This window comes from Xenopus laevis, chromosome 4S (assembly GCF_017654675.1).
Source record: "Xenopus laevis strain J_2021 chromosome 4S, Xenopus_laevis_v10.1, whole genome shotgun sequence".
In the NCBI taxonomy this organism is placed as follows: Eukaryota; Metazoa; Chordata; class Amphibia; order Anura; family Pipidae; genus Xenopus; species Xenopus laevis.
Genome location: NC_054378.1, coordinates 41,553,899 through 41,625,987, shown reverse-complemented (window position 1 = coordinate 41,625,987; position 72,089 = coordinate 41,553,899). Strand labels below are relative to the sequence as shown.

Genomic DNA, 72,089 nt, shown 5'->3' with positions numbered 1-72,089 from the left:
TCTAAATTTACTACACCACTTGAAGTGAGACGCCAGAGAGGACCACACACATATGAACTGTCTGATGGACGCATATGGAATGCAAGTCGTCTTGCTCCTGTTAGATATGACTTTGGAGAAGCTCCATTTGATGAAGGACATTTTCCTACTCCTGATGTCAACTGCAATAGGCCTGAAGAAAGTGAACCTGTGAGGCATACTGAGAGAATCAGAAAACTACCTGCATGGACCAAGGACTTTGTTATGTGAAGAATGTATAATATTGTTTTAAAATGCATACTGTTTAATTGTTACTGTTTATTATAGTTGTCCAAATGCTTTCCTACTGTAAGGGGAATATGTGGTGTTTATGCAAATGGCCTGTAGATGTAACTGTGCTCATACTTATACTGTGCATACTTCCTGGTAGCTTAAAAGTGAAAGTGAAAGCTTACTGTTGTGTAATGCCTGCCTGACTCTGCTAATAAAGCACTGTTATACTCTAGTCATCCACGGCTACCCAAAACATAACAATGTGTAAATCATTTTTAGCAGACAAAGCATGGAGATCCAAATTACAGAAAGACCCCTTATCCAGCAAGCTCCAGGTCCCGAGCATTCTGGATAACAGTTGCCATACCTGTAATAGTCTAAAAATGTCCAGTTGAGGTATACAATTTGAACACATACATCAATTATATATGACCCGTACTAAAATAATTAGGTTGGATACAGATAGGTTATAGTTAATTTGGGTTAAAAAGACAAAAGTTTAACCCCTCCAAATGGACCCCAGTGCATATATGTATATACTGTATATATGGGCCTATCTATACACTCACATATAAAAGCTATATTTCTTAAGTTTCCAGTTCTTTTGACATACCATTGCACTTCATTGTAAGGCCCAGGTGGGGAGGGGGTTTATTACATTTGGAATTTCATTAACAATAGCAGTGTATTCCCTGAAATTACTAAGTGATAGTAATTATATATGTGAAATATATGTGACTATATTCTAGGTGACACTGCTGTCACAATGTTTCGGAGGCATATATTTCAAAAGGTTCTTTTGTATTGTTAGAGTGGCCAAAGGCTTTATGAGTGTGTCTGATTTGTCCATCTACATTAAATCAGTACTGGCACTGAAAATCAAGTTTCTTAATAACACAGTGGTGTCATCCCTAGGAGCACAATGTCCAGGGGTTGGAACCTTGACCTTGTATTTTCTGGGCTACAACAGCCCAAATACACAAAGTCACAGTTAGATCTGAGCACTCACATAAGCAGCAACCTGACTCTTAGGGGGTTATTTATCAAAGTCCGAATTTATCTCAATAATTTCTGCTTTAATACTCAGATCAAATCTGGTTGGGTTTTTTACGCTTATTTATTATTATATTTTCCAGAAAATTTGCTTTGCAGGAAAAAAAAATCAGATGTTCACGATTTTTTCAGATTTTTTTATTTTATTTTCACGATTTATTCAGAATTTTCCCCCGAAAACTCCAAAACCTTTGGGGTATTGCACGAAATCCAGTGTACATCAAAAAATCATTGGGACTTCTCCCATTGACTTATATGCAACCTCGACAGGTCTGAGATCCCGGATTTTCAGATTCTGACTTTTCCATCCTCTGGGTTTAATAAATTCTGAAAAAGTTGTGACTTTTAAAAAAATCTGATTTTTTAATAAAGAAAAATCACGAATTTTTCGTGATTTTTGCATTCAGAGTTTAGTAAATAATCCCCTTAGTGCCAGTTCTATATTTTTAGGCTGCTGTAATAGCAATGAGTAGGTCAAATAAGTTTTCAACCCAAACCAGCTCAAAATCCAATTTTTATGACCCACATGATATTCATGATACTGTATATGGGATGGTATTATTCACCACAGGGCATGGGGTCAGTACTTTTACAAGAGGGGTGTAGGTTGAGGTTTGTATGGAAAATTATTCCTTTGTTAGGTTCATTTTAAGGAGAGCCAAAGCTTAACTAAAGAAGTAGGGCAATTCTGTGCCTCTGAAGATGACCCTAGAGCCCCCTCGATCATTACTACTATACTGATGCTGAACGTTTTGGCTGGTTCAATAACTTAAAGGGGTTGTTCACCTTTGAGTTAACTTTTAGTATGATGTGGAGAGGTATATTCTGAGACAATTTGCAATTGGTTTTCATTTTTTATTATCTGTGGTTTTCGAGTTATTTCGTTTTTCATTCAGCAACTCTACAGTTTGCAATTTCAGCAATCCAGTTGCTAGGGTCCAAATTACCCTAGCAACCATGAATTGATTTGAACCAAAGACTAGAATATGAATAGGAGAGGGCTGAATATAGAAAGACAAGTAATTAAAAGTAGCAATAACAATGCATTTGTAGCCTTACAGAGCATTTGGTTTGAGGTGGGGTCAGCGACCCCCATCTGAAAGCTGGAAAGAGTCAGAAGAAGAAAGCAAATATTTAAAAAATTATAGGAAATAAATAATACAGACCAAGGGAAAAGTTGCTTAGAATTGGCCATTCTATAATATACTAAAAGTTAACTTAAAAGTAAGCCACCCCTTTAAGTATATAAAGTTTGGCATTTCTAGCCATATTAATATTTAGGATTTCATTCTGCTTTAGTTAGCATTGATTTATCTAGGATAATTTGTGCATATTGGTTATTACCCTTTAAAGAAGTAAAAATGCATATTTGTATATCTATTTCGTTCCACATTCCAGGTGGATTGAAACACGTGGATGTCCTTGGTAATAAATCATTTTTTTCTTACATGCGGTGAGTGCTTTGTAGATAATTGGCTTGATAAGCTTTGGTAGGCATAGCACACAGTATTTGAAAAGAGCACAAGGGGTTGATGAAGGGCACAAGTAGTGACTTGAGATGACAAGAGAAGCTGAGGGACTTCAGAGTTAGTAACAGGACTGTGTTTTTGCAGCGAACGTATAGTGATTCGGCTAATGAAGGATGTGAAAGGGTTTTAAATATGGAAGGCATTGCAAACTAGATTTATTATTGTTTATGAGTGTGCCAGTGTGGGCAGCATTAAACAGTTGTTTAACTTTAAGTTAACTCATATAGTATGATGTACTGAGTGATAATCTGAGGCAATTCAATTTTTTTTTATTTGTGTTTTTGTTTAGTTATTTAGAGTTTTATTCAGCAGCTCTCCCGTCTTTAATTTCAGCAACCTGGTAGCTAGGGCCCTAATTACCCTAGCAACCATGTACTGATTTGAACAAGAGACTGGCTTATGAATAGGAGAGGACCTGAACAGAAAGATGAGTACTAAAAAAAAGCAATAACAATACATTTGTAACCTTACAGAGCATTTGTTTTTTGTTTTTTAGATGGGGGTCTCTGAACCCTTTTGAAAGCTGGAAAGAGTCAGAAGAATGCAAGTAATTACAAAATTAAAAGAAGAAAAGAAATATAAAGGCCAACTGAAAAGTTGCTTAGAATTAGCAATTCTATAACCTCTATGGGTCATGTATGGAAATGCAAGAATCTTGATGTGGATTAAGTCAGGGGTGGGGATTTTGACTGCATGTACTTTTAAGGGCACATGTAGGGTTGCTACCTGGCCAGAATTATGGTTGATCCCAATGTTATTAATAGGGAAAAAAGATTAATATATAGGAAGGCTGGTATTTATTTCCAGAAATGTTGTGGAAAGTTACTGTTACTAGCATTTTATCAGGATCAGATGCATACCTTATGGAAAAGAGACTGGTCTTGAAGGAATCAGAAAGAAGTAACAGGTATTGCCATCATTTCAAATCAAGATATAAAATATAAAAAAGCAAGCACAAGACCAAAGATGTAATAAGGTGATAATCTAAAAGAGGGAAGAAATCACAGTTACAAGCATAAAGATGACATGAGATTTTTAGCAAAGAATAAGGTGCATATTTATCAGAGAGTGAAACTAGAACTCAAAACGGGCTGAGTGAAGTTAAGTCCATTCACTTGCATCTATTCCCTATATTCCCCAAATTGGCCATCCTTATGAGCTGATGTGTCTGAGTTTAAAGGAGAGAACAAGAAGGATACAAGGGTTCATCAGTGGGGCGTTTGAAATGACTTTGTATGATTGCAGGGTTGTCAGTACATAGGAAGACAAAAAAAAGTCAGGTTTCAAAGTCACACATTCAGAGAAAGAGACAGAGGGACTGCATTGCTATAGTGCTTTCTGCACTAGCAGAGCTGAATTTTTGGTTTAAAAAATGGAAATTCGGCTCTTAAACTTACAGTAGGTGTTTTTTTGACGTCCCTTTTAACTAGCCACTGTCATCTGAAGTGAGGTTACCACCTTGCCTCATGGCAGGAGCAACCCTGCAGGCAATTAATTTCACTTCCATTCTTCCTTGATGCCACTGAGCCATATTCCCCATCCCTCCAGACCATCTAATTGTGTAGTCGGTGCATGAGCACGGACATCATGTGCCCCATTCTGGTGCATAAACAAGATTTTGGCATGATGCAAAGCTAGCCTTAATAACAGTGCCATAGTAATGGTACCTTGATGTGATTGTGAATTCCAAGACTAAAAGAAACATGATATAAATCATTTATATAGTCACAGCACTGCGCTCTAAAAATACATGTTAATAATAATAATAATAATAATAATAGTGTAAGTTAAAAGATTTTGACCGGTACAATCTTGTAGAAACCAGTGTAGTTTTAAAATCCAGTAAAAACATACAAATCTGACACTAATTGCTAAGTAAACCAGTTGCTGCTTTGTTCTTCAATACACTTCATTTTTACACTGTAATGGGCCATGCAAAAAGCAGCATAGAAAAATGAATTTTTTGCCGTAAAATGTGCAAACTCAGTGCGGTGGATTCCAGACCTTTTGTTCACGTCCCTTCTAAAACCTAACATTTGGCCAGACCCTCTTACCTCATAACAACATTACAGTCACATGCCGTCACTATTTCAGCCATGTAGTCATAGTTCCAAGAATATCTAGGACAGCTAACAACTGTTCATTCCCAAATGCCACGCTAATTAAACTGGGCTTTCAGGTCTATGTAAGAGAGAAAATAGACATTCTTGGCCAAATTATCCCAATGGGCCTTTATTCTGACCCCCAGCCCCAGTAAGGGCAGTTTTAAAAAAGTAATATTGATTTGACAATTTTTATTTTAATGTATTATTTATTTATGTATAATTTTTAAGTGCAAGATGTGCTTTATGAGAAGCTGGAAAGGCATAAGTATATTGTGTAGTGTTATTTTAATTGATTCCATAATCAATAAATATCTCTTCTGGTGTATTTACAAATCTTTATTGAATTTTTCTGACATTTGAAGGGAGCGGCATCTTGTTTTTATTTTTTTATTTTTACTGAAGGGTGGAGGGTGCACATTGCATCCTTTCTGATGTTTCATAACATTCTGCAGCCTCTGGCTGCCCCAGTCATGTGTGTCTATCTGTTTTCTAGGAGGGGCTGAGGAGATGCCTTTAAGGACTATGCCGAGAAAAGATGCATTCTTTGTTTTGTCCCAGGCAGAACCATCACAGTGCATCTAGCTGAACAGAGAAGATACAGACTGGAATGACAGAGTGGACAGAGGCAGCAAGGCTAAGGGTTTTTCACCTAAGAGTACCACACAGCATCCCACCCATAAGCTTCTTCAGTTGTTGTATTCTGAACTGCAGCCAGGGACAAATATTTAGAGCCAAAGAAGAGAAACACAGTATACTGGTATGTCCAAATCATTCTTGGAAACCGCCCAAATCTCCAGAAGTCACTCAGGGAACAGAACTATAAAAACTTTTTCCAGCCTGGAGAACAAAGTCGCTGGAAGGAGATTTAAAAAAAATTATAGCCACAATACAACATCAGATTTGCAGATTTGAGATACCTGTACTCTTTGCTTCCAAATGTGTGAACGTCTAGGGCAGAGGAAGGACAGACGGTGTGCGTACTTCAAAGCATAGACAAGGTGATCCAAACTACAAGGTAACAAATCATCATAGGTTTAGCTGCTGCTCCAGCTATATTTATGCTCACTTTTCTGTATCACTATGGAATAAGCCCATTGTCCCCAAACTCATTCTGAATCTCATAGTAGTAGATAAAAATAAAAGATCAGCTCATCTCTTTTGCCAATCTCCTTTGTTTTACTTCTTTAATTTATACTCCTGATAGATGTTTTGCACTGTTTTTAATGTGTGCTGATAATCTAAGGATTACTGTATTTGCACTGCAAGTAAGAGGGAATGGGTAGCACGTTATTTATCTATGTGCTTGACAAAATACAGATAGAAGGCACTCCGGATAAAAAAAGGAGGTTTATTGCAACAGGTCAAGGACCAACATCACCTGACGCATTTCAGGCACGGTGATCAACAGTGGGAACACTGGTGGCAGAGCACCCGTGATAACAAATGGAGCTTTATTAAGGAGTCCACACGTAGGGTAAGTTTGGAGCAGTCTAAATCTTTTTAACTTTGTACATTATTTATTTTACTGTCTCCATTTGTCATGATACCCTAAATATCCAATTAGTATTATTAAAGAGTTCTGACAAACGGCAGGAGGGTGCAGTACCCTCCTTCTACAAGGAAGGGGATCACTCTGGGCAATAGGGCATGATAGCTATTTCACTAAATAACTAAATTAGTTATGAAAGTGCTGCAACTTCTCTTCTGTAGCATATAGTGAAATCCACTGTTACCCACTGTCTCATAATCTATAGAAGGACCCTTAAGAACTTGAGACGAGCATATAACGCGTCCATATGTAGAAACTGCTTCTATGCTACTACTTGTAATTAGGTATTACTTGGTATATCCCATGAGACATTAGTGTCCATGCATAGCCTATGGAAAAGTTGTTTTTGTAGTCTAATGCTTCAAAATAATAATAGAAATGTTTTGGGAAAACAGATGACAGTTCTACAAGGGAGTGACTGGGAGAAAGGCTGCTGTGACAAATAGTGGAGGGGGAGTGGGAGTTGTATTAGACTGAATCAAAAAATGATTTATTTAGTGCACACCTAATTTATGATATATGTGCAATACTTTTCACTCATGACACCAAGAAGTGTAGACAGATTGCCTCTTATTATAACACATGTTAACACACTTCAATATGATTCTACCTACAAACCTGCCAATTAACATGTTAATCACACTGAAACATAGGAGCTCCTTTACTAACCTGCCTCCAAAAGCCAATCAGTAGGCAGGTTTGTCAATCTAGTGGCACATTTGCACCAAAATGTCCAAAGGCCAGTACAAAGGCAAACATCTGATGCAGCCATCACAACGTTGAACTCAGATCTGCCCATGTGACACACTACCACACAACAACATATAGCCCCAGGTTTACTCAAACACATTAAAATGCTATACACCCGCTTTTGACATTATACAATTTTGTCAAGAAATGCATTGGTATAAATGGTTTTTTTTAAATTTGGTAATACTGGTGAGAAATACATTTCAATACATTTTAAGGTGGAAAAATATATTTACGCGTAGTTAACCAAGTTTTACAGATTTTTTTTAACTGTTTTTGTAAATCTGTCGCACTGCATGAACAACTTCCTAATGGTGTCCTTCTCTAATATGAAAGAACAGTAGTAGTAAGTAAGTAGTAAGTAATAAAATTGAAGATATATTGGACACGCATGATGGAAATTATTAAGCCAGATTTCTAATCTAAAATCAAAATGTGGGCTATGACTTCATATTTCTATAAAAGGTTATTGCTGATTCTCCCGTCTACTCAAAATAACAGGCAGCTACTGTTATTTTTTGTCTCTCTTCTTCTTTTTCTTCTCTTGCTTCATATATCTGATTCCATTTTCGAATTTCTATTCAGCAGAGGCCCCCTGTGCAGAAACAGTGTAAGATCCCCTCACAGGCACTATCATCTGCTGTATATACAGTATCTGCCCTTGTGTATTTCCTACCCTGTGAACCTCTCTCCACATTGTGACCCTCATCCTGCACATTTATTTTTGGAACCTGCACAGAGATGGCATTCACTTTGGGAAAGGGAGAACTAATGAAAGGAATCTTAAAAGAAGATCTTATAGCTTGGAGCAGCTAAGGACCTCTGATACCTGGGCTCATTGGCAGTTCATATAGAACTAAGACTGGTATCCCCATTAAAATAACCAAGCCCTTGGACCAGTGTTGGACTGGCCCACCGGGATACCAGAAAAACTCCTCGTGGGCCCAGGTGTCAATGGGCCCTCCTGCTGCTAAACTTTTGGCCTATTTCATGGCCATTCCCTATTTCTATGAGAACAAAGTGGCTAAATAGGTGGAATAATAGATTATAGTACTATGTAAAGAAAAGAGACTAGGAGAATAGAGGTTGAGTGAGGAGAGGGAAAAAATAGTACTGAGGGTGGGCCCCTGGTCTAAAAACTTTCTGTGGGCCCCTGGTCTAAGGTTTTTTGGTGGGCCCCTGGTGTCCCAGTCCAACACTGCCTTGGACTAATAGTCACTGGCTACTTTTAGTGAAATCAAGCCTGAACAAGGTAGTTAGGAGTACAATAACTCCTCAGCTTGGCTCAGAGTAGGGGCTCAATAGCTTCACATGAGGAAGAAGTTGTCATGTTTAATATGTCCCATCTCAGCCCCCAATCTAATGACCATTTAGACAGGTTCCTAACAGATGAACCTATCTAAGAACCTTTGGCACAAGAAAAATGTACAATACAGTTTCCCATTAGCCATCAAGAATAGAATGCAAACTAATACTCCCCAGGCCTGCTGAGGGCATATGAGGCATAGGAAGATGAATGCATTTAGCATACCTTCAAGGCAGATTGAATAGCACATCCAGCAAGGGCAGTTATAAGATTTTATGAACCTGAAGAACAGCTTATTCCATACCCTGGGAATAAAACCCAACCCCTTATAACTCTTCCCCATTAGACTTTATATGCAGAGATCCACTCCTTTGCTCATTACACACATTTGATATTACAAATCATAGATGCACATGCACTGTATCACGATAGTGGTTGAACATCAACCAGGCATGAAGCACCATGTCAAATAATATTTCATGTGCAAATTGGTAAAGCATTTTTCAAGAATTCATGCTTATTTGGCTAGTAGATCATTGATTTTAAAGCTATCTCACATATGTGATTTATATGAAATTGAATGTGCTACAGTATCTCTCTCCCACCAATGTGTAGATGTGCACATTGTTAAAAATGTTCAGGAAAATAATTGACACGTTTTATAACATTTCCTTCGTAAATTCTGGTTGTTTGGCCCTAGGGCCATACATTCAGATTAAACCGATATAACCCTGCCATTGGTAGGCATATTGGGGAAATATTTAATTGTGTGTGGCAACCTTTAGATTGTTATGTGTGTAGTGTAAAGGTGGCCATAGATTGGCAGAATTAAAGGAGAATTCAACCCATTTGTAAAAAAAGCGAGTACCCCTTACCCCAGGTAGACCTCCCTCCCTCCTCCCGCCAGGCTTACTTGCCCCCGCCCCCTAGGGAAATGCCCCATACTTTATACTTACCCCTCGGCACAGATTCTGCCAGCGGAGTTCCACGCATCCATCTTCCGAGTCCTCGGTAACTTGACTGGGAGATCGGTATTTCTGCGTATACACAGTTGGAGCAGTTTGCTGGTTTGCCACAACTACTCATGTGCGGAATTACACAGAAATTGGCAATCTCCCAGTCAGTTTAACGAGGACCCGGAAGATGGGTGTGTGGAACTCCGCTGGCAGAATATGTGCCGAGAGGTAAGTATTAAGTATGGGGCATTTCCCCGGGGGGGGGGCAGTTAGCCTGGGGGGAGGAGGGAGGGAGTTCTAATTGGCAATAATAGTTGGCAATTCGGGTCCTTTAGACTGATTCGGCAGCTTATCTGCCCTTGTATGGGGCCTTCCGAAGGGTATCCCTAACCAGTATCTGGGCAAAAATAAGCCAGATATTGATCAGGCAGGTTTGATTTTCCCCTCTATCGAGGACCGCAGCGGCTGGTTGATTACCTGTCGGCACCCATTCCCATCATTGTAATCCGATGGGCCAAACAATCGGATTAGTCCAATATTGCCCTGCCTTTGGGGGAGAAAGTGAGGTCTACAGTGAGGTTTGAAAAACCATGGCTCATGCATTTTCTTTTCCTTTTTTCTAATGACTACAAGGAACAAGCATATTTCCACATGTCCCCTTGGCACCTAGCCCATGCACCAGACAGGGATTTCTGAACTCCTTGTAGTATTTTCCCTTCTGTCAACAGCTGAAGCAGAAACAGCATTTGCAGTTATCATGATAATTAACAAAGCTCAGCCGACATGAATCCTCAGACTCAGCGTTGAGTCTGGGGGTAGGCTCAATGGTTACATTGAACTTTACACAAATCATTTGCCTGGCACAGAATCATCATCATATCATTCCAGGGGTCAGACAGCACAATCTAACTTAGCCCCAGGAAGAAAAAAAAAGCAGTATCAACAACAAAGAAAAATGTATGTTATTTAAGTTTTTATTTGTTATCATTCAAATGTTATTTAATGCACATTATTCCGTGGAAAGATTTGCAAGCTTCAGAGAAACAAGTACCACCGACTACATCTCTAACTTGGATAATACAGGAACACTAGGCTAACTTTGTATTGATAAACTGCCAAAAAGAGTCAATATTAGGGCTGCTCCATAGCTAATTAACTGACACTGTTAAAAAGCTATTGATTACATAGCACTTATAGATTCCAGCTGCCGCTGGCTGTAAATTAAATTAGAATTTGTTTACCAGCATTACCATTCATATATGTTGTAGGAATATTTAGGCCTCCAACTTATATGGAATATGTTTATTGGAAACTCATGTGCATGATGTACTCTATTTGCTAAATATACAATTGTACTAATATTTCTTATTTTACACTTTAAGGCCAAATTCCTTATAAAATGAAAAGAAAAGAAATGAAATGTTCTGAGGTTTTGCTATGGTTCATGGTTTCTAAGTTTTGTATTTTTATTCCAGAGACACGGCTCATCATGCCTACACTGAGAATGCTTCATTCAACAGTCAATTCCACCAATGCCACCATCAATATTGGGACTGAGCTTAAGCCAACCAACACATCCAATATTGCTATGGACATTCCAGAAGAGCTCTTTCTGATTCTGTGTGTGTTTAGTTTGCTAGAGAACATACTTGTGGTCATTGCCATTTTCAAGAACCACAACCTGCACTCTCCCATGTATTATTTCATCTGTTCCCTTTCAGCATCTGATATGCTTGTTAGTTCTAGCAATTTAGGTGAGACCCTCATCATTGTTATGCTAAAGAAAGGGATTATAACATTAGAGCCAATGCTTATCATAAAGATGGATTACATTTTTGACACGATGATCTGCTGCTCTTTAGTAACCTCTCTCTCCTTTCTTGGGGCGATTGCAATTGATCGTTACATCACCATCTTCTACGCCCTGCGCTATCACAGCATTATGACTCTGCGCAGAGTAGTTATTGCCATAGCTGTGATCTGGTCGGTCAGTTTAGTTTGTGCTCCCATCTTCATTGTCTATCATGAGAGTGGTGCTGTCATCTTATGTCTAATTGTCTTTTTCCTCTTCATGTTGGCCTTGATGGTGGCCTTATATATCCACATGTTTGCTCTGGCACGCCAGCATGCACGTAGCATTTCTGCCCTGCAGAAAGGGAAGAGAAGAAGGATCACTCCACATCAAGCTAGGGCAAACATGAAAGGAGCCATAACACTAACATTGTTGCTTGGCATCTTCTTTCTCTGCTGGGGGCCCCTATTCCTCCACCTTACTTTGTTTGTGTCCTGCCCCAATAATCATATTTGCAACAGCTATTTTTACTATTTCAACATCTACCTCCTTCTCGTCATCTGCAATTCTGTTATTGACCCTTTAATCTATGCCTTCAGGAGTCAGGAGCTACGGAAGACCCTTAAGGAAATAATTTGGTGCTCTTGGTGACAACTCAGATTGGGGGGTGCTGCCAGAGAACTAAAGGCAGCTGAGGTTTAATGAGAACACTTTTCTTCATCTCCACTCCCCATAACTATTTCATTTCATGACACACTTTCGTGACACATACGCTATTTGTGCTTAATAAAGCATATCCGAGGAAATGTTACGTTTAGACAAAAAAAAAACCTCCATAATGCTTATGGAGTTATTGCTTCTACAGAATGTTTACACAGATGTGTAACAGAGCAAAATGTACCTTATCTGATAACAGGAGAATACTTGTAATACCATCAACATAGTCTGAGCAGCAAGATGTTGTACCATATTATGCAGGTACGACATTGCAGGGAAGACTCATACTTGAGTGATAAAAGGGACATTATATTCACTTAATAACAAACAGGAGCATAGAGATGGATTCCTGCATATGACGGCTTTGATAGTAACTCTTGTAATAATGATGAGCAATGAAGCACTATAGTCATTCAGAACGGAAATCAATTAACAGATGTATTTGTGTGTTTGGTGGATAAAAGATGGCGTTTCCCTCTCTTCGCGGAGATGTCACACTTCCTTAAAGCATTTACTGGAATCTCCATTTTCTGCATTCCACTGAATGTTGTATAAGTGTTCGGCTATCATGTGCTTTGTTATATAAATGAATAGCTCTGCATCACCAACCGCTTATGCAACAAGAAAGAGATCTTGTCCCCAGGACGCATGGATACAGCAACTGTCCTCAAGACATTCCAAAAAGTACATTTTCCAAGAACTACATTTTCCTGCTTCTCCTAAAGGGAAATTACTACTTTTAATAATTCTGCTATGATGCTTTATATGGACATCACAGGGAGAAGTATTTTTGAGTATAGAAAAATGGACAGCACATTGCACTAAACACAGCATTCTATGTTGCCATGACCCTTTTGGTTTAGGGGCTTAAATTTATTTGCTGGTTTAGCCATCTTCAAAATGCCAAGGCATATTTTATTGCCCCTAAATCTTTCCCATTTCTTTAGGGATTTTAGTCCATTAAAGTCTAAATTATTTTATGTCTCCTTTTAAAGAATGGCTAAACTAATTTTTACCCAGCAGAGAAATCTGTGTTTAATATTTCTACGCTTGCATTGAATATAAACTGTTTATTAACCCTCATTGTGCCTAGTCCACAATGAAAGGGTTCATGGATAATTACTAATATGCATCACATCATGTGACAGGGCCTGTGAAAGTTCAAAGTTTGTATCTTCTTGTGCACACAAGTGATCAAATTCTGTACATCTAGAACACGTTATAACAAACACCACATTGTGTGTGTGTGTGTGTGTGTTAAATTAAATGTTCTGAAAATATATATAAAATTCTAGCAGATAAACTTTGCCAATATAAATTCTGACCCATAATGTATATATGTATGAATACTGTTTATATATATATATATATATATATAAATAAATAAATATATATTGTGATAAGTTCACATGAATTTAAATGTTCTTCTAATTTTGTTTCTGATATGTGTGAGTGGTGTGAGGGTTGCACAGTGTGACTGTGAGCGTTTGATTGTGAGAGAGTAATAAGACTGAGCTGGATTATCTGGATTTCTGAAGAGTACCCTATCTAAGGTAAGTGGGATGTAGGGTAAAGTGTACTGTTGCACCTTACCAGGGGTAGATACAAGGTGCCCTAAAGGACACAAAATTGTTTTTGTTAATAATATTGGCTTGAGTATTTGGCTCCAGCTATTTGGGTGAGTAAAGAAATTCCAGGTGTTTGGAGAGGACATTGCACCACTACTACTATAGGTACCCAGCCATTGCTGTGTTAGAAAAACATAAGTCATTTTAGGGGCATTGTATGCCCATTTTATGCCATTTGGTGGGGTGACTTATACTGTCTCCTTTTATTACCCCTGAACAGCACACACAATTCAGACATGGTGCTGTACCATACTTAGGTTTCCCAAGGAATGTTTGTAACCCCTCTCTCTTACATCTTTCTGCAGGGCATAACTCATCTCTTAGGGGCAGATTTATCAAGGGTCGTATTTGGAAGTTGAAAATACTTCGTAATTCGGCCATCGAATTGAATTACTTTGACTTAGAATATCGAAGTCTACGTTTTTTTTCATCGAATTTTGCCATTTGCGGTCAAATAAAATCGGTCAAGCGAACAATTAAATCCTTCTAATCAAACGATTCGAAGGATTTCAGCGATCAATCGAGCGATTTTTCTTCGACTTCAAAAAACTTAGAATACTGCTCTAGAAGGTCCCCATAGGCTAACATAGCACTTCGGCAGGTTTAATTTGGTGAAGTATTGAAGTTGAAGTTTTTTTAAAGAGACAGTAGTTCGATTATCAAATGGTCGAATATTCAAACTATTTTAATTTGATTTGAAGTCGAAGTCGTAGTATCCTATTCGTTGGTCGAAGTATCCAAAAAATTACTTTGAATTTAGATTTTTTTTTTACTTCGAAAATTCCCTCGAATTCACTTTGATCCTTGATAAATCTCTTTTATAGCTAAACATAGGGGGGACTGAAAAACGCTTGCCACAGTCTTTGTCACTCTGAATAATGGGCCAGTACTATTTAACTACATTTTCTATTTTTCTACTTAGTGACCCATACTGGCTCACAAACACTGGACGCCTTACTCGATTTAGAGTTTTTCCATGTTTACTAGTACTTAGATAGAATGTTTAATCCCTTAACAACAGATGGGACTATACCAAAAAAGTGCAAGTGTTTACCAATAGAGGGTGCTATACTAGTGCAGTGTAGAAATCTCCACTGATAGATGGGAAGGTACCAGGGAATACAGTGTCGGACTGGGACACCAGGGGCCCACCCAAAAATCTTAGACCAGGGGCCCACCAAAAGACCTTCGATCAGGGGCCCACTCTCAGTACTATTATAATTCCACTCCTCACGCAACCTCTATTCTGCTAGTCTCTTTTCTTTACATGCTATAATCTATTATTCAATCTATTTAGTCTCTTTGTTCTCATAGAAATAGAAAATGACCATGAACTATGCCAAATGTTTTGAAGCAGGAGGGCCCACTGACACCTGGGCCCACCGGGAGTTTTCCTGGTATCCCTGTGGGCCAGTCCGACACTGAAGGAATGTATGTTGTAAACAATAGATGTGACTGTAGCAATTACATTTTTAGATATATATAGATGGGACTGTACCATATAACAATAAGTGAAAAAATACACAGTGTTGTACCAAAATAGAAAGACATTTTCAAACAGATGGGGTTAATGTACTTTATAAGTCTACAAATTATTGGTGACATACCAATGAAAGTACACTAAGAGGCTTATTTATTCTGCTGTGTAAAATGAAATTCGCTGAAAAATGAGGTAAAAAGCTGGGAAAAATAAATAGTGGATTTTGTTTTATGCCATGCATATGCCAGATTTGCCCCATTATTTTACACTGCTGCAGACCTTTGTAAGTAAGTTCCAGTGAAATTTGCTCAAAGAAAAAGCACATACAACAATTACTCCATTTATACGTTGTTTTTTTACAGGCGATATGTGGTGAATTATTCCGCTGTTTTTTACACCACATAATAAATATGCTCCTAAATCTGTCAGAATATGGTGCTATACTAATAATAATTGTATATGTGAGTCTCTTCCATATCAGTGTATACCAATAGATGGAGCTATACATAGAAATGTAAAATACATTCCTACCAATAGTATTAATGGGCCAAATAGCAAGATGTACAAAGCAGTCCTCTAACCTTCAGTACAGACATGGTTATCATAGGTGTGTTTGTTTATTACAAATATCAGTTTTCATATCAAAGTTAGTAACCATTAGCAGTTTCCATCATATTATTATTATACGACATGCATATCTGTTTTTCTGTATTTTTTAGATAATTGTTTCTAACTTTCCAAATAAAGAAAACTTCAACATAAACTGTGCATTGCTTCCATTGTTCCATGTTAACGGGAGGCGAGGAAGGGTGACGTTGAAGACTCTCATACATATCGGGCGATAGGGAATTGTGTTAAATATACCTAAACTCACCATCCAGCCTGAATATGCAATCATTTTTTGCCATCAGACGTCTCAACTCTCAAGTATTTAACTAAATACACACATTTAACAGCACTAAATTAACCTCTGAAATATTTACCCAAACGTATGTCTACTACCGCTTATTTATTTTGTAGTCAGCACTCACCCACTGTCCACCTCTTAATTGTTCAGGCGGTGCACATGTCCAGTGGCCCACAGTCCAACCGGTTTCATGAATACTCCAATATATTAGCATGTGGCTTTTATATCTGCAACAACATGACGTTTCGGGCTCACTTGCAGCCCTTTTTCATATTTGTTTTCATTATTTACTGTATCACTGCACTGAATGCTTGAAATGACAATAAAACCCACTTGACTCAACATTAGATGGCACTGCTGTTGCTTTATGATTTTGTATTTATCATTTCCTGCAAGACTAGCGATATTACCACAAGTCTGTGTATATATGTATGAATATTTGAGAAACAAATGAATCAAACAACCATGTAAAGTTGGGATCCAGTACAGTTAAATTCAGCTTTGTTTTTGGCCAAACGCACACCAAGTAGGCGGGGTTGTTATTTAGGATGTGATGTGAGAGAATAACTAGTAGGTTGTATATTCTCGTGTATATTGTGTGGATGCATAAAAAGTAGATCAATCAATCCAGCACATTCTCCAAGAGCAGATGGATTTTGAAGTGTGTGGGGAGAGTCTGGGATAGGACAATAAACCCCAATGGCAGTATTGCTCATACATGCACAGAAATCCAGAATGATCCATTTACCTAGTGCTCAGCTTAAGTTTTAGCACTCACCCCTATATATAAGAGGTACAAAGTTTTCCCAGGTGCAGTAACACATAGGAACCATTAAGGGCAGGGGCAATTGGGCGGATTCGAGGAGATTTAGTTGCCTGGCGACTAATCGCCTCTTCTTCGGGGCAACAATCTCCCTGACCTGCCTTCCCCCTGCCTTCCGCCTACTATAATGAGTAAACACCAGCACAATGGCACTCGCGGCGCTTCGATTTCCAGTCGCCCGAAGTTGCCTCACGAGGAAACTTCAGGCAACTTCGGAAATCGAAGCGCCGCGATTGCATTGCCACATGCGATTTTTCATTTTAGCAGGCGAAAGGCAGTTCTGGTAAAATTGTCGCCCGAAAAAGAGGCGACTAAATCTCCCCGAATCTGCCCATGTGAAATTATCACTAAAAACAAAGTGCATTACTGTCTCTAAGCCAATTATAGGGTCAAAGCTCCAACATGTAGTCATTTTTAGTTTAAAAAACACTGCTCTACAGAGAACAGAGACATCACACTCATAAGATAAGCCACCCACAAATTAAATTAATGTTCCCCTCTGAGTTAACTTTTAGCATGATCTAGACCAGGGATCCCCAACCTTTTGAACCCGTGAGCAACATTCAGAAGTAATAGGAGTTGGGGAGCAACACAAGCATGAAAAATGTTCTCGGGGTGCCAAATAAGTGCTGTGATTGGCCATTTGGTGGCCCCTATGTGGATTGTCAACATACATTGAGGCTCTGTTTGGCAGTACACCTGGTTTTTATACAACCAAAACTTGCCTCCAAGCCTGGAATTCAAAAATAAGCTCCTGATTTGAGGCCACTGGGCGCAACATCCAAGGGGTTGGAGAGCTCATGAGCTACTGGTTGGGGATCACTGATCTAGAGTGTGATATTCTGAGATAAATTGCAATTGCTTTTCATTTTTACAGCACACCATCAACCTTGAGAAAGTCAAGACACCAAGAAACGCGTTGGGAAACAAATTTAACAGAATTTATTGGTGAACAATCAGTTTTTAGCTTTTTATTCAGCAGCTCTCCAGTTTGCAATTTCAGCAGACTGGTTGCTATGATCCAAATTACCCTAGCAACCATGCATTGATTTGAATAAGAGACTCAAATATGAATCAGAGATGGCCTGAATAGAAAGATGAGTAATACAAAGTAGCAATAACATTACATTTGTAGCCTTACAGAGCTTTTGTTTTTATGTGGGGTCAGTGACCCCATTTGAAAGCTGGAAAGAGTCAGAAGAAGATGGCAAATAATTAAAAACTATAAAAGATAAATAATGAAGACCAATTGAAAAGTTGATTAGAATGGGCCACTCTATAACATACTAATGGTTAACTTAAAGGTAGACCACCCCTTTGATGGGGCTATATCTGTTTATGTACTCAAACAGGATCACCATTGGAGGGGTCAGAGCTTCCTGCTGAAGGAGTGGATTTTTTTCAAAAAAAAACTTTATTGTAAACTTCCGACAATACAAAGCTTTATAAATACAGATATAAATGGCTGAAGACGGTTACAGCTTGTATAAACATTTAGTATTATGTACGAATTTCTGTATAGAGATTATTACCATCTACCAAGAGTATGTACCCGTGAAGATGAACTGTCGAGGCATATCTGGCCTGTCGAATAGCAAGTGGCTAGGAGAAAGGCTTTGGTATTGTGGAGAATGAAATGGGGTAGAATTGAGGGGGAAAGGAATAGAACAAGGAAGTGGACGGGTAAGTGCAACGGGGATGTAACGACCATAAGTATCCCTACTGTGTTGTTTTATAAGAGTCAGTTTCCTTGAAAAGGAACCACCGGATCCAGACAGCGGTGAATTTAGAGATCTGATCCGGATTTGAAGAGGACAGTTCCTCGAATCTGCATATTTCCGAAATTTTTTTGTACCAATCTTTAATGGTGGGGACATATGTAGTCTTCCAATGCAAAGGTATCAGAAGTTTGGCTGCATTCAGTAAATGGGGTTCTAGACCCGTGTTGAAGGTCACTACTGGCTGAGGGTTATGGAACAGTAGTACTTGTAAAGGGTTCGCTGGTAGATCAACCCCTAAAATTTGACCTGAGAGTAGACAGACCTCTTCCCAGAAAGGTTTTATGAGGGGGCACGTCCAGAATATATGGAGTAAGGTTCCTTTTTCTCTATTGCATCGCCAACAATTGCCGTTTGAAGTTTTGTATATATGTTGTATCTTAGAGGGTGTATAGTACCATCTAGTAACTATCTTATAGTTTAATTCTTGTATACGGCAGCATCTCGAGCTTTTGAGTAATTTGGATAGCATATTTTCAATCTGAACATCTTCTAACTGAGCATTCAGGTCTCTGGACCATCTATAGATAAAGGACACCGACCCCCAAGTTGTTGGTAGTTGAAGTAATTTGTATAAGAGGGAGATTGCGTGTGTCGGTGGGTCAAGCAACGTGCATGCAGTTTCAAATTTAGTAAGGTCCCGCCCCAATGTTTGTGACCCTCCCAAACTGTGGTAATAGTGGGAAATCTGTGCGAATTTCAAGTGGTCCAACTGTGTGAACGGTGATAAGTTTTGTAATTTGTCTTTGGATACAAGTGCTTTATTTTCTATGAAGTGAAGGAGCTGAAGGTTTCCTTCTATCAACCACCTCTGTAGATTGTTAGATTGCAATCCGGGAGGGAAGGCGGGGTTATTAATTAAGGGTAAGAGGGGAGACGGATAAGAGGTAAGCGAGTATTTTGTACGGCATTTATCCCATACTTTCATGGTGTTGGATAAGAGAGGATGGTCTGGATACTTTATTCTCCTATATATGTGATCTAACCAGGGTAAGTGTATGAGGTGGGAATACGCTGATTGCTGTTCTATCTCAATCCATAGTTTTATATTTGCATAGTGAGACCAGTCTAATATTCTCAATAGAACCGATGCATAATAGTATGTGTGGCAATTGGGTAAGGCTACACCACCCTGATGTTTAGTTTTAATTAATAGTTTTTGGCTAATCCTTGGTTTTTTATCCTGCCAGATAAAATTTTGTATTATTTTTTGCAGCTGGTTCAGTTGTGACTCACCTATATGTAGAGGAAGTGTTTGGAAGATATATAGGATTCTAGGCATGATATTCATTTTTATAACGCTCATCCGTCCAAACCAAGAAATGGGTTTATCTTTCCAGGTTGTTAAGTCTTTTCTAACCTTCGAGATTACATGTTTCAAATTTAGTTCAGCCCAGGCTGAGGTGTCTCTGGTAATTTGGAGGCCCAAGTAGGTAAAAGTTTGCGGACTCCATTTATAGGGAAAACCCTTAGATATGCAATTTATCGTGTCCTCTGGGAGTGAAATATTTAAGGCTATTGATTTAGAAAAATTTAACTTGAAATTGCTGAGGTTCCCATATATAAGGAGCTCTTGGTTAAGCGCTGGTATTGATGCTGTGGGGTCGGTCAGAAAGAACAAAAGGTCATCTGCATAGGCAGCAATTTTGTGTTGTGTGTTACGCACTGTGATGCCATTAATGTGTGCATTAAGTCTGATGTGGCATAGGTGTGGTTCTAAGGCTAGTATGAAAAGGGTGGGGGATAGTGGGCATCCCTGTCGTGTGCCATTGCGGATATCAAAGGGGTCAGACAACAGCCCATTTATCTTTAGGCGGGCAGTGGGGTTGGTATAGAATGAGGATATCCAAGGTCAACATTTTAGGTCCTAACCCAATTTGCTTAAGACAGGTGAACATGAATGTCCAATTGACCCTATCAAACGCTTTTTCGGCGTCAGTAGATAATAGCATGTTCTCGATTTTCTGCTTTTTGGCCCAGAACATCAGGTTTACTAGTCTGTTCGTGTTATCTCTACCCTCCCTTCCCGGGATAAAACCGACTTGTTCCGGGTGTATTAGGTTAGGAAGAAATGACTGTATTCGATGGGAAAGGATCTTAGCCAACAACTTTATGTCAGTGTTTATTAGTGAGATGGGTCGGTAGTTACCTGGTTCTGTTGCTTCTTTACCAGGTTTCAGAAGCAGTGTGATATAAGCTGTAAGCGATGACTTGTCGAAGGATTTTCCTAAGGCAATGTTATTAAATGCTGAGCACATGAAAGGTAGCAGTTTGTCTTTGAATATTTTATAATAGGATATCGTGAAGCCGTCTGGGCCTGGGCTTTTGCCTGTAGCTGTATCCTTAAAGTGGACCTGTCACCCAGACACAAAAATCTGTATAATAAAAGTCCTTTTCAAATTAAACATGAAATCCAATTTCTATTTTTTTATTTAAGCATTCTTAGCTGTTGTAAGCTCATTTAAACATCTCAGCTGTCAATCAAATATTGTCTGCCCCTCCTCTATGCCCGTGGCATAGAGGCGGGGCAGACAATTACTTTCACTTTCAATTCAGCACTTCTTAGATGTCACTGCTCCCCACACATTCCCCCAGTTCTTTTTACCATATTACTGTGTGGCCAGGGCATGGGGATGGACATTGGGTCCCCCATTCTGGTGCACAAACAAGATTCTGAGATGATGCAAGGATTGTCTTAATAACAGTGTCCACAAAATGGCTGCTGCCTGCTTGCTATAATTTTGAAATCCCAGACTGAAGGAAACAAGATTCAAATAATTTATATAGTGTAATTAAAGTTCATTATCCTTGACTAATCTGATAAAATAGGATTTTGAAAAAATTTTTGGGGTGACGGGTCCCCTTTAAGGGCCGTTTCAAGCTCCTCTATGGTTATTCCTTCCTCTAGTTTGTCTGCTACTTCTTTAGAGATATGGTTCAGATTGGCAGAGGTTAAATAAGTCTCAACCCTATCTATAAAGGAGGGTAGGGCTGTGGAAGCTGGGTCAGGTAGTTGATATAGTGACATGTAAAACTCCCGGAACGTCGACGCTATTTTATCTGATATGTGTTCAATTGAACCTTGTTTATTTCGTATCGAAGGGATGAAATTCTTAGATTGTGAAAATTTCAAAACTCTAGCTAAAAGTCTTCCGCATTTGTTGCCATGTTCGTAAAAGCGGTGTTTTGTCATAGTAATGACTTTGTTTGTGTAGTATTCTAAATGTTCTGCAAGTCGCTTCCTTGTTTCTGTCAATTCCTGTAATGAAGTCTGGGATAGAGTTTGCTTATGTGTTGTCTCTAGTAAGGTGATCTTGTCTATAAGTTCACGATATTTTAGTTCCCTTTCTTTTTTCTTACGTGCCCCTAGTTGGATTAAGATGCCTCTAATCACGCATGTATGTGCTTCCCAACAGGTTACTGGTGAGGTCTCTGGTAGGTTGTTCTCCGTGAAGTACATGGAGATTTTAGAAGTTATATCTGTAACAATCTGTTCGTCTTTTAAAAGAGATTCATTGATTCTCCAAGAATGCATTTTTCTTCTGTTCAATGGTGTGCGAAGTGTAAGGGTGATCATGGAGTGATCCGACCAAGTCCTGGGTTGGATTTGGCTTTGAAGTACATCTCGTAATGCATTATGAGAAATGAATAAATGGTCAATTTTAGTGTAAGTGTGGTGTCGATTGGAATAGAAAGTATAGTCTTTCACAGTTGGGTAGAGAATTCGCCACGGGTCTGCCAATTGTAATTGGTGAAGGAGTTTTTTGGTTTTAATTATTTGAGTCTTAGATATGCAAGTCTGGTTCGAGGAGCAGTCTAGTGTTGGTTCCATAGGGAGGTTGAAATCACCGCCCAAGATAAGGGTACCTTCAGAGAATGAGAGTAATTGATCAGCAATGTGTGCAAACTCGGTCGCCTGGTCGGCATTGGGTAGATATATATTGGCTAGCGTGTATACTCGCCCGAGAAAAGTGCCTTTTATGAATATGTAACGGCCATTGGTGTCGCTCTTTTTTTCTTTAAATACAAATTCGAAGTTACGTGCAAGTGCTATACCTACTCCTCTAACCTTGCTGGGTTGAGGTCTACTGAGATATATATCTGGGAAATGTCTGTTATTCCATTTAGGAGTACAGCCCGCCTTGAAATGTGTTTCCTGTATGAATGCAATGCTTGCCTTCCTTCTTTGCAGTTCTGAGGATAGTAGAATTCTTTTTTGTGGAGAATTCAGACCATTTACGTTTATACTGACTATCTGGAACGAGTCTGTTTTGTTCCTTTGCATTGTAGGAGTGGAGAGAGACGGCTATACACTAGGGTCAAAGGTACGTCAATTTCCCGTTGCACTGGGGGAGGGGTTGGATTCAGTGGGTGTTAGGATAAGTAAGAAAAGAACGGGGGTAGTAGAGAGAGGGGGAAAGAGGTATGAGAACTCCTGTCCTCACCAGATAGGTGGGAAGAGAGGAGGTGTTAAAGCGCTTCTGCCCAAAGGAAGCCTAAAGCATTCCCTGAGTAGATAATTAGTAGAGCGCAAAGAGAGAGGTGTGACGGTGGTGGTAAATTCTTTGTACAAGAAGCAGGTATCTACTTCCCGATCCCTTTCGAGCCATGGGCCAGGGTAATGGTGACTTCAGGTGGACGTGTGTTAATCGTCTGTGGGGATCAGAGAACGTTTATCTCTGGTTTTTTTTTTTTTTTTGGTTTTTTTTCCCTTCTTTTTCCCCCTTTTCCCTGTTTTCCCTTTCTCTTTACATCCAATTTTGTTTTTTGTTTTTTTTGTTTTTATTTGTTTTTTTTGTTCTTTTTTTTTTTGTTTTTTTTCTTTCTTTTTGTTTTCCTCTATCCTTTTGTTTCCTTTTTTCTTCTCTTCTTCCCTTTTTCTCCCCTCCTTTACCTCTTTATTGTATATTATTATTATTATTTTTTTTTTCTTTTTCATCTCTCTATCTCTTTTTTATTTATTTATTTATTTATTTATTTATTTTCCCTTCCCACCCTCCCGCCTCCCTGACCTGCCAACAATCACTCAAGTGTATTCCTTGCTAAAGTATCGAAAACGATAGGCACGGGACAAAACCAGACCACAAAATATTAGAGGTTGAGAAAGACAAAGAGTAAAACTGCAAATTATTGTTAAATTAAAAGGAGAAAGAAAGGGAGAGACCAAAAAAAAAAAAAAAAAGGGGGGGAAGGGCTTTCCGAAAGAAACTCCTGGTACACATTAGCAATGAACTTTTTGAGGAAAATACGCGTATATCATTGGAAAGCAAAAGAAATATATAACATTTCCATCCCTCTAAGATGTTCTCGTTGGTCCTGATCGTAAACCTGAAAGGGAAGAGAAAAAAAAAAAAAAAAAGGGGGGGGCAAGGGGAAGGGAGGGATGAGGAAGGGGGAAGTGGGAAGTCACTCCCCCAAGCAGCCATTTGTGGCAATCCCAGCGACAGTCCTACAATATTTTCCAAATAAAACATTATAACATTGGGCAGCATTATAGGGTTAGTATAATTTAAGTCATGCATTGAGCTACTATAGTGGCTTCTTGAGGGAGATAAAATAATAAAACGGGGCAAAGAATTGGGGGGAAGGACGAAAAAAAAAAAAAAAAGGGGGGGGGAGGGGGCGTCACTCAATCCTCTGTTCGGATGATGATCAACTATTGGAGGTCATTACTAAGAAAGATTTGCAACAGGTAAAACATTAGTTTAGCAGTCTTATAACGTTACTGTATTCTATAACTACAGAAGTAGCATGCAATGTGAATTAAATGGGCGTCAGGTTCAATTATGAAATGTAACGTGCAATCAGATCATTTTCATTAGGAAACAGATCAATGCAGCCTGAAAATAAGAAATTATAAAAATGTAATAACTGGGTATCCTTAGGCAAACATGAAAAGTTACATGAGTCTCTTTGTTGCATTGTTCCACTTTGCAGATGGTACGCTTAAGTTGGTGTAATCACAGGTCAGGATATATCGAGGCAGAGTGTTGTAGAAATAACAGTTAGTCAAGTCCTCAGTAAGAAAGAGAAACGGTAACCTTAACCAAAATAGGAAAGCAGAGGGACGCATTTCGCAACAAGACATCACTGCGTACAATTTTCTCCAAGGAAAATAGAGAATGAACTAGGACAACTTTAATAGAAGGCTCCGTGACACGGAGTGGCAATTTAGGGCCTTTGAGCTGGTGGGTGTTGCGCAACTTATGCAAAAATGCGCTGCATGTTCGGCATCTGTATTGCGTGTAATGCTATTCACGATGCGTTCCAGTTGGAACCAAGCGCCCACAGTAGATCCACATTCAAACAAATATTAGCTGATCAACTGGTTCCCATTCGAGTCATTAGGATGTATCCGTTATTAAATGTGACCTCTCAGGTTGTTGTCAACCTGGGAGGTAGGAGGTGTTCTTATAGCGTGCCCCAGACCCATTCTGGTCCCGTAAACGTTCCTCACGAGCTGGTGTCCCTATGGGGTACATTGCAAAATTATTGTGGCGGCCGGGAATGGGGCAAAAAGGATCTCCAGGATGCGTATAAGTCAGGCACGTGTACCAGACGTACGGCCTTTTTTTCATGGAGGAACCAGTATAACAGAGTGACCGTAATCGAACAAAAATGGGGCACCCATTATGACTGAGGCTTTGGCGCACATAGGTGCGGTAGGGACCCTGGGGTCAAGTACGCATGGCATGACAAGAGGAAAGCACATTACACTTACGTGTCCATTGATGCTGATGCCGTAGCTTGATCTTGCTTCGCAGCGTCTTCGCCATAGACAAACCTGCTCCATTCCTGCAAATCTACGCATGGTAGGCCCAAGCTGTTGAAAAAGAACGGGGCATCAGTGGGTTCTTTGAGAGTGTAGCTTTTCCCATTTCTGTTCGCGATCAGAGCAAAAGGGAAGCCCCATTTGTAGCCTATGTTGCGTGATCTGAGAAGGGTTGTGACTTCTCGCAGTAGTCGGCGCTGGAGCACGGTGGAGTGTGCTAGGTCCTGATAAATTTCAATGGTGGTCTCTTCCAGCTTTACAACTTTAAATTCACGCGCTTTGAGCAGGATCATTTCTTTGGTAGTGTAGCTATGTAGGCAACACAGCACGTCACGCGGCCTACCCGATCTACTGCCTGCCACGCGGTGTAGTCTGTCTATCGGAATCTCTGTTTCTTTATCCTGCTCCAAGAGGTTGTTGAACAGCGCCGTGAGTATTTGTTTCAACTCAGATTGCAGCACCTCTTCGGGTATGCCCCGTATTCTTAAATTATTGCGCCTACTTCTGTTTTCAGCGTCTTCCAGGAGCCTTCGCAGAACATAGATATGGCGTGCTTGTTTAGTAATCTTGTCCGAGTTTTGCTTAACCGCCAGTGTGAGGCCTGCTTGCGTCTCCTCGAGCTCTCCTATTTTAGTTGACATGGCCGCCAAGTCTTGTTTGAGTTCAGCAGTTTCTTGCTTCTGTGCTTCTTTGATGTCGTCCAATAAACGAGTTAAATCCGCTTTTTGTGGTAATGCAGCAATTAACGCTGATATGTCAGATGCAGGAGGCATAGATGTTGTCGGAGTTGGAGAGGATTGCGATCCTCTAGAATTGGTGCCCTCGTGGTCTTCGTCGGCCATATTGGAGTCGCTCTCATTAGTTCGTGTAGGAGACGAATTGTTGAAAAATTTGTCAATTTCCTTCTCCTTTCGGGTGGGAAGAGGTCTCTGCGGTAGTCCCTGAGTTGGGCCCTTTTGAGACTTCCCCATATTTCAGGCCAAATATCGCAAGTTGAGCTGAATTTGGGATCGGGAAGCAGGAGCTCTGCAAAATGCGTCTGTTCACTCAGCCATCCAAGCCACGCCCCCAAGGAGTGGATTTTGGCCATATGAGGGGTAGGTATGTGCCTTCTATGGTAATTACACTCTGGACAAAACATATGCTACTGGATGGTGGATGATTGACAGTTATGGCGACACAAATTAGTGTCCAGTTCATACTAGACCTAGTTTTACCTTCAAGGAGCCCCGGTCCGTAAAAAGTTCCAGTGTGGCTCAAGTAAGAAGATAAATTAGGACACAGGTAGGCAGATAACTGAAAAGAAGCAAGCTTTAGTGGAGCACTGGCAAATAATGCAAAAAAGTCCACAAGCATGCAAAAGTCCACAGCAAGTCACACAAGGGGGGCAAATTCACTAAAGGGCGAATTACACTTCGTGCCACTTCGCCAGGCTATAAGTTTAAAATGTGCCCGCACATTTTTTTTTTGCATACATAGCCTAGAAAGAATTAGAGGGAACATTGCCCTGGTGTCAGCTAGGATTTGATCTACCCTCATGGTCAGACCATTCCATGGTGATCACACAGATACAATTGTCTTTCCATAATCCTAAACAGTTCCAATTTGGGGTAATCATAAGACTTACATCAGAGGAATTCTTATTCAAACCACTTCACACAAAAGGAAAACCAGGATAGAATTTGCCAAATAAAGATTAATTTTGGGTGCAAAATAAATTTTTTAGTGCAAACGACAACAGAAAATTTACATGCTCTGTTCCAATAAAAGGCCAAATGGTCCCTCATATGGTCTGGCCTGAAGTTTTATCATAAAGGTAATACAGCTGATGTACTTTCTGCTAAACAACATGTTTTAAAGGCATTTTATACTAAAATTGGGACCAGCAAAGGTGTCCTTATTGGAAGCCTCTGCACAATCGTTATGGAGTTTGTAATGTTTTATGTCCCTTTACAGGCGACAAACACCTTTCCTTATTATTACTGTTTTTTACCATTACATTCCTCAAGTTAACAATTGGATAATAATCAATGCTAGCCAACCCCATCACTCTAGACAAAATTTTAGATGTTATTAAATCTCTGAAGTCAGCTAAAGCTCTCAGGCCAGATGAGCCTGTACTATAAAAAAAAAGGAGAAGCAAATGTACAATCCATGGGGGTGCCAAATGTTAGGGTGCCCTCCAACAGCTTACCTGATACCCGGACTCTTGTTCCTGTTATCAGAAACTTGATAAAAATCCTCTTCTTTCTTTCTTCTTGCAGGCCTGCATGCGCAGTAGAATTAAAAGCTGGACTTTAACAAAAAAAGGCAGCTCTTTCACTCTACTGCACATGTGCCAAACTTCTGGATTTTGAAGAAAGAAGAAGGGAGGAAGAGGAGAACTTGCTTGCTTTGTACTCCAGGTCAGTGCAGTTTTCTGCTAACAGGAGCATCGGCCTGGGGTCCATTGATTGGACCTGTCCTTCTCCTTTAAAGACATTTTAGCTCCACAGCTACTTCCAGTTTTCACTAACCTATCTTCTTTCGTAACCACTACATATTCATAGAGGCACTCATCAGAGGCACCTGTTCACTCCGATTCTCTTCCTTCTAGCCTCAGGACCATTGGCTTTATTAATTCAAGCCTCTCCTGATGTCTTTGGCATCCAAATAGGACCCTCTTGCTATAAATGTACATTATGTGCTAATGTTTTAGTTCTCTCTCTATCAAACCCCATGGCATCAGTTATTCTTTACAATATTTAGCAAAATTTGGAGACACATATATTATATATATATATATATAATATATAAAATAACCATCCATAGAGGAGTCGGCACTCTCGATACTTAGTTCAAATGTGCCTGGGTGCAGTGTCCAAAATGTAGAATATTTATCACACAGAGAAGGTCCACACTCTCAGTACTTAAATAAAAAATGTTTTTATTTGGCTAGCTAAAGAATTAAAAACATGTAGAATGAAAAACTATACTAAGTAACAAACATTTCCTGTCTTGTATACAATTGCTATTAGCTAGACCGTTTGTGTTACAAAGTAGCAGAGCTTGAGTGCAGGTGTAAGGTCTGCAATTAAGAACCCTCTATTGTTTTACCATTAAAATCAATAATAAAATGAGGTATAGTAAGTGCGGTCCTCAGCCCAGGTCAGGAAACCATTATATATGTTAACTGGTGAGGTATTATCCCTATATTTTACCAGATGACATTTAGATTGAATATTTTATCAAAGGATCACCCAGGTGTAGTGCAACGATACTTTAGCTGGTGTGTCCATGTGCAAGGGGAATGAATAGGATATAATAACGTGGCTCACACAAATGAGATCTAACCACCAAGTACATTAACCATAAACTTAAACCATTTGTGTGAGCCACATGGCATTATATCCTATTCATTCCCCTTGCACATGGACACACCAGCTAAAGTATCGTTGCACTACACCTGGGTGACTCGCTCAACAGTTGCAGAAGCTCCCTTTTCAAATGCACATGGAACTCTGAGGGATGCGGCGGAGCCATAGCGATTTTTGGGATGCACACAGGAATCCTTTTATGCAGTTTTATCAAGAGATTGTTTGTGAGTGTGTTTTCACAATATTTATTAAACTGTATTTAAGCGATTCTGCACATGCTGTTTTTCTCTCTCTATACAAGTCACGGTTGAGGAAGCTGTGAGCACGGACCGGGTTAACCCTAACTCTGCTTTTTTCAACTCACGTCTGGTGAGTGTAATGTGCCACCGGAGGTTCTAGGACCAATGTGGTTTTGTGTTACTCTGTTTGTTTAAGCAGACATACCCTTCTCTATCCATAAGTTACGTATTTTAACCTCTCATGTTTTGGGGTCACAAAAATAGTGAAGATTTTATGTAGTGATTGATTACATTATAAGGATAATAACCAACACTGGTGTATGTGAGATTCTCTCAACACTATTCACGGGAGCTTACATGTAAGAATCAAGTGTCAGTTGAAAAGTATTAATAGACACGGCACTAATTGTTTTTTTTTAAAAAATCACTAAGGGTGAAAATATTTGAAGTGTTGAAAATACTACGCTATATAAGTTTTCTAATAGGATGAAAAGGTGAAGGGCCGAGCTTGTGAGTGACAGGGGGTTTGAGCTGCACCGATAGAATAAGTGGATCCACGGGCCCACTGATGTATGAATAAATAGTATGCAGTATATTACCAAACTGCACTTACCTGGTTTTAAGACGCTCGCAAATTAAATCTTCCGGTAAGCAGAACCTATCACCCTCCCTCAACCATACACCGGCAATTCTGCACTATTTCAGATTTTCTCCCGTTAGGCACATCGCTACTGAAATCCAACTGAACAGGACTAGGACACAACCGCTAGTAATTAAGTGTGAAAAACCCGACCATTACCTGTGAGTAGTTCTTGAAGCACAAATTACCCTTATTATAATGTTAATACACTATTGGGATATTTCCTTTTTTCTTTAGGTGTTTTAGGTAATAAACATCCAGCAGTGCACTGTCCCCTGCATACTATATAAGTTTTCTGTTATTCCCCTTCCTCAAAAAACGTGTTCTTTGAGGAATACAGCAACTCCATACTTTGAAGAATGTTTTAACAGGTGGAGGAGAACCTGAATTATTGCTGGACTTTGGGGGAGACCATAATTTCCTTGAACTTTATTCTGACTTTTATTAACTTAAAAGCAAACCACTCTATCATGGTATGGTTTATAGGAAGTTTTACTATAAGAAGATTATTAATATTTTATCTTTTTTACAAGCAGCATTTGTCTTTCAGACCTTCTAATATGTTAATCAGTGATACTTACAATACGAAACTCTGTGCATATCTTCTGTATGTAAAGCAAACTCACATGTACCATGATTTGGCTCTCTGCAGGTTTATGAAATAAATTCTCCTTTACCTGACTCATCTACTGTCTGTGATTTACTCATAATTTAGCTTTCAACTCACTGAGGCTTTTCTTCCATTCAGCAGAGTGTGTATTTTCAAGCTACAGTAAAACACCCATTTTAAGTTTTTTAAGGTTAAAAAATGATGTAAAATTAGGGAAATGCATTATATATTGTTGCAACAAAAATCAGTGTAACATGCGGGAAAATTTAGTCAGGGGTTGAAAAATTAAGGTTTCACTATTTTATATACTGTGTTATGACACAGAGCATTTGTATATTTAGCTGTAACCAGTGCTATGGTACTTTATATCAACAAGTGGCCCTTGGCCTATTTTGCTCCCTAATAGCTCAAGGTGAGACAAACACCCAGGTCTATCCCACCCACACCCATCAACCCTTTCCTTTGAGCCAGAATGTATAAATTGCCTAATTATTATGGCTAATCTTTATAACTGTGCAAGTTCTAGAACAAAAGAATAATAAAACAAGCCTCGAGAATCCTGAAGGTAAAAAACATGTTCCAAAGGTTCAAGGGACTATTTGCCATTGACTTGTACATGATTTAGACAGGTTTTAGCTGGAGTATTTTCGGATTTGAATTTCTAGCAGCTTCAGAGCATAATAAATTTAGAAAAATGTGAGGTTTTTTTTGTCTACAAATTCAGATTTTTTTTGTCCTTTAAAACTCAACCTTGAATGCATAGACCCCTAAGTCTGTTTTATTATAATTCTCTGTTATGCTTTGTTTTGACTAAAACGGGTAATTTTGCACATCTTAAGAAACCTCTATATTTATTTTTATTTAACTTCTGTAAAAATACATTACAATACTCTAGGGGGTCATTTTTTAAGAACTAAATTTAATTCTTTTCCATCAATCAATCAAGTAGCATTTACTGGTCACCTGTTTAAATGCAAACATCTTATTGGTTGCTATGATTTACTGCTCCTGGGCAAACTTAGTGCCTTATATTACATATGGGGGAATGGGAGGAGCACTGATCCTATTGCACCTCAGAATGTTAGAGGCTTTGGACATCAGAATGTAAGAGGTTTTTGGATTTCATTTTGCTACAAATTGTCCAAAAAACTCAAATTTTTAGAGGTTTTCGTGGTATTCGGATTGTTTTTGGGTTGTTCAGCACATTTTTTCATTCTTACTTTTGATACTATTAATAAAGTCATGGTTTGAGTTTAGTTGTGGTTTCAAAAACCTCTAAAACAACTAAAATCCAATCTTTAATAAATTAGCCTCTATAGGGGGAATCTCATTAAAAATCACAAGCATTTTTGCAAATGTTCAGCACTGCTCGCAATGTAAGATCATTCGATGACAAATATTACATCACTAAGCAATTGTGAAATTTGATTACACACACTGGAATAGTTGAGATCTGTAATTGGTCGAAAAGGTTGAAAATACTAACACTAACTTTTGCAATGGTCTTTGCAAAATGTCTTTTGTGCTAAAGAAACATTTTACATTTCCCCATTAGTCACCAGAACCTGTGCAAAGTCCAGCTGTAATGTCTCAGCACAGAAATAGAGCTAATTGTTAAATAGATCACAAAGACAGCACTAATTTATAGTCAAACAGATGCAAAAGATTATATTTATGTATACATTGATATAAACACAGACTTAAAAACCTATGTATGCAAAAAAAAAAGGCCTCACTGTTTGGTGGCTAACTGATAAGAGGATGGGGCCCTTGAGGAATTCTGCCCAGCTTTTGAATGGTTACTGGTGTCTGTGGTCTCATATTAATTTCGGATATTGAAGTGCAGCCTAAATGCTGATCATCTGATGTTTTGCTGTGAAGAAGTAATTAAGAAAGGAAAACACATAGCTGCCTGTTCCATAATTAGAAGAAGCATCTCTTGGTCACATGTTACACAGCAGGAAGTTTATTTATTTAAAAATAAATAATCCAGTAAAACATACAAAAAAAACACATAAAAACATATCGGACAGATAAAAATGGTAAGAGACAAACAAATGTGTATGTACCATGGTGAGATCTTTCTGCTGCTTTAGCATTTGAGCATCAATCGATGCCATAGCTGCACATTTCTTCCTATTAGCATAAAATACCACCTCAGATCCCAAGACTACAGTATGCTTACATCCTACAGCTACCTTCATATTTCCTACTGCTTTGCCTAAACTTGAAGCTCTTCAGGGAAGGAAACCTCCTCTAACACACACACAAGGAGGATCATAAGCTTATATCACTAGTCAATGCAAACCTACTGTTATTTTCCACTCTTACCTTTAAAAGCTTTATCCTTTGTTAACCTCAATCACTATTACAACAACACTTCTTCAGTTGCAAACACCTACAAAGGTCAACATACAACAGGGAGCATTTATTAAAGTGCCAATCAATTAGAAGATTCAAATCTGGAGCCTGCAATTATACGTTGTTGAATGCTGAACAATGCTCTGCTGTTGAAACTGCCAAGAGTTAAAAGGTTATTTAAGGTGCAGCACATTCTAAGCAGTGCCTTTTAGTAACAATTGTACCCCAATTTTCTCAGCAAGATACAACAACTTTTTGTAAATAAGCATCTTCACTTTCATACCTGCTAGGAGCATAGTACATACTGCACTGCTCTTTGGCAGCAAAAAGAAAATTTAAGGGAATGATGGCATAAGACACATGATCTGAAACTGGAAGGTTCTATAATCCTAACTTAGAAGCAACACATGTAGCATGAGTGGACTTCCTAAACCTGTAGGGAGCTATTTCTGATGTTATCTGGCTTTGCAGTAGTTCCCTTATTTCCCCTGAGCTTCAGACTCCTCCTCATCATCTTCATACATTTCCCCCTCTTCCTCTGCAGTGGCGTCTTGGTACTGCTGGTATTCTGACACCAGGTCATTCATATTGCTTTCAGCCTCTGTGAATTCCATCTCATCCATGCCTTCTCCGGTGTACCAGTGCAAGAAAGCCTTGCGCCTGAACATGGCAGTGAACTGCTCAGAGATACGCTTGAATAACTCCTGAATGGCAGTGCTGTTGCCAATGAATGTGGAAGACATCTTGAGGCCACGGGGTGGAATATCACAGACAGCAACTTTGACATTATTGGGGATCCATTCCACAAAATAGCTGCTATTCTTATTTTGGATAGAAAGCATCTGTTCATCCACTTCCTTCATAGACATGCGTCCTCGGAAGACAGTGGCTACAGTCAGGTAACGCCCGTGGCGAGGATCACAAGCAGCCATCATGTTCTTGGCATCAAACATCTGTTGGGTGAGCTCAGGGACAGTCAATGCCCTATACTGCTGGCTGCCACGGGCAGTCAGTGGTGCAAAGCCTGGCATAAAGAAGTGTAGACGAGGGAAAGGTACCATATTGACTGCTAGCTTACGCAAGTCTGCATTGAGTTGGCCAGGGAATCTGAGAGAAGTGGTCACTCCACTCATTGTGGCACTGACCAGATGATTAAGGTCACCATAGGTTGGAGTAGCCAATTTGAGAGTACGGAAACAGATGTCATATAAAGCCTCATTGTCAATGCAGTAGGTCTCATCTGTATTTTCCACCAGCTGATGGATGGAGAGTGTTGCATTGTATGGTTCAACTACTGTGTCAGATACTTTTGGCGAAGGGACAACGCTAAAAGTGTTCATTATGCGGTCAGGGTACTCCTCTCTGACCTTACTTATTAGGAGAGTGCCCATTCCAGAGCCTGTGCCCCCACCTAGAGAATGAGTGAGTTGGAAGCCTTGAAGACAATCACAGTTCTCACACTCCTTGCGAACTACATCCAACACAGAGTCCACCAATTCAGCTCCTTCAGTGTAGTGACCCTTTGCCCAGTTGTTACCAGCACCGCTCTGTCCTGAATGGAGAGAAAGAGTCAGTTCTTCAATTCAAGTAAGAATTATATTATTATATCTAATAATGCAACTATTTATGTACTAAAGAGAGATCTATCTACAGTAGTTCTACCACCTGCCTCAGATCTGTCCTGAATACATTAAAAATACAGTTTCTAATTTGTTTTGTTACAGCATTCTAACCTGTTTTGTTGAAACAATAAAAATGTTAACATTTGGAAAACAAATTTTCCCTCTGTGGTATTTTTATGAGGAAAATCTGTGAAATGTGTGCATCATTTTCTCAGACTATTTATACATATATATCTGTTTTCTTCAAGCACTGTATATGAAATTGCATTGTCAGTGTATAAAAGCAAAGCTGGACAGTGCTGTTACACTCATAGAAGCTTATATGTGTCCCTTTACACTATAAAAAAAATCAAATAAAAAGGAAAATTAGTTGTGGTAAGAGCATGTTCTGCACAATCCTACATACCAAATATGAAGTTGTCTGGTCGAAAAAGATGTCCGAAAGCTCCAGAGCGGACACTGTCCATAGTTCCTGGTTCTAAATCTACTAGGATTGCCCTGGGAACATATTTGAGTGCTGCAAAAGCAATGGAAAAACAGCAGTGAAAAACGTATTGCTATAGTAACTAAAGTAAGCATAGATATGCTGTATACCCTTGTACAGTATAATTCATGTTTGGCCAACCACAGGTTATTGAATATATTGCAGCTGCTAAGACTAGTAGTGTACCCAAACCTCTACAACTACTTATATATTTATATTTGCTGCAGAAAATTGCATTAGTGAACTTGTACCTTTTATGGCAAATCAGAACTGATCTGTTTTGAAATACACATTTATATTACCTGGCTCTTTCCCTGTATCTCAACCTAAACTGTTGATAAAAGTGCTTTAGGCCAATCTGCTGCCTTAAGTGAACACGTAACTGCTGCTTTATGTGACACGTACGTTGGGGATATAGTAGATGAATAAAGAGGAAAGCATTGTTTAACAATCTCCACTTCTAGAATAGATCTTCTAGCTGGTTGCTGGAAGTTTTATTGGGTGATGTAATAAAAGTCACATATTTTGCATTACAGGTATAGGTTCCATTATCTGGAAACCCGATATCCAGAAAGCTCCGAATTACGGAATGCCTGTCTCCCATAGACTCCATTTTATCCAAATAATCCAAATTTTTAAAAATGATTTCCTTTTTCTCTGTAATAATAAAACAGTAGCTTGTACTTGATCCCAACTAAGATACAATTAATCCTTATTGGAAGCAAAACCAGCCTATTGGGTTTATTTAATGTTTACATGAATTTCTAGTAGACTTAAGGCATGGAGACCCAAATTACGGAAAGATCCGTTATCCGGAAAACCCCAGGTCCCGAGAATTCTGGATAACAGGTCCCATACCTGTACTAACCTAAAGTAATCAGGTCAGTCAGATGTGTGCTTTTCAAGTAGATGACCAATAAAGGCTGCTTAATCCCCTACATGTGCATACTTGCAACTTTTAGAACATTACTTCTTTAGTTCCCAATAGCACAAGGTCTGTAAGCTTCAAAACTATGAATTAGACTGCCAAGAATGTGTAATGCACTAGGTACAATATATTCAAGGAATTACTAGCACTATTATTATGATAGTTATGACAGGTATCAGAAGAGCAGTTTCCTCAATGCATTGCTTTTGCCCAGTAAGCACCAACGTAGCCTTAATGATGGGTGATATATAAGTAAGTGGTACGTGGCAAGACACAAAGAATCTTTATGCCTTATTCACTATCTGAACAAATGTGCCAGTAGTTTACATTACTTCCCCATTGCCCAGGGATGGAACATAACAGAAAAGGCAGCAGTGCAAGGATATAACTGGGCCTCAGTTTTAGGTATGGGCAACCTTCGGGGACATCAAAAGAATAACAACTTTCAACATAAAATTGCCAGAAAATGGTTTAAAATGTACACTTTTAAAATTCAATGGGTCCTTTAAATATTTGTGAGTTGACAGGTGTGATTGTCTTGAGTTGTGAACTAGGAGTGTTGGGATCTGTTCTATGGTTCTGCTTTACAGATCTAGAGCCAATCTATTGCTAGCTTAGAGAAAACTGCCCTTTTCCAGTTCTGTAGGGAGAGTGAATGGGTGCTGAAACTTACAGGAAGCTTCATTGAAGTAGACGCTGATTCTCTCCAACTGGAGGTCAGAATCCCCAATATAGTTTCCGCATGGGTCAATACCATGTTCATCGCTTATGACTTCCCAGAACTGTGGAAATTAAAGCAGCAGATAAAAATAACACGTCAGGGAACCTAAACAGTACTAAAATTACGCATTAACAATATTAATTTTAAATTATTCCAAATTAGCACAAAATTACTTATTTATAGCTATATTGTGTGATTATTCATTTCCATCCAACATTGCAATGTTGGATGGAAATGAATAATCACACAATATAGCTATAAATAAGTAATTGCAGTCATTGCAATGACATCAGTGGGAGACCCCAATAAGAACTATACATTGTTTTGTGAATGCTAGTAATAGTTAAGCTGCTTAGATGACTGGTTCAGGATTCAATCTTATAAAGACACTTAGACCTCTTTCACCATTAACACATATAACCTTCAGCAATTTGAATGATAATTGCATATTCATTTGACGTTGCCACCTGTCTCTTTATTACTGCCTGATACTTGAGATCAGATGAATTCAAGTCTCAGAATCCATCACTTCACAACCGAACAAGGTGACTGCATATAGTGTGAGTGGTGGGGAAATAGTTAGTTGAGTATCATGGTTTCCTTACAGTCTGTGGATGTATGGTTTTGTAATAAAAAATACATTTATATATAAATTTAGTTTTGGAAATTCAGATAATGTTTATGCAGCTTTGCATCATTCCAACTGAAAGAGCTCATGTCAAAAGGTATACTTTCCCTACCCACTCAGAAGCCATGTTCCAATATCTTGCACTGATGAGATCTAACAAGATCGAAATAGGCTGTCTGCAAATTTGGATATATAGCGCTGAACCACAAGGCTGTATCTGTGCTAGAAACCAGCGGTTCTGGATGCACAGTTGACCAAAGGGACATAAAGGAGTGATTTGCATGTCTCTACCCATAATGCCTTATGTAAGAGTTAAAATCTCATTTTGAGTATTACGGCAATGTTATGTGTAGGCCTACTATATGTCTTTATGAAGGGATTTTTGGCTACTTTTATCGCATCTCACTCTAAGGTTAGGTTTTCTCCTTTAACTTACACAAACTTTACCCAGGAAGCACTTGCACTGGAGCTGTCTGTGGGGCTGAATTTTCATTTGAGCAGAGATATAGGAATATCATTATACATCATTATGGCTTGTTTAATAAATAAGAGCCAAAAACTGGCGTCAGACAAATCCACAATGCACAATTTCAAATATTTTGTGCCCAATGTCATAAGAATAAAGATTTGTACTGGGTTTGTGCACCCATGTGCCACTCCACCTGCTACCCTTGTGTATTTAGTGCACAAGAGTGAGCCTCAAGCCTTTGTAATTCATTCTAGAAGTTAAATATTACACCTTAAAGCACAACATTCAAAACTGCATTGCAACAAGGTGCAAATCAGGTGAACTAACCCTTTAAATTCAACTCTTAGCACCAAGGACCAAATTCAAGCGATCCATATATAATGCATGAAATGCATCAAAGGGGTAGTTCATCTTAAAATTCATTTTTAGTATGTAGACAGAGGTATTATAATCTTATACATCTGAATGTGTCTTAACTTTTGTGGTTCTCAAATTATTAGCTATCTGGTTGCTAGGTTCCCACCTAGATTAGCAACAAGGCAATGGTCTTTGATGAATGTAAAAGATGTTATACTAAAATGTAGTTTCAACGCCAGTTATGGAAAGAAATGCATCACTCCCGATGACTCTGAAATCAAAATGCTGTAAGAATGTTTGTATTCAGTCTATTTGATGTCAGGAGGGTGTGGCGGAGTCTATTCTCGTACTAAATGGCCTGTTTCCATGGACACAGGGGAGAGCTTTGGATGAGGCACTTTGTAAGGAACAGACAGACACTGGGTTTAGGAGCTGTAGCATGTGGCTACAGCGCCTGCATTATTGAAGCCCCTGGGGCACAACAAGGCCTGCTGTGGCCACTTACATTCTCTTTTCCTGGCTTATGGGACCTGCTGCTGTCTGTATAGTCATTACCAGCATCTGTCAGTGTTCCCACTGAGCAACGTCTGTCACAAAGGTTGGGAAATTTCAGTTCACTTTAAGAAGCCTGCATAAATATTCTGCTAGTCTTAGCCACCGTTGAGAAGTTTTTACTTGTATTTCAAAATTTGGGTTCACTGACAGTAAAATAAAGGAGTGGCAGTGCCCCCCCCCCAACAAGTGACTGGCAGGTTCTCTTTGTCTAGCCCTATAATAAAATTAGTGGTGTGGATGATGTCATGTCTGAGCAGTGCTTCATATTAGGATGGGTATATGCAACTGCAGGGAGGGAGGAGGGCAGCATAAATGAACAATGCAGACCTGCTTTCTCTAGCACTGTGTAAATACCACAATCTTATAGCAACCATTCTTCTGTACATATTGGCTTTATTCTTTTATCAAGAACAGATTGCTTGTCTCTGGGGAAAAGTACACTACAGCACAACCCCCTGAGGTATGTTTGGTGTCTCTCTATTACCTCTATGCTAATGTACTAATCAATACAACCTTGTAAAAGATTTCCTGTGCCTCTCCCCCTCCTCTCTCAATGACACAAATGATATCTCATTGTACCGTCTCTGCTGCTCGATCCCTTTAATTAAATAGGATTTCTTTCTCTCAGCTCTTTTTCCCACTAAAAGAAACAAGACTTTTGGTATCAAGACCCAGGAATGACATGGAAATAAGACAGTTGTGCCGGAAAATGGATTACGGCAACCTACACCAAAAAAAAAAATCCATATGTATTTTCCATGTCTGAAGGGTCTCTAACCACCTTAGTATCAGATTTGCCAGTGACATTGCAAATTAGTGCATTATTTAGCTCTTTGAAAAGCTTGTCCTTTAATCGACTGTTTTACATTTAATAAATATGATATTGCATAGGGCAATACATATACAGTATACACTTGATAAAGAGCTAGTCTCGAAACATGTAGTGTTAAATAAAACACAACTAATTTTGCAGCAATCCACTGCGTCTGACCTCTTGTTTTTGCATTATCTGCTTTATTGGACGTAAGCATCGTGATTGAACTTGTTGAATCCATTCACCTTTACATATACAGTATACTGTGTAGTCTAGGCACCATACAGCCCAGCCTCATGCATCTATAAAGATAAAGCATTCTATAATATAATGCACTTAAATGCAATTATACACTGTTACTATGGTGTGCAGTGATGTTGGTACTGTGCTTAGTGTCTGGCAATGAGCCTGGCATATCCTTGTAATTTCCTTTTAGCGTCAAGCCTCCATTACAAGCATAGTGTAAGGATATGTGTGTTTGTCTGTCCTTGGGTAATACGTCATCACTTCCTGGTGTGTGTCCCTGGTCCCTTTGTGTGCCCCTGTTCTGCAGCAATGTTAAGTCCACCCTTTGTTCATGCGCTGCAGTGATGGGTGTGGCTCTGCGGTACTGAACTGACATTTAGGCACCCTCTGAGCTTCTGTTCTCAGGGAGACTGATGGGGCATCACCACTGAAATGAATCAATCCCACCAGACAGACAATGGGCAGCAGCAGCTTACAGCTAACCACTCCCCAGTGACACTAATAGGGAGACACAAAGATGTTATTATGGGAAACTTGTTATGGTCCCTTATTGCTGAACTGCAACTCTCAGCAATAACGCGCTGTAGAACAGGTTGGAGCTACAGGTTGGCATCCCAACCCCCTTTTTTTTTTTACAAGGGAACAGGGAGTTTCAGATATTCTATATAATGCTCGGGAAATATGCAACTGATTTAGGCAAGGATCAGTGTTTAGCTGAGACAACAGTGTAACTATTGGTTATACACTGTCTATACCCAGTTGGGTGAATTAAGGGGAGAAGAGGAATGGGGAGCACAGTGGTTTTAAGTAACAAATGAGTGGGTTCCTACCTTGGCCCCGATCTGGTTGCCGCACTGGCCGGCCTGGATGTGCACTATCTCCCTCATTGTTGGATCTGCTCGGGATACGGACACGGGAAGTGCTGGAGAAGCGTCAGCATTTTATACCCAGCCGCATCTTGTCACCGCCCCGTTCGGCCAATCACAGGCCGTCTGCGAAACACTGCGACATTGCTGCAGCATCAGCACCCATCACGAGAACGCGCCTAACACGCCCAGTGCGCGCCCCCGGGGAGAGAAAGAGAGGCCAAATGACAATGCGATTCTGATTACGAAACGGGAGCGGCTGGAACGAAAAGAGAGCGCGGGAGCGAGGCTGCGCGCGCACATCAGAAAGTACCAATCGGGCGTGAGAGGGGGGTTATACTGAACATGGTGTGACTGTGGCGCCTTCCCCTTTGCATCTAAAAACACGCAGAAGACAGAACGTACGTAGTCCTAAACTTTTGAACTGGACAGTTATTGTACTCTCAGCTCTGTTAGGGAGTGCTGGGATTTGTAGTTCAGGAACGGCAGTGGAGCTATAGCTTGCGAATACTTGTACATGTGGACATGCAATGTTTAACTTTGGAGAAATGAGCCTGCTGCCTTGGAACACGAGATCTGCTGGCTCAAAATCACCATATATTCTGTGGGTTGTGCAGAGGAGCCCTTTGTGGGGCCTGTGAGAGTAAAGGAGCCCATATAGTGTAGGAGTTCTGTAATGAGTCTCCCTGCAGTCTGAAATCCAGGGTTTAGGGCTATAGGCAAAATACACAAAGGCCCAAAATGCCCCCAGCAGTGACTGCCTATGCCATCTTGTAACAGCATACTTCCCAACATTTTGGAAGTAAAAAAAAAATGTTTTCGCATGTAGTGCAGAGACATTTTGACCACGCCCTTTCTCTGACCACACCCCCTAATTACCATGTTCATTTTACAAAATTTGGCAGGTTATGAAAGTTTGAAAATATTTCTCCTTATCTAAACCAGGAGTCGGGGTGGCCAAACTTTTTGCAACGAGGGCCAGATTCAGCCTGACATTCTTTGAACCATTAACATTAAATTACAGGAATGGAGTAATCGTAGCAGTAATATTTGGACACATTAGTGAAATGATCTGCCACTTGGTCTATACTGCTGCCAGGTCCGGACTGAGAATTAAAATAGGCCCTGGCATTTCAGGTACACAGAGGCCCAATTAGCCCCCACCAGCCCACTAAATAATGACTTTCTATGGCACCTTATAGCAGCCCCTCTGGCATTTGCCAGAACCCACAGATTGCCAGTCCGGGCCTGACTGCTGCCTGTGTGCTGAAGGTGTTAGCAATAGACACGTACTGGCACATAGTGACGCCATACTTCTTTAGTTTACTGTACTGGCACGTCAGTATGTCTATTGACACCTTCAGCCCTAAAGAAGTATGCGAAAACAGCGCGTCTCCTGCTATCACCTTACATCTAATTTTTCTCAAGTACACTAGGGTCAGTTTGATAAGGAGATAATTATTTGGGGTGAGAGGAAGCCGAGACAGACATGGGGAGAATAGAACAAAGTGAACTTGAAACAAGAAGACGGCACTTCTGGAATAGGATTTATTGGGGTTACTGCTGTAGAACCTTACGCGTTTCGGGAATGAATCCCTTAATCATATCACCTATGATTAAGGGATTCATTCCCGAAACGCGTAAGGTTCTACAGCAGTAACCCCAATAAATCCTATTCCAGAAGTGCCGTCTTCTTGTTTCAAGTTCACTGGATGTATGCAGTTGGGACACTGTTTGACAGAGCACCTGGCTAGGATCAGCGGTGAGCAGTTGCGGTCTCTTTCTTTGCTTTCTATCTCGAGAATAGAACAAAACTGCAAGGCACTTATGGTACTTACTGATGTGTCTCATGTGGATTTGTGTTGAGGTGAATGTGCTTTACCTAATTGCTTCTATCAGCTGTCCAGCCTGTACATGAACTGAAATTGCCAGCATCCACCAACAGCTAAAGATGCTCAGGGGATTTTGGGAGTTGTAGTCCAACAAAATCTGGAGACCTTAAGCTTGAACATCTTGATAGACCCTCTAAAATCTGTATAATGCAGCAATATCATAATACTTAGAATTATTCAGTTATACGGTGCTGTGCCTGTACCTAAGGCAGGCAGGTGGCATAGGCTGTTAATTGGAATCAATGATACTGATTGGCAATATCATTATAAACTGTTCTCTAATTTATTAAATCTTCTGTTATACAGAGAAATGGAGTTCTGTACTTTGCTTATACTGGAACACCAAGGAAAGGCTAATTATCACGTGAGTGTGACTCAATGCATCCTTATAATCAGCCTGTCAGCCTTATGATCAAATATTTCAAAGTCATTTAATGGGCCTAACACAAATCCTCATTGGATCCTGCACATCTTCTCACCCACCAGACACATCCCTGTAGAACAAAGCATCTTTTATTCTGTTTTAAGGTTCTTGGGAAGACAATTGGCTGCTCTGGGGGGGGGGGGTTATTAAGCAGAAGATGCTGCTTAATTATGACACAGACTCTCTGGGACATCCCAAGGGAAGGGCAGGAGCTGGCTGATGAGTCACACATTTAGGAACTGGAGAAAGCAGATGTATGGGGCGGGGAGCAGAAAGGGGGTCGGAAGGCTGAATGTCAGGCTTGTAGTACTGAGTCATGTTACTGTGCAAGATAGACAATGCCAAGCTCCCCGTGCACTCTCTCTCATTCTGTCCACTGTAATATTATATATACTGTATATATCCCTGTGTGTTGCCTGGCAGAGTAAAAAGTCTATTTATTTCCATTAAGTTGAAATCAACATTGATGTTAAATTATTGTCATTACATTTAAATGGGTCATACGTCTTCCCTAGCAATGCTGCTTCACCCAAAATTTGCTAGGCTACAACTCCCACCATTCTCAATTCATATTATGAAAGGTTTTAGCATCCTTGGTGTTGCAGACCAACTTGCCAATCTTGAGCTTTTTCCAGATGCCCCAGAGTCAGCAGTCCCTTTGACACGATGATCCACCAGTGAATGCGTTTCACTGGTGTAATTATAAAGAAAGCAGATCCCACAGTCACTGAGGAACGGGAAACCTGGATACGAGGGTCTGCCTCCTCTATAGTTGTTACTTTCCATGGCACAAGTGAGCAGAGTTGCAGTCAGGCAGTGGGTAGGGGATACTGGCAATTAAAAGGCACAGTAATCTTAAAAGGGTGGTTCACCTTTGAGATAACTTTTAGTATGATGTAGAGAGTGATATTCGGAGAAAATTTGCAATTGGTTTTCATTTTTTTATCATTTAAGGTTTTTGAGTTATTTAGTTTTTTATTCAGCAGCTCTTCAATTTGCATTTTAAGCAATCTGGTTGCTAGGGTGCAAATCCCCCCTAGCAACTATGCACTGATTTGAATAAGAGACTGGAATATGAATAGGAGGGGCATGAATAGAAAGATGGGGAATACAAAGTAGCAATAACAATATATATGTAGCCTTACAGAGCATTTGCTTTTTAGAAGGGGTCAGCGACGCCAGTTTGGAAGCTGCTAAGAGTCAGAAGAAAAAGGCAAATAACTATAAAAAATAAACAATGGAGACCATTTAAAAAGTTGCTTGGAATGGGCCTCTATAACATACTACAAGTAACCTTAAAGGTTAACCACCCCTTTAATAGACGAGATAGGAGCAAGATGACTGAATTTGCACTAGTAGGGCTATTTCTCATTAAAGGGATACTGTCCTGGGAAAAAAAATTTTTTCAAAATTAATCAGTTAATAGTGCTACTCCAGCAGAATTCTGCACTGAAATCCATTTCTCAAAAGAGCAAACGGATTTTTTTATATTCAATTTTGAATTGTGACATGGGACTAGACATTTTGTCAATTTCCCAGCTTCCCCAAGTCATGTGACTTGTGCTCTGATAAACTTGAGTCACTCTTTACTGCAAGTTGGAGTGATATCACCCCCTCCCTTTCCCCCCCTCCCCCCAGCAGCCAAACAAAAGAACAATGGGAAGGTAACCAGATAACAGCTCCCTAACACAAGATAACAGCTGCCTGGTAGATCTAAGAACAACACTCAATAGTAAAAACCCATGTCTCACTGAGACACATTCAGTTACATTGAGAAGGAAAAATAACAGCCTGCCAGAAAGCATTTCTCTTCTAAAGTGCAGGCACAAGTCACATGACTGGGAAATTGACAGTATGTCTAGCCCCATGTCAGATTTCAAAATTGAATATAAAAAAAAACAGTTTGCTCTTTTGAGAGATGGATTTCAGTGCAGAATTCTACTGGAGTAGCACTATTAACTGATGTGTTTTAGAAAAAACATGTTTTTCCATGACAGTATCCCTTTAAAGATTCCTATTGCTTCTGAAAGAAATGAGGATTAGAACGCCTACTTTGGAGAGCTACAAGGAGCAAATGCCTAGGGTTAATAAACGTTTAAAAGCTTTAGAAATGCTGTGTAGTTTACTCTTATCTGAGCAGTGGCAGTTGCACACCCTATATTTTCCTTTGTTATTTTCTTGCTTGTGCACAGCTGCACTGCTCTAACTTAAAGAGACACTGACATCAGAAAATAACATTTTTATATCTGTCATAACATCATCTTTGAATGGTATTTATAATTTTGCCATAAAAGTATTTGCCTGATGATTTTACATTACCTTTCTTACCCCCATGTTCCTCTATGAGGGGGCTGCCATATCTCTGCAGCAGTAGTCCGTTAGCATTAGAAACTCTAACTGACAGGTTAAGAAGAGACACAGTCAGGTTTAGGAACTATAAGTGACAATTACTTACAAAAGCAAAACAATCAGCAAAAAACGGTCAACACGACCTATAGGTAACTTTTAATGTAGATTAATATTTTGAAAATAAAATTTTTAATGTCAGTATCACTTTAAGAATGTAATACCAATTATTATTTTATTACAGCTCCCATCATCCTCAGCCATCTATTTATCATGCTGTGTAAAAAGTGGAGTAAGACATTACCGGTGATGTTGCTCATATAAACCAACCAGAATTTGCTTTTATTTTCTAGCTGTTGAAATCTAATTGCTGATTGGTTGCTATGGGCAACATCACCGGTATTGCTTCACTCCACTTTTTACACAGTCTTATAAATAGGCCCCCAACTGTCATTTCTGATTGCATAGCACAGTGTAAACGGCAAATGGGGACAATCCACCTAAGGGAGCAAAGCCCCATACCCCGATCTTCTCAAATCAATAGCCTGGAAACCAACTCCCATTCCCAACTCCCCCCTAGGCCACTACTGGTATACACAGCTGGCCTCCCCTGGATGCATGGTATGTGATTCCACATCGTTTACATAGTTGCGATGTAAATGATTAAAGAAAATACATTTGTAATAAATAAATGTACACGACAAACCATATCTCAAATGTACTCAGTCAAGTTTATTGTTGATTAAGTTTCCTAAAACATGTAAACTTACAATGTATTACCATACCACTGTAATAATAGTTATTTTTTTTCCTGTACATTTTAATGAACATAATTGAGGATTACTGGGGGACCCTGTAATATGATCTTTCTAGAGTGTCAACAACTTGCACAGGACTGAATCTTACTGTTATAACACAGAGTAGCTTAAAGGGGTTGTTCACCTTTGAGTTAATACAAAGTAGCAATAGCAATACATAAATAGTAGCCTTACAGATAATTTGTTTTTAGATGGGGTCAGTGACCCCCGATTTGAAAGCCTTAATACATTAAATTTTGGCTAACCAACTATATTTGAAACATTTTGTATTTTGCACAGGCTATTTACCCAGTTTTTATTTTTACACTGAACTGTTCCTTTAAGCATGATTCTGTTTCATTTTGGGAATACAGAAAGAAAACCATATCCTTTTAATTTTAACTGAGGCTTTGATCCAGTCAACCAAGGATTTCGGTTTTACTATGAGAAAAAGCAAAAATGTTTTGAATATTTCCAGATATTAATACATCAGATAAGATGATAAGAAATTGTGCCTATAGATCTTTTATCAGATAACTAGAGAACTGGCGGTTGTCAAAACATGCATGTATACAGTATTTTTAGATTTAACAGTATGACATTCCTATGAAAGGCTCAATACCACTATGTCAGGATGTGCCAGACTGCACTTAAGAGTGTTTGCCTAGATCAGTACTGTCCATCTTCTGTGGTACAGAGGGCCGGAATTTTTATGCTCTATGCGGTGGATAGATGTTTATTGAAGCCAGTGTTGACCAAGCTCCTTTTAAACCACACCCACATTATCACAAAAGCCTTTTAGACCGTGGCCACATTAATTGTGGTAAAACACCCAAAAATACCAAGTAGTTGGTGCTTCTTGCACTTATCAGTCATATGTGAAAAATATAAGTCATACCCTTGAATATACCATACCCTTAAATCGATACGCCGCCTCCTCCCCTGTGGCTAATACAGTACCCAAACACATTATTAAACACCTTAGAGGCTCCAACAACAATTTCCACATGCTAACAAACCCTACCAGGCTCATGTCCCACAGGGTACGGAGTAGGCAGACAGAATATGGCACACCGAGGGAGCACAGGGCAAGCAAAGTATGGCACACATAGGGGGCACAGGGCAGGCATAGTATGGCACACATTGGGCAAGCAGAGTATGGCACACACACAGCACAGGCAGAGTATGGCACATACAGGGGGCATATGGTAGGCAGAGTATGGCACACATAGGGAGCATAGGGCAGGCAGAATAGAGCAGGAAACAGGGAAACCTATCAGGATACTATAATGGACAGTTCATACTGTGCTACATACAGTGAGACAATGTAGGTGACAGTGGACAGTTTCAATCTGGGCCTGAGACTTGAAAACTACAGAGCTTTGCAGGTGTGAACAATAGAGTTGTTACTGGTGTGAACAATGTAAGAGCTTAAAGGATCAGTAACATCAACATTTTTTCAAAAAATTTAATTAGTATACGTTGAAAAAAAAAACACCAAGACAAATTAAACTTTAAAATCGCAAAGCCTTTATTAAGAAATAACTTACCGAAACTCCACTTCTGCTCTTCTTTAGAAAATCCATTGAGCGGCGATCGATTTCTCCTCCCTGCCTTCCTTATAGGAGATAACAATGGATTGTTGCCGTCGCTTTTTCTGAAGAGGAGCAGAAGTGGAGTTTCGGTAAGTTATTTCTTAATAAAGGCTTTGCGATTTTAAAGTTTAATTTGTCTTGGTGTTTTTTTTTTCAATGTATACTAACAAATATTTAAAAAACATTTTTGGATGTTACTGGTCCTTTAATGTCTGAATTTGAGAGTAAACAATGCAGGGGCAAGTTAATCTGAGTACTGGTACCTTTTAAAGCTTAAACAAGGTAAGCAGTCACAGCAGGCAGACATTCATGTGGGGGCCACACAAAGGGGGTTCGCCAGTTGGACAGCCCTGTTCTACAGCGATTTTACTTGCATATCTGGGGTTATTTCAGTGCTTATTTTCTGCAATGATATTACTGGCATGTTTTAGGCGAATGCAATTCTCTAAAAGGGCTTACTGCAGTGATGTTACTGGCATATCTTGGGTTGATATAGCGTTATTCATCTATTTTTAGTTATGCTGTGCTCATAATTGCTAAAGGGGGTGCTGTATATTGTAATAAGGATGTTGCCTCATTTTTGTAGTCCCAAATCTTCACATTTACCTTAGTGCTGTATTTGCAAAATTGTTTCATATCTGCGCAATAACCCTTTGTGGTGGTGTCACGTTCGTCACCCTAAATCTAGAACCAGTGCTAGGTTCACGATTATAGAGTTCAGAATAATCAGTAAACAGGCAATGGTCATGATACAAAGTTCAGAATAGTCAGGCAAAAAGGCAAGGGTCAAAACCAATATAACAGCAGGATTCACGAAGAATATACACCCAGGAACTAACTAAGTAGACCTAACAATGGGCCATGTCTACAATGCTGAAATCCCCTTAAATACTATTTGAATTTCTTCATCACGCCGGCGCATAAACCTGGAAGCACGCAGCCGCGCACACCATAGGGGAACCGGCACTCAGAGGAACTGAATGTATGCGCCGGGCGTCCCCGCCGCCCACAGGGTAAGCCACTAGACCACCAGGGTAACGTATCGTTACAGGAGGGTTCTGATCTGCATCATCAGAAATGCACTGCAGAGTAGATGTAGATATGCAAATTAGGCAAAAACATCATATCTCTTGTATAACATGCTGAGGGAAGCTGAAGTAGTCACAGTTATCTAGCCTGATGCTAACAGACCCAATATTGTTAATACAGTATATTGTAAAAATGGTAATTGTAAAAATGGTAATTGTGCTCAAAATTACAACTAGCCCAGTGCACTTGCAGTTGTAAATGACCCCAGAGAAAGCCTCAAACAATTGCATTCTTGAAATAGTTCAATATAAATACAATATTCAATATATCAAATACTGTTGATTGTTTTAAAAATATAGTTTTTATTGAACATTTTTTGTTGTTAAACAAGTTAATCAAAGAATAATTCTGTAGGGGTTTGGGGGGTTCTGTAGGGGTTTGTTCCCTTCCTCACTTCTTTCTTAGTGCAATGGAATATTCTGCATCTTGATCACCATTTCTTGTGGTGGCAATCAATGAGCCACTACTTGCCCCAGAAACCCTAGTTAGCGCCCATCCCCTGCATCCTATTAAACTGAATAGGAAACATTCTGAAGCAGGTAGTGGCTTTCGGATCACAGACACATATAGAGTTTGTGTCTTATTCATATGCTTCAGAAGTATTGTTTAAGGAAGTATCGTTGCCATTCCCGTCTTCTCTTCCTTTCTTTCCGCTTTTTATTTTGTCTTTCCTTTGCTTGCTTTTTTTCTTAAAGAAAAAACATTTCCATTTCTTTTTTTTCTTTTGTTCCTTTAACTCAGCTTCCTGTTCTGGTTTCTGTTGAAGCTCCTCATTTGGCTCAGTTATCTTGTCCTTTGGCTCTTCAGTGGCCACAGGATTCACTTTATTTTCTTCAACTTCTTCTGTGTTTATATCAGTAGCCACAATATTAGTTAAGTCACATGCTCCTAAAACATAAAATTGCACTGGTTCAATAAACTGTTCATAACTCTAATTAGTAATGTTGGCTAATCAATGAATATATTTATGCACAGTCCTTATAAATGATTACTTATCACGTATAAAATGCCTGGAATAGCTGGGGCAGATTATGCATCTTAATATATAATGTATGAATTTATAATCATAATATGTATGATTTTAAGAAAATATTTACCAGGTATAAGGATCACAGTCTGCTTTTCACCAGGAGCTTCCACTGCAATTAAAAAGAATAGTTTTACTAATTTGATATACCAATACCTACACAGTAATATGGAAATAAGACTAAACTTTAGTGTTCAGCCCTAAGGCCATAATGTTCCCTGTATATACTCTAGTGACTAAAGTATATACAGGGAACATTATGGCCTTAGGGCTGAAACCTGTGAGTTTTAACTTACATAAAACATCTGGGTTATTTTGCATCTCCACATCTTCTTCTTCTTTTTTCTTATATCTCAGCATTGACCTGTTAAGTGGAATAAAATAGATATAAGACAAATAAAACCCCATGCTCACAGAGAACTGCTGATGTCTGTACCATAAAACACACATATATGCCACCAAGATACTTGGCTGTACAGCTAATTGTTCATTGTTATTTTCTGACGGGGAGGCCTATTTATCAAACACAACTAAATTCCCATTTTTAAAAAGCACCAATGTCTATTTATTTATTAAAAGATCCAAATATAAAAAGCACAAAGGGATAAAACCACTGAATGAATCTGATAACAAAACCTCAAATTTTTTGTATGTTTACAAGTGAAGAAATCTTAGAAATACTCTAAAACCTCAAATTATAAAATATTTTACAATTTGCTAAGGACAGCTCCCATTCACTACAGGTAGGGGACCTGTTATCCAAAAAGCTCAGGACCTGGGGTTTTCTGGATAACGGGGCAGATTTATCAAAGGCCGAGGTGAATTTTCATATGAAAAAAAAAATGGAATTTCAAGCTATTTTTAGTGTACTTCGACTAGGGAATAGTCAAAATTCAATTTGCATTTGAAAAAAATTTAAAAATTTGAATATCGAAATTTATTATGTACTGTCTCTTTAAAAATTCAACTTCAACAATTCGCCATTTAAAACCTGCCGAATTGCTGTTTTAGCCTATGGGGGACCTCCTATATGGAGTCAATTGGTGGACTATGAAAAATCAAAGGTTTTTTTTGGGAAAAATTTTTAATCGAATTCGATCGAATGCACTATTCCTTTGATTCAAATTCGGCCGAATAAGGATCTATTCGATCTTCACATGCAAGATTTTTATTTATAAAACATTTCAATTGTTAAAAAATACAAATGTTCATAAATTGCCCCAATAGTGTCTTATAGGTGTAGGAAAACGTTGCCTCAGTTACTGTATAAAACCCATTAAAGTACAAATAACAATTATCTTTATTGCATAACAGCTTGTTGTTTGGACCTCTCTGAGAAAGCTGTTCTGAGGTGCACTGAGAGATTGCACTATAAACAGATCATTCGTGTAAATCCCAGTGAAGCCTGAATAAAAAATTATACTCAAGATAATATTGTATATCGTTTAAGTCTTATAACATCCGTTCAGTTCATAAGGCACAATATATTAACATGTACCAATAAGATGTATATGGAGAGATATATATGGGATGTGACATGTTTATGTTAAGAACTCACCAGACATATGTAGATAGGAAGGCAATAGATATTACACCCAGGAGTCCACATATTAAGTCGAGGATCCTCAATGGATAGTGCTTTATATTGGTGTTTTCGGCTGCAGAAAGACAGAGAACATTAGTCAATAAAACTCCCATAAGTATATTTGTCCAGAATGACAACCTTGAACATTGATATTGTAAATAACACAAGGCACAATGCTTGGTCCAATGCAAATAATATATAAATATCTTACTTACAAGTCTCGAGATTAAATGTCTTGAACTCTGCATTCGCATTGATTTCAGGTTCTAAATAAAAAAAGAAAAGTTAAAAATAAGGTTCCCTGATATAAATAAAAATCTTTAGATATAATACATTTTTGGGAGGAATAATAATCACACACAGGACTTCTTACTGCACTTATTAGTCATATACAAAATTATATCTGGGTAACAGTTATGATGTTATCAATAAAACCACTAAAGCTCCCCCTACCTGGTTTTGGTGTTGTGATAGGATATCCATTTGATAGTATAAATACAAAAAATAAAGTAAAAGTTGTTAAAGAGCTTAGCAACATCTTGCCTCGCTCACTGTCAACTGAAAAATGAACTAGACTACTGTTGCTGAAGAGTAACTGACTCAGTAACAGGCATTGTGACATCATCAGTAGCTGATGCAGTGACATTACCAACCATTATGATGTCACCACTAAGTTTCAAAGAGGAAAACTATAGCCTTTTTTGTGCTCACAGTGAATGCAAATATTATTTAACTGTTTGTATTGGATAATGATTCAAATGAATTATTTGTTGGTAAAAAAAGAGCTTTATAGCAGTTCATTTATGATCAATTGTTTGTGTATCAGTAAATGATGAAACTGTAGCCCACCCCTTTACTGCGTCTGGTATTTGGTTGTTGGAGCTTTATTACCTTAGACACCAGGCAGCATTTTAGAAGTCAGAATGGAAAATAAATACAAGAGGGCTTGATAAAAAAGATTAGGATAAGTATAGCAATATAACAAAGCTATCACAATCAATCAGTATAAAGTTGTTTGGGTCAGAGAACCCTGAAAATCAGATAGCATTGTTTTTTAAAGCAGAAATAGAAAAGCTAATGAAATAAACTCAACAGAAAAATAAATAATTATTGACCAAATAAAAATGTAATTCTCATAGCCCCATCTATAATGTAATAACAAATTAAGTTTTGTTTTATGTAGATGTGTTTTTTATTTATTAATACTGTGATTTTCTGTACCTGTATATGTGTCAGTCTAAGACCAAAATTCACTAAAGGACGAAGCGCCTAACGCTAGCGTGAATTCGCCAGCGTAGTGCAATTTCGTTAATTTGCCGATTCACTGGCGTAAATTCGCTAGTGTTACTTCGCACCCTTAGCCTGGTGAATTTGCGCAACGGACGTAACTACGCAAATTCACAGACGTGCGCATTTTTCTGAACGCTACCTTTTACGCCAGACTTCCTTCGCCACCTCAGACCAGGCGAAGTGCAATAGAGTAGATTGGGATTGCTTCCAAAAAAGTTACAAATTTTTCTAAGTCCCAAAAAAACGCTGGCGTTTTTTCTTTTTTTTATGGGTGATAGGCTGAAAAAGATCGAAAAAATTTTTGGGGCTACCCTCCTTCCCCCCTACATTTCCTAACTCATGGCACCTTAACTATACAGTGGGCACATGTGTAGGGAAAAATAAAAATTTTATTTGCTGTTTTGAAGGTTTCCCAGGCTTGTGTAGTGATGCAACATATACCTCCATCGTAACTTCAATTTGGCGACGTATGCAAATTAAGCATCGCTAGCGTAACTTCCCTTTGCTTGGCGAATTAACGCTAGCGCAACTTCGCAACCTTACACTTCCCCTGAGCGCAACTTCGGATTTTAGTGAATCTGCGTAGCGCTGGCAAAAATATGCCTGGCGAAGTGCGGCGTAGCGGACGCTGGCGAATTTGCGCAGGTTAGTGAATTTGGGCCTAAATGTGATGCACAGTATTAATGAATAAAAAACTCATCTACATATAACAAAACTTAATTTGTTATACGGTACAATTTGTGTTATGGTAGAACACCCAGTTTATGTTCAGGAGACCAAGAAAAAAGTGTGTCAAATCTGGCAAAATGTAAAATCAAGGAAATGTGCTGACTCAACTTATTTTCCAAGTACAGAAAGGCTATAAGCACAGGGCTCAGTTTTACAATATATTGTGTTAATAACAAGGATTAGACATTGCAGCATTAATGTTACACTATGAAGGGCATGCGTAAGGCCTCTCAGACAGTCACATGCACAGATTAAAACAATAACTGATTTGTGCATGACTGTATAAGGTACAGACTAATTGGATCTGACAATGTATAGACAGAACTATGGCAAATTATATATCTGGTTAATATTTAAACCTCGTAATTTCACAAATAATAACACAAGAGGACAAAACATTGGTGTTAAATCAGGCAAAAGCACCAGTTGAAATGCAGTATATATTGGTGGCACCACAAAAATCGGTATTAAATGTGAGGAAACTTCAATTCAGGGCAGGAAAAATTGAGGTTTCATTGTATTTATGATGCTATCAATTATAATCGCTAAAGTGCTCTTCATCAGTGTTGATGATGATGGGAAATCTAGTTTTTACTTGCTCTCAGGAAAGTGGTGCCCCACACGAGACTTTTGCCCTGGGCCCACTGGTATCTTAAAGCAGCCCTGCTTCCAAGCCACTTCGTTGTTTGATTGGCTGTCACAGTGAGAGAGAAGATCTTTCCTTCCTGTAAATCCAGCTTAATATCATCTAAATATCTGGCTCTTCATATTGTCAACTTATTCTCAGGCAAAACAATCTAAGTGACAACCTAAAAAGTTCCCTTTCCCTGAATTTGGGAATAACAAAAACAATTGTAAACTTTCCAGCTTATGCTCATTCTCTGTATATGTAATTACTTAAAGGGGTAGTTGACCTTTATAACAAAGCTTGTAAAGTCATTTCTAGGCTCATATCAAGCGGTTTACTAATATATATTCATTACCTAAAATAATCGCTTGCAGAGAAAACAGACCCACAAGCTGGCTCATTCAGGCGGGATCAGCTAAACCATTTAACAGCCCGCCGCCTCCTCTTCAGTGCTTAAGGATCATCATAAATTATCAATACAGTCAAATAATATCTGCCATAAAAGCAGATACAGCAAGACAGATTAATAATCAGAATATGCAGACTGCACATGGTCCTGTCTAATAAAATGTGGATTTTATAGTGTTTCTATTGTTTACAGGGCCAGGCTGGTTGGGCACCCTAGGCAACCTGGCGCCCCCCCCCCCTCCGGATGTGCGCATGCCCACGATGAAGGGGAGAGTAAAGGAGGAGAGGGGAAAGGTGAGCAAAAGAGGGGAGGGGTGAGCGACAGAGGGGAGGGTGACAGGAGGGAGGAGAGAACGACGGAGGGGTGGGTGACAGAGGCAAGGAAGGGGAGTAAGACTGAGGGGTGAGAACATGGACTGGGGTTAGGCAGAAGACAATTTTAGAGGTAGCTGCCCTGAGCCCCCCTATCATTACGCCGTAGACAGTTGCCTCTTCTGCCTACCCCTGGTTCCGGCCCTGATTGTTTAATACAAACTTTCTCCAACTCTTCTGAACCCGTGGCTACAGCAAAAAAAATCCTCCAAATAGAATCCCAGTTTATCTATTTAAATCTGGCTCCATGATCTTTGTCCCTGCAGCTGGAGTTGGAAACATTAAAGAGGATGTAAAGGCAAAAATAAAATACCATTTTTACTTAAACTGAAAAAGAAACCTATCCACAATATACTTTAATTAAAAAAAAACATCACCAAATTGATCCCTGCAACTCTCCCATTGACTTATACAGCAATTCGGCAGGTTTTAGGTGGCGTAGTCGAATTTGAGTTCATAAAGGGACAAATTGTCATTGAATTTAATAAAAGTTACGAATATAAAAATTATGAATGAAAAAAGAGCTGAAAAATACAGTAAAATACACAAATACCTCGAAAATCTCTAAAAATACACGTTTTTCGTACAAATTCCAGCAAAAAAAAAAAGCTGAAAACCTATATAAGTCCGAAGATCAGCGCAGCTCCCATTGACTTCTATAGCGCCTCAACAACTTTTACTTGGAGAAGTTCTGCCTTAGAGGTTTTCATGTTTTTTAAACGAGGAGACATTTATCAAGGGTTGAATTTCGAATTCATAAGTTTTTTAAAACTCCCATAAATTAGAAATTGATTAATTGGTCAAATCAGTAGCACTTCCATTGTATTTAAAGGGATCCTGTCATCGGAAAACATGTTTTTTTCAAAACGCATCAGTTAATAGTGCTACTCCAGCAGAATTCTGCACTGAAATCCATTTCTCAAAAGAGCAAACAGATTTTTTATATTCAATTTTGAAATCTGACATGGGGCTAGACATTTTGTCAATTTCCCAGCTGCCCCATGTCATGTGACTTGTGATACACTTTAGGAGAGAAATGCTTTCTGGCAGGCTGCTGTTTTTCCTTCTCAATGTAACTGAATGTGTCTCAGTGGGACATGGGTTTTTACTATTGAGTGTTGTTCTTAGATCTTACAGGCAGCTGTTATCTTGTGTTAGGGAGCTGTTATCTGGTTACCTTCCCATTGTTCTGTTTGGCTTCTGGGGGGGGGGAAGGGAGGGGGTGATATGACTCCAACTTGCAGTACAGCAGTAAAGAGTAATTGAAGTTTATCAGAGCAGAAGTCACATGACTTGGGCAGCTGGGAAATTAACAATATGTCTAGCCCCATGTCAGATTTTAAAATGGCATATAAAAAAATCTGTTTTTTTGGATGTTACTGGTCCTTTAATGTCTGAATTTGAGAGTAAACAATGCAGGGGCAAGTTAATCTGAGTACTGGTACCTTTTAAAGCTTAAACAAGGTAAGCAGTCACAGCAGGCAGACATGTGGGGGCCACACAAAGGGGGGGTCGCCAGTTGGACAGCCCTGTTCTACAGCAATTTTACTTGCATATCTGGGGTTATTTCAGTGCTTATTTTCTGCAATGATATTACTGGAATGTTTTAGGCGAATGCAATTCTCTAAAACGGCTTACTGCAGTGATGTTACTGGCATATCTTGGGTTGATATAGCGTTATTCATCTATTTTTAGTGATGCTGTGCTCATAATTGCTAAAACGAGTGCTGTATATTGTAATAAGGATGTTGCCTCAATTTTGTAGTCACAAATCTTCACATTTACCTTAGTGCTGCATTTGCAAAATTGTTTCATATCTGCGCAATAACCCTTTGTGGTGGTGACACGTTCGGGACCCTAAATTCAGAACCAGTGCTAGGTTCCCTGGCCTTGGCTCTTGCTTCTGCCTTTAACAGCCGTCTTTGACCTCGGGAGGAGCCCTCAGCTAATTGGATGCCGCCAGGTCTTACTAAGAGAGGAGCAAAGCAAAAGGTTCTGGACAAGCAAAGGGGCACGATCGTTTCACCATGGATACTGGAATGGAAGCAAACACAGCATGGAAGCAGGCAGGACGGACCAGCACAAGCAGAATACAAGAATAGTCAGGCAGGGCGGGCCAGCAAAAGCAGAATACAAGGAATGGTCAGACAGGCAGGCAGGCAAGGGTCCGATTATAGAGTTCAGAATAATCAGTAAACAGGCAATGGTCATGATACAAAGTTCAGAATAGTCAGGCAAAAAGGCAAGGGTCAAAACCAATATAACAGCAGGATTAACGAAGAATATACACCCAGGAACTAACTAAGTAGACCTAACAATGGGCCATGTCTACAACGCTGAAATCCCCTTAAATACTATTTGAATTTCTTCATCACGCCAGCGCATAAACCTGGAAGCACGCAGCCGCGCACACCATAGGGGAACCGGCACTCAGAGGAACAGAATGTATGCGCCGGGCGTCCCCGCCGCCCACAGGGTAAGCCACTAGACCACCAGGGTAACGTATTGTTATAGGAGGGTTCTGATCTGCATCATTAGAAATGCACTGCAGAGTAGATGTAGATATGCAAATTAGGCAAAAACATCATATCTCATGTATAACATGCTGAGGGAAGCTGAAGTAGCCATAGTTATCTAGCCTGATGCTAACAGACCCAATATTGTAAATACAGTATATTGTAAAAATGGTAATTGTGCTCAAAATTACAACTAGCCCAGTGCACTTGCAGTTGTAAATGACCCCAGAGAAAGCCTCAAACAATTGCATTCTTGAAATAGTATAAATACAATACTCAATATATCAAATACTGTTGATTGTTTTAAAAATATAATTTTTATTGAACATTTTTTGTTGTTAAACAAGTTAATCAAAGAATAATTCTGTAGGGGTTTGGGGTTTCTGTAGGGGTTTGTTCCCTTCCTCACTTCTTTCTTGCAATGGAATATTCTGCATCTTGATCACCATTTCTTGTGGTGGCAATCAATGAGCCACTACTTGCCCCAGAAACCTTAGTTAGCACCCATCCCCTGCATCCTATTAAACTGAAGTTAGTTAGCACCCATCCCCTGCATCCAATTAAACTGAATAGGAAAAATTCTGAAGCAGGTAGTGGCTTTCGGATCACAGACACACATAGAGTTTGTGTCTTATTTATATGCTTCCGAAGTATTGTTTAAGGAAGTATCGTTGCCATTCCCGTCTTCTCTTCCTTCCTTTCCGCTTTTTATTGTGTCTTTCCTTTGCTTGCTTTTTTTCTTCAAGAAAAAAAATTTCCATTTCTTTTTTTTCTTTTGTTCCTTTAACTCAGCTTCCTGTTCTGGTTTCTGTTGAAGCTCCTCATTTGGCTCAGTTATCTTGTCCTTTGGCTCTTCAGTGGCCACAGGATTCACTTTATTTTCCTCAACTCCTTCTGTGTTTATATCAGTAGCCACAATGTTAGTTAAATCACATGCTCCTAAAACATAAAATTGCACTGGTTCAATAAACTGTTCATAACTTAATAATCAGCAATGTTGGCCAATCAATAAATATATTTGTGCACAGTCCTTATAAATGATTACTTATCACGTATAAAATGCCTGGAGTAGCTGGGGCAGATTATGCATCTTAATATATAATGTATGAATTTAAAGGCACAGTAATTTGTATGATTTTAAAGAAATATTTACCAGGTATAAGGATCACAGTCTGCTTTTCACCAGGAGCTTCCACTGCAATTAAAAAGAATAGTTTTACTAATTTGCTATACCGATACCTACACAGTAATATGGAAGGTATATACACTAAAGTATATACAGGGAACATCTATGGCCTTAGGGCTGAAACCTGTCAGTTTTAACTTACATAAAACATCTGGGTTATTTTGCATCTCCACATCTTCTTCTTTTTTCTTATATCTCAACATTGACCTGTTAAGTGGAATAAAATAGATATAAGACAAATAAAACCCTATGCTCACAGAGAACTGCTGATGTCTGTACCATAAAACACACATATATGCCACCAAGATACTTGGCTGTACAGCTAATTGTTCATTGTTATTTTCTGACGGGGAGGCCTATTTATCAACACAACTAAATTCCCATTTTTAAAAAGCACAAATGTCTTTATTTATTAAAAGATCCAAATATAAAAAGCACAAAGGGATAAAACCACTGAATGAATCTGATAACAAAACCTCAAATTTTTTGTATGTTTACAAGTGAAGAAATCTTAGAAATACTCTAAAACCTCAAATTAAAATATTTTACAATTTGCTAAGGACAGCTCCCATTCACTACAGGTAGGGGACCGGTTATCCAAAAAGCTCAGGACCTGGGGTTTTCTGGATAACGGGGCAGATTTATCAAAGATCGAGGTGAATTTTCATATGAAAAAAAAATGGAATTTCAAGCTATTTTTAGTGTACTTCGACTAGGGAATAGTCAAAATTCAATTTGCATTTGAAAAAAATTAAAAAATTTGAATATCCAAATTTGTCATGTACTGTCTCTTTAAAAATTCGACTTCAACCATTCGCCATTTAAAACCTGCCGAATTGCTGTTTCAGCCTATGGGGGACCTCCAATATGGAGTCAATTGGTGGACTATGAAAAATAAATTTTTTAATCGAATTCGATCTAATGCACTATTCCTTTGATTTGAATTCAGCCGAATAAGGACCTATTCAATCTTCACATGCAAGATTTTTAGTTATAAAACATTTTAATTGTTAACAAATACAAATGTTCATAAATTGCCCCAATAGTGTCTTATAGGTGTAGGAAAACGTTGCCTCAGTTACTGTATAAAACCCAATAAAGTAGAAATAACAATTATCTTTATTGCATAACAGCTTGTTGTTTGGACCTCTCTGAGAAAGCTGTTCTGAGGTGCACTGACAGATTGCACTATAAACAGATCATTCGCGTAAATCCCAATGAAGCCTGAATAAAAAATTATACTCAAGATAATATTGTATATCATTTAAGTCTTATAACATCCGTTCAGTTCATAAGACACAATATATTAACATGTACCAATAAGATGTATAAGGAGAGATATATATGGGATGTGACATGTTTATGTTAAGAACTCACCAGACATATGTAGATAGGAAGGCAATAGATATTACACCCAGGAGTCCACATATTAAGTCGAGGATCCTCAATGGATAGTGCTTTATATTGGTGTTTTCGGCTGCAGAAAGACAGAGAACATTAGTCAATAAAACTCCCATAAGTATATTTGTCCAGAATGACAACCTTGAACATTGATATTGTAAATAACACAAGGCACAACGCTTGGTCCAATGCAAATAATATATAAATATCTGACTTACAAGTCTCGAGATTAAATGTCTTGAACTCTGCATTCGCATTGATTTCAGGTTCTAAATAAAAAAAGAAAAGTTAAAAATAAGGTTCCCTGATATAAATAAAAATATTTAGATATAATACATTTTTGGGAGGAATAATAATCACACACAGGACTTCTTACTGCACTTATTAGTCATATACAAAATTATATCTGGGTAACAGTTATGATGTTATCAATAAAACCACTAAAGCTCCCCCTACCTGGTTTTGGTGTTGTGATAGGAAATCCATTTGATAGTATAAATACAAAAAATAAAGTAAAAGTTGTTAAAGAGCTTAGCAACATCTTGCCTCGCTCACTGTTAACTGAAAAATGAACTAGACTGTTGCTGAAGAGTAACTGACTCAGTAACAGGCATTGTGACATCATCAGTAGCTGATGCAGTGACATTACCAGCCATTATGATGTCACCACTAAGTTTCAAAGAGGAAAACTACAGGTTTTTCTGTGATCACAATGAATGCAAATATTATTTAACTGTTTGTATTGGATAATGATTCAAATGAATTATTTGTTGGTAAAAAAAAAAAGCTTTATAGCAGTTCATTTATGATCAATTGTTTGTGTATCAGTAAATGATGAAACTGTAGCCCACCCCTTTACTGCGTCTGGTATTTGGTTGTTGGAGCTTTATTACTTTAGACACCAGGCAGCATTTTAGAAGTCAGAATGGAAAATAAATACAAGAGGGCTTGATAAAAAAGATTAGGATAAGTATAGCAAAGCTATCACAATCAATAAAGCAGAAATAGAAAAGCTAATGAAATAAACTCCACAGAAAAATAAATAATTATTGACCAAATAAAAATGTAATTCTCATAGCCCCATCTATAATGTAATAACAAATTAAGTTTTGTTTTATGTAGATGTGTTTTTTATTCATTAATACTGTGATTTTCTGTACCCGTATATGTGTCAGTCTAAGACCAAAATTCACTAAAGGACGAAGCGCCTAACGCTAGCGTGAATTTGCCAGCGTAGCGCAATTTTGTTAATTCGCTGAGTCACTAACGGACACTGGCGTAAATTCGCTAGTGTTACTTCGCACCCTTAGCCTGGTGAATTTGCGCAACGGACTTAACTACGCAAATTCACTGACGTGCGCATTTTTCTGAACGTTACCTTTTACGCCAGACTTCCTTCGCCACCTCGGACCAGGCGAAGTGCAATAGAGTAGATTGGGATTGCTTCCAAAAAAGTTACAAATTTTTCTAAGTCCCAAAAAACGCTGGCGTTTTTTCTTTTTTTATGGGTGATAGGCTGAAAAAGATCGAAAATTTTTTTGGGGCTACCCTCCTTCCCCCCTACATTTCCTAACTCATGGCACCTTAACTATACAGTGGGCACATGTGTAGGGAAAAATAAAAATTTTATTTGCTGTTTTGAAGGTTTCCCAGGCTTGTGTAGTGATGCTACATATACCTCCATTGTAACTTCAATTTGGCGCCGTATGCAAATTAAGCATCGCTAGCGTAACTTCGCTTTGCTTGGCGAATTAACGCTAGCGCAACTTTGCAACCTTACACTTCCCCTGAGCGCAACTTCGGATGTTAGTGAATTTGCGTAGCGCTGGCGAAAATGCGCCTGGCGAAGTGCGGCGTAGCGGACGATGGCGAATTTGCGCAGGTTACTGAATTTGGGCCTAAATGTGATGCACAGTATTAATGAATAAAAAATTCATCTACATATAACAAAACTTAATTTGTTATACGGTACAATTTGTGTTATGGTAGAACACCCAGTTTATGTTCAGGAGACCAAGAAAAAAGTGTGTCAAACTAATTGGATCTGACAATGTATAGACAGAACTATGGCAAATTATATATCTGGTTAATATTTAAACCTCGTAATTTCACAAATAATAACACAGAGGACAAAACATTGGTGTTAAATCAGGCAAAAGCACCAGTTGAAATGCAGTATATATTGGTGGCACCACAAAAATCGGTATTAAATGTGAGGAAACTTCAATTCAGGGCAGGAAAAATTGAGGTTTCATTGTATTTATGATGCTATCAATTATAATCGCTAAAGTGCTCTTTATCAGTGTTGATGATGATGGTGAAGGGTTGACATGCCTACGTGCCAATCCTTGCAGACCTCTGTACTTGTTTTTCTGTACGACCCTGTACTGTCTCTTCTTAGACAACCTTGCAAATGCAGCATCATGTACCATAAACAATGTTATCAGCTTGCCTTAGCCAAAATATCTCAGCTAATACGCACGCACATATTTGTCTGTTATTTCTCTCTTTCCAATCCTGAATGCTGAACCTATTACAAGACATATACTTTGCTAATACGTCACTATATTAGGATGTCTTTGCTTATACCCTATATAAGCCTATGTTTGGACTACAATAAACGGAACTTGTTATTCTGATCAACTCGTTGGTGTTTCTTGGTGCAAGTTCCCCGGATCCGGAATACGAGGCATTGTTGGCCAGACGAAATCCATATGCTCCAGTAGCAGTCGGTTCTGTTTCCCCAACAGTCTGGTGTCAGAAGCGGTTACAGTAAGCGGCACGGAAAGGTAAGAAGGGATCTGTCTTTTAGACGATATTTTTCTTGCCATCCGTATATGCTTAATGCTGTATTCTTAGCTTTTTGGGGAAGCAAATAGCTTTTGGTGAGCTATTTATATAAGAAAATCCCTGACGAGGGATTCAATAGGAGTTCAGAGTTAACTCCAGGTTTAGGAGTTCAGAGATAACTCCAGGTTTAGGAGTTCAGAGATAACTCCAGGTTTAGGAGTTTTGGGTAAACTCCAGGTTTAAAGAAAGGGGCCCCCGGTTGATATATATTGTGACTCCTGGAATGGATTTCTGCTCTGACGTCACTGCCTTGTATTCAACTGCATGTTGTATGTGTCTGTCTTTTACTGTTTGTATGTTCTGACAACTTTTCAAGGTATTTAAGGCATATTTTTGTTGTGTAAAATAACATGTAAAACGATCGCTATATTAAGGACCCTTGCTTCCAAGACAGCCCGTAAATTGTCTTGATTTATTGCGATCGATTTACTCTATTTCTTTTTCACGTCTTGCTTGTGCTCAGTAGTAGTATTTGAGTTTAGAAACCACACGTTCCCTATAAATCACTATTAGTGTACATGAGCTCTGCCATCCAGAGACAGGCTGTATTTTTTATTATTTCTGAAATCTAGGATATAAGTTGTAATAATATATAGATAGGTATGCACACTCAAAAGAAGGCAAGTATGGTATATTTAAAATAAAGTTTTACTTGTTTATGCAAATAATACACACAAAGCCACAATAGTAGGCCTGTATAATACAATACATAAGCTTACATGGTATATACCTAACGTTTAAACATAGCCACAATTACATAACAGTAAACAGTAAGTATTACAATTATACAGCAAGGAGCAGATACACCTACCACCAGTATGAGAATGGCCCCAACGTTTCGGCGTAAGCCTTTGTCAAGGGGAATCCCCTTGACAAAGGCTTACGCCGAAACGTTGGGGCCATTCTCATACTGGTGGTAGGTGTATCTGCTCCTTGCTGTATAATTGTAATACTTACTGTTTACTGTTATGTAATTGTGGCTATGTTTAAACGTTAGGTATATACCATGTAAGCTTATGTATTGTATTATACAGGCCTACTATTGTGGCTTTGTGTGTATTATTTGCATAAACAAGTAAAACTTTATTTTAAATATACCATACTTGCCTTCTTTTGAGTGTGCATACCTATCTATATATTGTTACGTTGTGGGGTACCCATTGTAGGGGTACCCTTTTGATGTTTGCACCTCTTGCACTGTTTACCTACAGCATTTGCTGAATTGGTGTGCCCTCCACCCATTACTAAATTTAATATAAGTTGTAATAACCACGTCTATAGTATTCTTTCAAATAAGCAGTCTTCCTTAGGAACTCTGAAAGTTGCATGTAACACTACATACATTTAATTTTAGTATTTCTATTTGCCCTCTCTTCTTTTCTCACTAAGAAACTCACTACTTATTTGGTGCAAGCAAACAGCGTGTTTTATTTCAATATGGGTGCGAAAAATTCAAAGAAATTGCCACCACCCATTAATGGTGAAACCTGTAAATTCAAAGGAGTCATGGTGGACTCACAAAGAGTTTTTAGTAAAGCTCAAGAGTTTGTAGTAAACTCAGGTTTTGCTACTTGAGACGGGTGATCCTGTAAAGTTGCAGCGCTTCCGTACTGTTCTTTACATGTTGTGCATGTCATAATTGTCTTGTTAAACCGGTAAGTGTTTTTGTGTTTTTGTCATTAATTGCATCCTAAATATTTTGCAAGATTAAGGATTACCGCTGAACTAAGTTGACAAGGTTTTGTCGGGACCTTCCATCCCAAAACAGCTTACCCTTACTAAGCTTTCTTGCACTATATTTACGAAGTATATAAATTTGTTGCTTTATTAAGACTTATCTCGGAAATGGATAAAAATTTTTGTCGGGACCTCTGATCTCAAGACAGCTTTATCTAGCTCCTGATTCATTTCAACCTATTTATACTGTTATTCTGTGAAATTTTCCCATCATGGGAAGTAAAGGTTTTAAAGGTCTATGGAGAAATGTGTAAACAATATGTGTATAGGTGTAGCCCCACAGGGGGATTTTATGTAGACCCATAGGTAGATAAAATAGCAGGATGGGGAGAAGCTTTTTCTATACTGAACATCTTGTGTCAGTGTGGTTCTTCTGGTGTACACCCATAATCTAATTAGGACGGAATAGATATCCTCAGGACTGTTTGTGTCCTTATCAATTTTAATGCCCAAAGTGAGGCTGCAGGTTCTGACTGCTCATCAGCCGACACAAAGGACACAGGTCGACCAATAGAGGACGGGACGGAGACTGATCACATCCGGGACACGGGAAGACCTATTTTTATAGTTTCTTACTCGTGTCAAACCTGCTATTATTGTTCATACCTGTTGTCTAAATCGACTCCTGGCAGCCAGCAACAACAGGTATTTTCTTGCCTGCAGCTCTTTATTGAACCTGTATAGAGCTATCTATTACCCGGGTTTGTGTTTTATGTTTTGTGATATTCTCTTTCCGAGAGAGTAGAATTAGATGATTAATGTGTGTGGTATCCGGACATCGATAGGACGCTGAAACAACTCTGTCTCTGTATACATCATAATGATACAGGTTTTGTAGAGACCGCTGAAGCATGGTTCAAAGTTGCCAAATGTTTACACAAAGAATTTTGGTCTGAAAGAAGAATAATTGAATCAAATGGGAAAGTTAAAGTGATGTATTAGAAGCTCTAGCCCTACAAGAGTTGAGTGGTTGTAACGAGGAATGTTTCCTGTAATAAGAGCAAAGGAGAGCAAGAATTAGAAAGTGACATAGAAGAAGGTTAGGTAAGTGACATAGAAGAAATTCAAGAAAGTGACATAGAAGAAGGTTAGGTAAGTGACATAGAAGGTCAGGAAAGTGCCGTAAAATCAGAGGAAATTAGAAAGCAAAGAGACGAACAAGAAAAGCTGCAAGTAGAAGGGTTAAGTTAGAAAATAGAGAATAGTGAGAAGAGACAATTCATCTTTCAGTGCTGAAAACAGCAGCGCTGATACAGGCAGTTCTCAGGCCCGCAGCCAAGCTCTACCCCGCCCGTACAGTACAAACTAGAGAAAAAGGGGGGGTGGCGGGCGTCCCTGCAGCACGTCTCATTAACACAGACAGAAAGCTCATTCCATGGACAGCACCAAATCTTAGAAGGATTTTTCAAGACGTTCCACAGCCCCGTACTAATCCACACAAATTTGGACAGGACTTGTTTATCCATAATGCCCATAACCCTAATTTGACTGATATGTTAGTTGTAATCATACATGTGTCTGGTCCAGCAGATTACCAACATCTGCTAGCTAAAATGAATTGGGACACTAACCCTGCTGACTCAGCCCAAGTAGGGGTCCCGTATCTACACAAGCTGCCTTTCTTATCAGTGCCCCATCCCTGACAGTTTCATAGGTAGGGACATCCTTTGTAAACTAGGGTGCACCATATACTGCATTCCAGATTGAGTGTGTCTGTCCCACCCCAGTAAGTGTCTGAGATGACTAATGTCCAAGATACAGCAAATCTTTTGTCACTCAAAGAAATGTCTAAGGAGGAACCTTCCGTACCTCCCGAATTACAATGTGTCCTAAGTGGTTTGTGGACTTTATCACTGATGGATATTTAGTTGATCCAATAGAAAAGAAATCCACGGCACACAGGCTGCTGCAAGCAAGGAACCCCTTGCACGTTTAATGCGGAAGTGAACAACGTTTCGGGGTCACGCCCCTTTGTCAGGCTTGACAAAGGGGTGTGACCCCGAAACGTTGTTCACTTCCGCATTAAACGTGCAAGGGGTTCCTTGCTTGCAGCAGCCTGTGTGCCGTGGATTTCTTTTCTATTGGATTCTACTGTGAGGTGGCCGAACCTCTACCACTGAGCACCAGACTTCGCATCTCTACACTGGGTGTGCGAGAGCCAGCTTTCGTTTTGGATATTTAGTTGATGTCATCCATCCCACCTGTGTCCAAACAAGTAGACCCACGGCCCCCCTGCCCAAAATCCCATAGCACCCACTGTCCAGGGGGAAAGGAGAGGGGATTCGCCCAGTCATTCAAGGGTTACTTGACAGGGGAGTGTTAAGTCACAAGATCAGCCCATCTTGCCAATTAAAAAGCCCGGCAAGAATGAGTGTCGTTTTGTTCAGGATCTCACAGCAGTTAACAAAGTTGTTATTGCATCCCATCCGGTAGTGCCTAATCTGACTACCAAAGCAGGTTGCAAAACTCCAGAAGGTGATGTTTCTTTTTGCGCTTAGGCAATTGCCCTGTCGCACCCCGTGCTCTGTTACCATATTTGGTTGCTGCCTCACATGGTCTCACCCATATTTCAAAAAGGGGGAGGTGTGATGCAGTATCAAGAGTGTGGTTGGCCCCGGGTTCTCATCTATCGCAGCCAAATATGTACAATCAATGTACCCATATTGCAGATAGATTCAACAAATCTGTAAAGACATTGGGATACATCAAATGCTTCACACACCCTGACAAAGTGAGGTACATGGGTTTGATAATGTAAAAGATTAACCTCTGTTAAATCCTTATTGTGAATTGTTTTTTGATGGTTCTCGCTACTCTACTGAGGATGCTAAATATCATATGCTGTTGTAACATTTGTCTGATGTTTTAGTTCAGCAGAATCTACCTCCACACATGTCAGCTCAAGAAGCTGAGGTACAAGCACTCATCACATCATGCACACTAGTGGAAGGTCAAAGGGCGAACATCTTTTCTGATAGCAGGTACTGTATTGGTATTTGTCGCGACTATCTTCTGATTTGGAGGGCCAGAAATTTTATGACATCATCAGGTAAACCAAATAAGAATACAAATACAAATTTAGTAAAACAGCTATTGTTAGCATTACAGCTTCCAACTGAGGTAGCCATTCTTAAAGTACAAGCGCACACAAAGCTTCAGATTCCAGAAGCTGAAGGAAATGCAAAAGCTGATGAGAGAGCCAAGTCAGCTGCCCTCTTGCCTATAATGACAGTAAGTTGCATCCAGAAAGACCACAAAGGGCCGTTGGACATGGATATCCTGGCTACAATACAGGACTAGGCCCCTGAGATGGAAAAAGGAAAGTGGTCGAAGCTGGGAGCATCCAAGGATGACATGGATCTATGGAAAAATGGTGTATTATACTGTCTATCAAAAACAGTGTATGCTATGATGGCACACCTAACTCATGGACTTGCACACTCAGGTAAGAATGCAATGGCTGTTTCAGTTCAGAAAAGCTGAATAGCACCTGTGTTTCCAGCATTTGTTGCAAAATATGTATTTTCTTGTGTTACCTGTTTACATCATAATACTGGTCAGGTAGTCAAATCTCAGAGACGGCACTTTGCTAAACCAGAATAACCCTTCCAGCAATTACAAATAGACTACAGCCAACTGCCTAAATTAGGTACATATGAATATGTACTAGTATGTATTGACATGTGCTCAGGATGGCCTGAGGCATGGCCAAGTTGCTAGGGCTACAACAAAAGCAACTGCTAAGAAACTTTAAATGAGGTAATGTGTAGGTATTCTTTACCAACCTACGTTGAAAGTAACGGGTACACATTTTACAGGGCAGATAATGTCTTAAATAAAAATAACCCTCAGAGTTTTGGGAAGGTTGAAAGCCTAAATGGTGTTATATAGAATACAATTTAATAGATTCTGAAAGAAACATTAAAATCTTGGGTTAACTTCCTTCCATTGCTTTGTTTTCAATATGCACCAATCCAAGAGGCCCTTACAAATTGTCACCCTATGACATTCTGTCTGGGTCAGCCCTAAGAATGGGATTGTATATGTAGCTATTGTACAGAAATGTCTAAATGAAATACACAAATATGTTTTTGATTCTATTCCTATTTCACAATGTATCCAAATGTCAATACTGGTTCACACTATCTTAAACCGGGTGACTGGGTAATGATTAAAAAGCATGTGAGGAACAGCTTGGACCCAAGATTTGAAGGTCCTTTCTAAGTGCAATCAGTAACACCTACTTCAGTAAAATTACATAACAAAGATATATAGATACATGTTTCAAATTGTAGTAGAGCAAGTGTACCCGATAAGCATGTATTTGTATTTTAAGTACTACTGATTTTTGGTTTCGATCATATGTCCTCTAGCAAAAGTAATTTTTATGAACAATCAAATCATTACATAACTTTACAAAAAAAGAATAACTAAGGGAACCAATAAAACTAATTGTTGAGTGTGTGGCATTAGGCCAACTGATTCAATGGGACTACCCATTGTAGTTTTCCCAATTTCTGCTCATACATTAGTTTAACAATAACAATCATTATTTATATACGGCTTGGAAAATAGCACTATTAAAGCATTAAACACGTTTAAATGACACATGGAAAATAATGATTGGTCTAAGTGTGTTTTTACAGGCAACTAAAGACGAAGCTAATGAATTTAGCATCAAGCAGAAGATGGGATTTATAAAACAACTCTTAATTTGACAGATACTAACTTTAAGAAAAGTATAGAGTTTTGGAACCTATTCTATTCTAAAATAAAATTAGCTATTTATTGATTAATAACATAGAAATCTACCTACTACTTTATATGTGGTACATGGCCTTATGTTTGGTTACCAGAGAATAGATATGGTCCCTGTATTATTGCTACTTTAGCTCCTGCCATAGCAATTGTAGATTAGGATAATGTAACAGCAACTATTTTTTTTTAATATCACGCCACAATCTTTTTAAGAGAATTGTTTACCATAGTAAAGTTTCATATTTTTTGGGGAATTGTAAATAAGATTAAAGAGTTACAATATGAAGCAAGGGCAATTAGGCATAAGGGGTGGAACCTTTTTAAAGGTTTCCAGTTTAGTAATATATTTAGTTTTACTTAAGCAAGATAGTGTTTCTTGTTCATGGTTTTCATTATATTGCTATAATTTTATGCCCTTTATAAACTTACTGTGTTTATAATTTCAAAACCTAATGCTAAAGTTTTAAAGTACAAAACCTAATGCTAAACATATCTACCGTGTCAGGATTCAAGATCCTGATTCTGATATTCTTTATAAAAGTAGTTTCTAACATTATAATTTGTTTACTTCTATAGATAAACAACTGAGCATGTGGAAGATTTTGGCAATCGTTTTTCTTGCTACATGTTTATGATGATGATGATTTCAAATGAACACTCTTTATTGATAATTCGAAATCTGTGATAGATGGGAACCATTCCTATTTCACAGTTCCCTTTAATTACGGACATCTTTTCCATGTCTCTATCTAAAGCACTTTAAAGAAAATGTTTGCTGACACCTGTCTCTACAAAAACACGACTATATCATGGAGATGCAAGTATACTAAGTTCATCACTTCTAAGAACTATACTTGGAACAATACCTTTGCAGATGCCTTTATTCAAACCATCTTTTCTAAACGGCACTGGAACATGGATAAAGAGACTTATGTTTACTAAACGCAATATTTCAAAATACATGGCATGGAACTTTTGGGTGTTGGTTGAATTAGATATGTAATACTTCATGTTAATTCTTTTAAACTGAAGTAGTTTGTATAGTTAGGCAAATAACAAGATTGGGATGGATTAGGAATTCTCCAGCATGTAGTTGTGTTAATTCTGCTGGTCAAGAATGAGTTCTTGGTTTTGAAGACAGGCCTAGCCCCTCTTCAGAGCATAGTAGTCTCAATACGGTTATTTGCATTTAGGTGAGTTTATAGTTTAGGTTAATTTTACTTATTGCTAATTATCAACTCCCTGTTTCTCTGTGTCATTCACTTATTCATCATCATACTGACACTGTTGCTGCATATCGCAAACACACTGATAAATTTTATGATACTGTTGTTAAAACTGTTGCTACCAAACACAGATTAATTTCTTTAGGTTCTCAGTTGCAAGATGATTTACAGCACCACTAGTATGATGTTTTCACTGGCTAGTCTCCTACTGGTTCTCAAATTATGCCAGCTATATTTTATCCTATTCTTGTTGTTACTTCTTGTGTGTTCTTAGACAACCTTGCAAAAGCAGCATCATGTACCATAAACAATGTTATCAGCTTGCCTTAGCCAAAATATCTCAGCTAATACGCACGCACATATTTGTCTGTTATTTCTCTCTTTCCAATCCTGAATGCTGAACCTATTACAAGACATATACTTTGCTAATATGTCACTATATTAGGATGTCTTTGCTTATACCCTATATAAGCCTATGTTTGGACTACAATAAACGGAACTTGTTATTCTGATCCACTCGTTGGTGTTTCTTGGTGCAAGTTCCCCGGATCCGGAATACGAGGCATTGTTGGCCAGACGAAATCCATAGGCTCCAGTAGCAGTCGGTTCTGTTTCCCCAACAGTCGGGAAATCTAGTTTTTACCTGCTCTCAGGAAAGTGGTGCCCCACACGAGACTTTTGCCCTGGGCCCACTGGTATCTTAAAGCAGCCCTGCTTCCAAGCCACTTCGGTGTTTGATTGGCTGTCACAGTGAGAGAGAAGATCTTTCCTTCCTGTAAATCCAGCTTAATATCATCTAAATATCTGGCTCTTCATATTGTCAACTTATTCTCAGGCAAAACAATCTAAGTGACAACCTAAAAAGTTCCCTTACCCTGAATTTGGGAATCACAAAAGCACAATTGTAAACTTTCCAGCTTATGCTCATTCTCTGTGTATGTAATTACTTAAAGGGGTGGTTGACCTTTATAACAAAGCTTGTAAAGTCATTTCTAGGCACATATCAAGTGGTTTACTGATATATATTCATTACCTAAAATCATCGCTTGCAGAGAAAACAGACCCGCAAGCTGGCTCATTCAGACGGGATTAGCTAAACCATTTAACAGCCCGCCGCCTCCTCTTCAGTGCTTAAGGATCATCATAAAATTATCAGAGGCAAGGAAGGGGAGTAAGACTGAGGGGTGAGAACATGGACTGGGGGTAGGCAGAAGACAATTTTAGAGGTAGCTGCCCTGCACCCCCCTATCATTACGCCGTAGGCAGTTGCCTCTTCTGCCTACCCCTAGTTCCGGCCCTGATTGTTTAATACAAACTTTCTCCAACTCTTCAGAACCAGTGGCTACAGCAAAAAAAAATCCTCCAAATAGAATCCCAGTTTATCTATTTAAATCTGGCTCTATGATCTTTGTCCCTGCAGCTGGAGTTGGAAACATTAAAGAGGATGTAAAGGCAAAAATAAAATACCATTTTTACTTAAACTGAAAAAGAAACCTATCCACATTATACTTCAATTAAAAAAAACATCACCAAATTGATCCCTGGAACTCTCCCATTGACTTATACAGCAATTCGGCAGGTTTTAGGTGGCGTAGTCGAATTTGAGTTCTTAAAGGGACAAATTGTCATTGAATTTAAAAAAAGTTACGAATATAAAAATTATGAATGAAAAAAGCGCTGAACAATACAGTAAAATAAACAAATACCTTGAAAAAATCTCTAAAAATACACGTTTTTCGTACAAATTCCAGCAAAAAAAAAAAAGCCGAAAACCTCTATAAGTCCGAGGATCAGCGCAGCTCCCATTGACTTCTATAGCGCCTCAACAACTTTTACTTGGCTAAGTTCTGCCTTAGAGGTTTTTATGTTTTTTAAACGAGGAGACACATTTATCAAGGGTTGAATTTCGAATTCATGAGTTTTTTAAAACTCCCATAAAT

General features: G+C 38.9%; 4 protein-coding genes across 4 annotated transcripts; 1 reads left to right on the top strand and 3 right to left on the bottom strand.

The window, feature by feature from the left end:
* Positions 1 to 4,587: 4,587 nt before the first annotated feature.
* On the top strand, positions 4,588 to 13,333 carry mc1r.S (melanocortin 1 receptor S homeolog). Its single transcript, XM_018259922.2, has 2 exons — positions 4,588 to 6,413; positions 10,976 to 13,333. The coding sequence occupies exon 2, from the start codon at positions 10,990 to 10,992 to the stop codon at positions 11,941 to 11,943; it is 954 nt and encodes a 317-aa protein (XP_018115411.1). The 5' UTR covers positions 4,588 to 6,413; positions 10,976 to 10,989; the 3' UTR covers positions 11,944 to 13,333.
* Positions 13,334 to 32,185: 18,852 nt separating this feature from the next.
* On the bottom strand, positions 32,186 to 40,408 carry LOC108715419 (tubulin beta-3 chain). Its single transcript, XM_018260535.2, has 4 exons — positions 40,258 to 40,408; positions 36,311 to 36,419; positions 34,632 to 34,742; positions 32,186 to 34,155 (listed from the first exon to the last, which is right to left on the bottom strand). Exons 1-4 carry the CDS (start codon positions 40,312 to 40,314, stop codon positions 33,083 to 33,085), a joined length of 1,350 nt encoding a protein of 449 aa, XP_018116024.1. The 5' UTR covers positions 40,315 to 40,408; the 3' UTR covers positions 32,186 to 33,082.
* Positions 40,409 to 48,513: 8,105 nt separating this feature from the next.
* Positions 48,514 to 51,774, bottom strand: LOC121393240. Its single transcript, XM_041561157.1, has 6 exons — positions 51,502 to 51,774; positions 51,264 to 51,314; positions 51,022 to 51,121; positions 49,760 to 49,827; positions 49,534 to 49,575; positions 48,514 to 49,324 (listed from the first exon to the last, which is right to left on the bottom strand). Exons 1-6 carry the CDS (start codon positions 51,692 to 51,694, stop codon positions 49,017 to 49,019), a joined length of 762 nt encoding a protein of 253 aa, XP_041417091.1. The 5' UTR covers positions 51,695 to 51,774; the 3' UTR covers positions 48,514 to 49,016.
* A 5,395-nt stretch (positions 51,775 to 57,169) lies between these two features.
* LOC108714972 lies at positions 57,170 to 70,961 on the bottom strand. The gene is made up of 6 exons (XM_018259836.2): positions 70,793 to 70,961; positions 59,797 to 59,847; positions 59,555 to 59,654; positions 58,320 to 58,384; positions 58,145 to 58,186; positions 57,170 to 57,930 (listed from the first exon to the last, which is right to left on the bottom strand). The coding sequence occupies exons 4-6, from the start codon at positions 58,378 to 58,380 to the stop codon at positions 57,623 to 57,625; spliced, it is 411 nt and encodes a 136-aa protein (XP_018115325.2). The 5' UTR covers positions 58,381 to 58,384; positions 59,555 to 59,654; positions 59,797 to 59,847; positions 70,793 to 70,961; the 3' UTR covers positions 57,170 to 57,622.
* Between the last annotated feature and the right edge of the window lie 1,128 nt (positions 70,962 to 72,089).

Coding starts and splice junctions, on each gene's coding strand:
- mc1r.S (XM_018259922.2), top strand. CDS start 10,990: ATGCCTACACTGAGAATGCTTCATTCAACAGTCAATTCCACCAATGCC.
- LOC108715419 (XM_018260535.2), bottom strand. CDS start 40,314: ATGAGGGAGATAGTGCACATCCAGGCCGGCCAGTGCGGCAACCAGATC. Junction 34,743..36,310: donor CTACTTCAATGAAGCTTCCT/GTAAGTTTCAGC, acceptor TTGCTTTTGCAG/CACTCAAATATGTTCCCAGG. Junction 34,156..34,631: donor ACCAGACAACTTCATATTTG/GTATGTAGGATT, acceptor CTCTCCATTCAG/GACAGAGCGGTGCTGGTAAC.
- LOC121393240 (XM_041561157.1), bottom strand. CDS start 51,694: ATGTCACTGCATCAGCTACTGATGATGTCACAATGCCTGTTACTGAGT. Junction 51,315..51,501: donor TATCACAACACCAAAACCAG/GTAGGGGGAGCT, acceptor TTTTTTATTTAG/AACCTGAAATCAATGCGAAT. Junction 51,122..51,263: donor GACATTTAATCTCGAGACTT/GTAAGTAAGATA, acceptor GTCTTTCTGCAG/CCGAAAACACCAATATAAAG.
- LOC108714972 (XM_018259836.2), bottom strand. CDS start 58,380: ATGTTGAGATATAAGAAAAAAGAAGAAGATGTGGAGATGCAAAATAAC. Junction 58,187..58,319: donor AAATAACCCAGATGTTTTAT/GTAAGTTAAAAC, acceptor TTTTAATTGCAG/TGGAAGCTCCTGGTGAAAAG. Junction 57,931..58,144: donor GACTGTGATCCTTATACCTG/GTAAATATTTCT, acceptor TTTATGTTTTAG/GAGCATGTGATTTAACTAAC.